This window comes from Lobosporangium transversale (genome assembly GCF_002105155.1).
Source record: "Lobosporangium transversale strain NRRL 3116 chromosome Unknown BCR41scaffold_62, whole genome shotgun sequence".
NCBI classification, from domain to species: domain Eukaryota; kingdom Fungi; phylum Mortierellomycota; class Mortierellomycetes; order Mortierellales; family Mortierellaceae; genus Lobosporangium; species Lobosporangium transversale.
This window is the reverse complement of record NW_019029040.1, coordinates 1-67083: the sequence shown is the minus strand read 5'-3', so window position 1 is coordinate 67083 and position 67083 is coordinate 1. Positions and strand designations below refer to the sequence as shown.

At 41.9% G+C, this 67083-nt stretch overlaps 15 protein-coding genes across 15 annotated transcripts in view; 10 read left to right on the top strand and 5 right to left on the bottom strand.

The window, feature by feature from the left end:
• Nucleotides 1–1004, top strand: part of BCR41DRAFT_313678 (Cation/H+ exchanger) — a gene marked incomplete at both ends in the record, with an annotated part of 2423 nt that extends 1419 nt beyond the window's left edge. The window contains 2 exons of the mRNA XM_022021148.1: nt 1–403; nt 560–1004. The exon at nt 1–403 is cut by the window's left edge and continues 46 nt beyond it. Of these exons, the coding sequence (XP_021876189.1) occupies nt 1–403; nt 560–1004 (848 nt within the window). The remainder of the gene's footprint in view (nt 404–559) is intronic.
• A 7057-nt stretch (nt 1005–8061) lies between these two features.
• BCR41DRAFT_280780 (60S ribosomal protein L38) lies at nt 8062–8813 on the bottom strand (the record flags this gene model as incomplete). The annotated part of the gene is made up of 2 exons (XM_022020226.1): nt 8062–8186; nt 8753–8813. Coding segments are annotated over 2 exons (186 nt in total), but the record flags the coding sequence as incomplete, so codon positions are not given.
• A 1938-nt stretch (nt 8814–10751) lies between these two features.
• BCR41DRAFT_401404 (hypothetical protein) lies at nt 10752–12809 on the top strand (the record flags this gene model as incomplete). Its single annotated transcript, XM_022029216.1, has 4 exons — nt 10752–10871; nt 10996–11115; nt 12375–12634; nt 12737–12809. 4 exons carry the CDS (start codon nt 10752–10754, stop codon nt 12807–12809), a joined length of 573 nt encoding a protein of 190 aa, XP_021876187.1.
• A 1200-nt stretch (nt 12810–14009) lies between these two features.
• On the top strand, nt 14010–18624 carry BCR41DRAFT_390199 (hypothetical protein). Its single transcript, XM_022028198.1, has 2 exons — nt 14010–14380; nt 14604–18624. Exons 1-2 carry the CDS (start codon nt 14180–14182, stop codon nt 18591–18593), a joined length of 4191 nt encoding a protein of 1396 aa, XP_021876186.1. The 5' UTR covers nt 14010–14179; the 3' UTR covers nt 18594–18624.
• Nucleotides 18625–18707: 83 nt separating this feature from the next.
• Nucleotides 18708–20746, bottom strand: BCR41DRAFT_363316 (Thiolase, N-terminal domain-domain-containing protein). Its single transcript, XM_022025872.1, has 4 exons — nt 20468–20746; nt 19749–20120; nt 19048–19628; nt 18708–18931 (listed from the first exon to the last, which is right to left on the bottom strand). Exons 1-4 carry the CDS (start codon nt 20641–20643, stop codon nt 18798–18800), a joined length of 1263 nt encoding a protein of 420 aa, XP_021876185.1. The 5' UTR covers nt 20644–20746; the 3' UTR covers nt 18708–18797.
• A 1861-nt stretch (nt 20747–22607) lies between these two features.
• Nucleotides 22608–25995, bottom strand: BCR41DRAFT_209147 (hypothetical protein). Its single transcript, XM_022019945.1, has 8 exons — nt 25896–25995; nt 25648–25763; nt 25333–25521; nt 25138–25240; nt 24841–25044; nt 24601–24725; nt 23221–24488; nt 22608–23077 (listed from the first exon to the last, which is right to left on the bottom strand). Exons 2-8 carry the CDS (start codon nt 25725–25727, stop codon nt 22680–22682), a joined length of 2367 nt encoding a protein of 788 aa, XP_021876184.1. The 5' UTR covers nt 25728–25763; nt 25896–25995; the 3' UTR covers nt 22608–22679.
• Nucleotides 25996–29097: 3102 nt separating this feature from the next.
• Nucleotides 29098–31130, bottom strand: BCR41DRAFT_328726 (S-glutathione dehydrogenase). Its single transcript, XM_022021708.1, has 7 exons — nt 31067–31130; nt 30888–30936; nt 30692–30761; nt 30554–30588; nt 30265–30452; nt 29383–30134; nt 29098–29274 (listed from the first exon to the last, which is right to left on the bottom strand). Exons 1-7 carry the CDS (start codon nt 31079–31081, stop codon nt 29232–29234), a joined length of 1152 nt encoding a protein of 383 aa, XP_021876183.1. The 5' UTR covers nt 31082–31130; the 3' UTR covers nt 29098–29231.
• A 380-nt stretch (nt 31131–31510) lies between these two features.
• Nucleotides 31511–37888, bottom strand: BCR41DRAFT_342440 (hypothetical protein). The gene is made up of 14 exons (XM_022022289.1): nt 37351–37888; nt 37190–37247; nt 36958–37089; nt 36615–36842; nt 36450–36510; nt 36102–36358; nt 35790–36001; nt 35265–35702; nt 35066–35176; nt 34844–34979; nt 34602–34759; nt 34029–34512; nt 32116–33911; nt 31511–32026 (listed from the first exon to the last, which is right to left on the bottom strand). The coding sequence occupies exons 1-14, from the start codon at nt 37726–37728 to the stop codon at nt 31544–31546; spliced, it is 4932 nt and encodes a 1643-aa protein (XP_021876182.1). The 5' UTR covers nt 37729–37888; the 3' UTR covers nt 31511–31543.
• A 2140-nt stretch (nt 37889–40028) lies between these two features.
• BCR41DRAFT_375167 (hypothetical protein) lies at nt 40029–40589 on the top strand (the record flags this gene model as incomplete). Its single annotated transcript, XM_022026924.1, has 1 exon — nt 40029–40589. One exon carries the CDS (start codon nt 40029–40031, stop codon nt 40587–40589), a length of 561 nt encoding a protein of 186 aa, XP_021876181.1.
• Nucleotides 40590–43917: 3328 nt separating this feature from the next.
• Nucleotides 43918–48071, top strand: BCR41DRAFT_209090 (hypothetical protein). Its single transcript, XM_022019944.1, has 5 exons — nt 43918–44716; nt 44847–44936; nt 45031–46698; nt 46798–47579; nt 47780–48071. Exons 1-5 carry the CDS (start codon nt 44283–44285, stop codon nt 47827–47829), a joined length of 3024 nt encoding a protein of 1007 aa, XP_021876180.1. The 5' UTR covers nt 43918–44282; the 3' UTR covers nt 47830–48071.
• A 1206-nt stretch (nt 48072–49277) lies between these two features.
• On the top strand, nt 49278–50469 carry BCR41DRAFT_209080 (SMAD/FHA domain-containing protein). Its single transcript, XM_022019943.1, has 3 exons — nt 49278–49952; nt 50054–50169; nt 50295–50469. The coding sequence occupies exons 1-3, from the start codon at nt 49395–49397 to the stop codon at nt 50326–50328; spliced, it is 708 nt and encodes a 235-aa protein (XP_021876179.1). The 5' UTR covers nt 49278–49394; the 3' UTR covers nt 50329–50469.
• Nucleotides 50470–50609: 140 nt separating this feature from the next.
• On the top strand, nt 50610–52143 carry BCR41DRAFT_375165 (hypothetical protein; the record flags this gene model as incomplete). The annotated part of the gene is made up of 2 exons (XM_022026923.1): nt 50610–51818; nt 52126–52143. 2 exons carry the CDS (start codon nt 50610–50612, stop codon nt 52141–52143), a joined length of 1227 nt encoding a protein of 408 aa, XP_021876178.1.
• Nucleotides 52144–52913: 770 nt separating this feature from the next.
• On the top strand, nt 52914–54451 carry BCR41DRAFT_363308 (hypothetical protein; the record flags this gene model as incomplete). Its single annotated transcript, XM_022025871.1, has 1 exon — nt 52914–54451. The coding sequence occupies exon 1, from the start codon at nt 52930–52932 to the stop codon at nt 54448–54450; it is 1521 nt and encodes a 506-aa protein (XP_021876177.1). The 5' UTR covers nt 52914–52929.
• Nucleotides 54452–54977: 526 nt separating this feature from the next.
• Nucleotides 54978–56704, top strand: BCR41DRAFT_426170 (hypothetical protein). Its single transcript, XM_022030694.1, has one exon. It carries the CDS (start codon nt 55006–55008, stop codon nt 56521–56523), a length of 1518 nt encoding a protein of 505 aa, XP_021876176.1. The 5' UTR covers nt 54978–55005; the 3' UTR covers nt 56524–56704.
• A 405-nt stretch (nt 56705–57109) lies between these two features.
• BCR41DRAFT_426169 (hypothetical protein) lies at nt 57110–60422 on the top strand. Its single transcript, XM_022030693.1, has 3 exons — nt 57110–57758; nt 57970–58477; nt 60003–60422. Exons 1-3 carry the CDS (start codon nt 57165–57167, stop codon nt 60398–60400), a joined length of 1500 nt encoding a protein of 499 aa, XP_021876175.1. The 5' UTR covers nt 57110–57164; the 3' UTR covers nt 60401–60422.
• Nucleotides 60423–67083: the final 6661 nt, after the last annotated feature.

The window sequence follows — 67083 nt, the reverse complement described above, 5'->3', positions numbered from 1 at the left end:
TTTTATCAAATTCAGTGGTGAAGGGACGTTTTGCAGAGAAATATGTACCACCCAGGATCCGACATTTATTATCAGCAGAATCGGGAATGAATGATGGAATGGCCTTACCGTTTTTATACCTCGGGTTGTTTTTACTTCGGGAACAAAATGTGGGAATGGCGCTAGGGAAATGGGTCTATATGATTTGGCTCTACCAAATCTTGTTGAGTGTCACCTTGGGGGGATTGATTGGGGCTGGGGCCCGAAAGTTGGTCAAAGGAGCCAAGAACAGGAACTTGATCGATAAGGAGTCCTTCTTGGTCTTTTCCATTGCTTTGGCTTTGGCTGTCGCAGGGTGTGTGAGTATCCTAGCATCGGATGATCTGTTGGCAGTCTTTGTTGCAGGAAATGTCTTTGCATGGGAGTAAGTTTTTCTTTTTCTTTTTCTTTTTTTTTTTTGTTTTTTTTGGAGGAAAAAGTTTCGCCATGTTACCCAGTTCTTTTTTTTTTTTTTTTTTTTTTTTTCTTCTTCTTCTCCTAATGTTTAACGTTATTGTTTTTCTGCTTTATTTTATTTTAGTGATTGGTTCTCGAACGAAATTGCAGAAGCTCATATCCAGGAGATCATTGATATGTTACTCAACTTGGCGTGTTTTATCTACATTGGCGCATCTGTCCCGTTTTCACAGTTTCATGATCTGATGTTGGAACTCTCTGTCTGGCGGTTGATTGTTCTGGCGATGCTGATCCTATCGCTTCGACGAATGCCCTTTGTGGTGGCCATGAAACGGTTCGTCCCTGCTTTGACCACCTATCGGGAAGCGGCCTTTGCAGGATGGTTTGGACCCATTGGCGTAGGAGCCATGTATCTCTCCAAGGTCACAGCCCAGGTGACGAACCCTGAAAAGCTGGGCGAGAATGCTTTTAACCTCGACCGTCTGTTACGCGTTCGTTCTGTGATCTTCCCTATCGTCATGTTTTTAATCTTCTCAAGTGTGTTGATCCATGGAGTGACAGTCCCGTTGTTACATCTACAATACAAGTATACGAGAACTTGGTCCAAGAAGCGAGAGGAGAGTACTCATGCAGTTTCAAGGTTACCTCATGTCAACATTGGAGACGACATCTTGATCCCGAGGGGAGCACCGGCCGCCCTCAGTAATGGGTCGTTGATCATGGCGGGTGAGGATTTGAAGCAACAGCAACAGCACCAATACTATCAGCAGCAAAGGCTGATGAACCATCCTTATGGAGGTTATTGTAGAGGAGAAGGAGTAGTAGGGTTTGGGGGCAACATGATGTCACCACCGTTAGGTCTGAGTAGAACCAACACTAATCACACGAATCAAACGAGGAGCACAAATTACACGAACCAAACGAGGACATTAGAATGCATGGTCCAAGGAATGAAGGAGTCAGCCAAGAAGAAGTGGCTGTTAGGACCTAATTCTAGTAACAATTCCGCTTCCTCTCTCTCACTTGGTAAAGGCAAGGGCGAGAGAGATACGACCGAGTCTCTACGCAAGAGTCGCCATGCTAGCCAAGAATTGAATATCCAGTCCGACTCGAATTCTGAAGCTTCTTCTTCTTCTTCTTCTTCTTCATCCTCAAATGGATCCTCAATGACAATCCAAATTCCTTCAGCAATATATCAAGAGCAGCAGCTACAACGACAACAACAGCAAAGGGATCAAAGCCATTGCGAGTCAGGATCATTAAGTAATCATTATCAGCTCTCTGCATCTAATATTTATGAAGTTAAATGTGAGAAAGAGGATCATGGCCTTGGAATAACCTGGACTGTGAACCATGAGGTTGAAGGACAAGGCCAAGTCAGGGTAGTGGAAGCGCTTGAGGACGAGGAGAAGGAGAAGCAGGAACGCAGGTAGAGAAGAAGCAAAAGCGGGAGTGACAATGACAATAGCAGATCTAAACCTTGGATCAAGGGACGTGAATAATCTTTATAAACTCGAGCCACTTTCTTTTGTAACAAAAAAAAAGCCCTTTTTGTAATTTCCTTTTTTTTTTATTTCCCTTGAAATGTAAAGTCTCTTAGATAAACCTCATCATGCCAATGAGTATTAATAAAGTACAGTCGAATTTTGATTATTCGAACGACTTTGCTATCGAAATCGTTCGGAAAAAAATTAGGTTATACATTCCCCCGGTTACTACTGTTATCGCCCACCAAAAAAAAAAAAAAAGGACCGCCGCTATACCACCACTATCAACAATTCCCTGTGATGAATGCGACTTTGGAAAAATTTTCCAGGTCGTTGAAGCGTTCATACATTGCTCATAAGCCACACAGACTGGTGGCAAGCAGAGATCTGAGCCTGAAGAGAAAGTCGATTTCCAGCACGTGCTGGAAGAAAACGAGCACAAACTTGTCGCTCATACAGCACAAACCTATTGCCCAAACAGCACAAGCTGATTGCCCAAACAGCGCGAACCTGTTCTGAAACAGCATGAACCTGTTCTGAAACAGCACAAACCTTTTCTAAAACAGCGCGAACCTGTTCTGAAAACAGCACAAACCTATTGCACAAACAGCGCTAACCTGAAGAAAAGCACACAGGCTTGTCCTTGAATAAAAAAAATCCACAATCATCTGCATGCATAACAGGCTTCTTCTCTTTTCGCACTACCATTGCCATTGCCATTCTCATTCAATTCTCAGAGAACCTTCTGCATCATCCCTAAAGACACGCTTACCACGAACAGTTGACAGATTAACTTTATTTGTCTGATCTTGTCTCGCAAAGCGGCCATGTACTTTAATAATTCAGTAAATGCTCGGCATCTCTGCCTCTGCTTTCTCTTTATTACTAATGTTGACTATATATAGTCAAAGCCAACTTCTACTTCCATAGCTAGGCTTCTATATCTCTTGAGAGGCTTCTATATCTCTATATCTCAAAGATCTTAAAGACCAATAATCATCGTCTGTGACGCCGAGTAGCACTGATACGATTGTACTAGATTCTTCTCTTGCCACTCTTTTTGGGTTTAGTAAAAGAAGTCTTGCCCTGGCTTAGCAATGCTGAAGTCCCTGTCCCTCAGGCACCATGGTTGTCACCCCGTGGAATATATACTTTATTCTTGAGGCAGATGTTAAGTGGTAAGTCATTAAAAATGGTATGAGAAAAAGTTTTTTATCATTTATTTCTTCAACCGGCATGGCGATACGGCATATTCTCATCGGGATATCAAAGTAAAATTTAAACATAATGCCATGTTAAAGTTGCTCTCTGGCCTATCCAATGTCCTATTAGTTGACTTGTCTTCTAACTCAAGAACACTCTCATAAAAGAAAGGGGTGAAACGCGCCCGACATCTGCTTGATCAATACATTCTTTGAAATTGATGAGTGGTTTGTAAATCCTCTAGTTGATCTTAGATATTAGCTTCGAGAATTAATAGATGAAGAATTACCACATTACGATGAGTAATCAGAAAAAAAGCTGCAAAGTCAAAGGAAGATGTCCTTATGTCATCACAACGGCCTAGGCCTCCGTCTGAGCATTAAAATATAGCGAGTTTCATTGATGGAGTCCAAAATATAGACGCATCTTTCAGAATAAAGCGATTAAAACTTAATATTGCCAATCACTTTATACTACTTTCACAAATAGTGGACAAAATACAACACTGTTGACGCTCAGTGTAGATAAAAACGCTTAATTTATTTCATTGTAAGTCTAACAAAGTCCGAATCTTCTCAAAGCTGTGACTAAAAATGATGTTGCGCACATTTCGATCACTGAGGTTGGTCCTAAGTGGAGAGAGGACTAGCCCTGCCTTACTGAACAAACGCTCAGACTCAGTTGATGTGGACTGGATACAGAGGTACGAGCACGCGAAGTGGGCAAGATCCCCAACTGAGATATTTTCATCGATACCATATGGCCTCCAATAGTCCTGAGGCTTATCTTTAAAGCGATCGTGATTGTAGTCCGGCGAGCGTACCGATGAAGCGTAGAGCTCTACCGCAAAATCCGAAGAGAAGTAGAGTATCTGATAATCACTCGTTTGCAACGGATTTTTTGTCACTGTATTATTCTCTTTGAATATCTTAAAGGCTTCGCTGCAGAGTTTTTTTGTTTTTATAAACAGACTTTCCCCACTAGCATGCATCGTATCCTTTAAGATCTCCCTCGATAAGGAGGAGCCGCTCGAGCTCTGCAGCCTTGAGCTTTTCGTCTTTGGATGCTGCCCTCATTAATTGATAGACCGCTGTAATTGCTTCTGAAACTTCAAGCACCCTTGCTGCCATGTTGAATTTTGAGTTCCATCGCGTGACATTCGTTGTAAGTAGTTTGACCAATTTTTTGTTACTTTTGCTACGCTGATTGTTAAGCATATCCATAGCAAGACTGGAGCTTCTGAAGAAGGTTGAGATCTTTTGGCATTTTTCCATCACCGCTTTAGCTCCAGAACTTCGTTCCAATGCCTTATTGATACACAGCTGTATTACATGGGAAAAACAGGGAAGCCAGGTAATACTCTTTTTTAGATTATAAAGTTGTATGGCTCTTTTTATGTTCGACCCTTGATCCGTTGTTGCGCAGATCAAATGCCCTTCCAAATTCCATCTTGCGATTACACGTTCTATAGAACAAATTCCAGGATTAAAAGTGTTATTTACATTGGTCTCAAACAGGCAGTAAACCGACAGAGCTAAAGCAATGATATTCTTACCAAGCTTTTCCAATAGGACTTCTGCCGATTGAGGGCCTTGGACTAGTTCCATGCCAATCACAACTGAAGCCGGCTGAAAGTCATGTGTTAGAAAGTGAAATGTTACTCTAAAGAACTTCCTTTGATCACCGCTTGTCCAACTATCCGCTGTGATTGCGCCTTGAATTTTACGATCAGTGATGTATCTCGATTTGCCTCCACATTTGCATTACACTTAAATCCATGTTTGATTGGATAGCGTCTGTGCTTGGAATTACGTATAATGAATTAAGTTGCAAACATATTGCCTTGAAAGAATCCGAGCCATTTAAATTGAAGGTTGCTCCGTTGTCGGCGATAAGCCTTAAAAGTAATTTCTCGAAGAACTGTTGTTCATACGGAAGTGGCCTCTTCATAGTCGTAAGAACAAATCCCTCTCTAGCCACTTCGAAGTTCCCCTGTGGTCTAGGGGACTCATCATCATCATCTTGATCTTTTGACGACTTGACATTCTGGACCATGCCTTGATAGAGGCGAAATTCCTGCACAGCCTCATATATTGTGGAGTGGTTTTTGAGGAGATGGTTTTTCCGTGATCTGCCGCCCCCTGACTTCTTGTACTTTATGCCACACTTTACCCCGAGACTGTTCTTAACCTGGCATTCGAAGCAGATGCATCTGTATTATAGAAATGTCCAAGGATACTAGATTTGCGTATGGACTTATGTATTGGGACTTGTGCCAAAGGCTTTTGTGAGGCGGGCGCGTCGTCGCACTGATCGGGCGAAGGTAAAACGCCAAGTTCAAGCGATTCATATAGCGTGTACCATGTCTCCGATGCTCCATGACTGGTACGTAGGTTAAGTCGACGCTGCTCCAAAGCTTCAGCTTCAGCTGCAAGCAGGGTTGCTTGTGGGTTGTCAAAAGATAAAGGATAAGCTAAATCTCATGAGATCTGAGGAAGTCCACGAAAAGAGGAGGACGATGAAGATGCCCGAGAGGTCTGGTGCAGGGAGATGGGCGACTTGGGCTGAACGCCATGCACATCACTATGCCGTCCAGAGTACGATGAAGTAACTGAGGAGAGATAAGACCTAGGCTGTGGACTGCGATAATAATGAAAGCTCTCGGCCCTTTGTAGCGGTGGTAGTGGGGATTGTCGCGGAGCGCATAATGTGGATGTAGAGGGTGAGCCAAGAACATGAGATGCTGAGATTGAACGTAGGAATGACCTAGGTCTGGCAGGTTGAATAGGCAGTCCCTGATTTGTTGGAGGAGAAGGAGTCTTAGGATATCCTCGTTTGGCTTGGGCAGACCTGATGCTACTGGCGGCGACGCTGGCTTCGCTTCTTGAAGTCACTTGGGGCAACTCGCGTGTTTGCACTTCCTCGAACATAGAGCTTGAACGCCCTTTGCGCGTCTTCACGCCCAAGACATTGTATTCTCCGCCAGAATGGTCTATATCGTTGGTAAACATCAACTTGCTCTTGTTCGTGTCTGTCCTGACCACGACGCCATACATCACGCTTCGCCTGCGCTTGCCGCTGGGCGCGTCGGTCGATGAGGCTCTCTGACTACAGAAGCATTGACGCGTACGGAAGAAGTCAGTAAAAAGGTTCAAAGCAACGGATATCAAGTATTAACTAGCAACTAAGAGTCAAAGGTATAGACTTACAGGCGATCGCCTTCCAGAAAACCAGCTGTAGTCATCATCACTCTCGAATTCGCACCTATTCTCGTTGAAAGTAGGGTCTTCGTCTAGATTTTCATTGACTTCCTGGTTGAATGAGTGATATTCATCAAAGTCATCGTTATTTTCTTCGTCATACTCTTCGTCATACTCTTCGCCATACTCTTCGCCATGCTCTTTGTCGAACAAGAAATTTTCACTCTTATCATTCATCGTTGAATAAAAAAAAGGAATTGCGTTTCAAGGTCAGGCAGACTGATTCAGGAAGAGGAGTGAAAAGTGGGAGCATGAAGAGAATGAATGAGAACAGAAAAAACTTTATTAAACAAAACAAGAATATGGACACAAAAAGTTTTATCGCATATTGAGGGTTCTCTCCTCCACTGTCTCTTTGCGAAGGCTGTTGCAAGAGAAGAATCTAGTACAATCGTATCAGTGCTACTCGGCGTCACAGACGATGATTATTGGTCTTTAAGATCTTTGAGATATAGAGATATAGAAGCCTCTCAAGAGATATAGAAGCCTAGCTATGGAAGTAGAAGTTGGCTTTGACTATATATAGTCAACATTAGTAATAAAGAGAAAGCAGAGGCAGAGATGCCGAGCATTTACTGAATTATTAAAGTACATGGCCGCTTTGCGAGACAAGATCAGACAAATAAAGTTAATCTGTCAACTGTTCGTGGTAAGCGTGTCTTTAGGGATGATGCAGAAGGTTCTCTGAGAATTGAATGAGAATGGCAATGGCAATGGTAGTGCGAAAAGAGAAGAAGCCTGTTATGCATGCAGATGATTGTGGATTTTTTTTATTCAAGGACAAGCCTGTGTGCTTTTCTTCAGGTTAGCGCTGTTTGTGCAATAGGTTTGTGCTGTTTTCAGAACAGGTTCGCGCTGTTTTAGAAAAGGTTTGTGCTGTTTCAGAACAGGTTCATGCTGTTTCAGAACAGGTTCGCGCTGTTTGGGCAATCAGCTTGTGCTGTTTGGGCAATAGGTTTGTGCTGTATGAGCGACAAGTTTGTGCTCGTTTTCTTCCAGCACGTGCTGGAAATCGACTTTCTCTTCAGGCTCAGATCTCTGGTGGCAAGCCTTTTCAATCCCCAAAGAATGAATCAGTCTCGTCACCATTATTAGTGTTTCATATCCACCACACTGTAACCATTATTATTTTGAAAAAAAAAAAAAAAAAAAAAAAAAAGGATCCGAAGAAGGTTTATCAATACTCGATTTTCCAACCAACATGAGCTATTAATAATGGTAACAATAATAGTAACCGCGCTAACACGCCAACGATCAAGTAACATGTAAGCGAATGAATTAACTTTCTATCTTCAGAAAGTAATAACTTGTTCGTCCATTGCCAGAATAAAATGAAAAAGTACTGGGTTGATCTCCCTTTCCTTTTTTTTTTTTTTTTTTTTTTTTTTTTGTTCTCTGCTTTAGATGCTAAAAAAACATGAATTTTTTTATTATCTAACAATCAGAACCCCAAAGCAGTTTTGTAAATGCACAGCAAGCTTAGTTCTTAATGGTCTCAATCGAGAGAGCTACATTGGACAAAAAAAGAAAGAAAAAAAGAAAAAAAGAAAAAAAGAAAAAAAAAAAAAAAAAAAAAAAAAAGCAATATTAGTCAGTGGTTTATAAAAAAAAAAAATGTATATAGCATCATTCAAAAAGATATCAGCAGGAAGAGAGAAAAAAAAAAAAAAAGACTTACTGGGAGGGAGAGACTGCTTGAGCTTCTCAGCCTTGGCAGCATCGTTGATGACCAAGGTGTACAAGTAGCGGGAGCAACGGACCTTGAACTTGGTTTGGCTGCCGTTCTTCTTGATACGGCCGGCTAAAAAAAAAAATAATAAAATAAAAGTGTTAACAATGAATGGGCTAAGCAAGCTTGAGTTATGTTCATTCTTGTGTCTCCTGAAGATGCCCATAATCCATAATAAGAAATACTATTCCATGTCACTATTCCATGTCGCTCTGCCAGGTCCTAGCAAAAACAATCCACTGTAGCCTTTGAAGACGAGCTCGTTTTTTTTTTCTTTTTCTTTTTCTTTTTTGAGTAATGTTATTACGGTTACGCAAAATATAGCTAGCTGTATTAACATCGTAACATTATAAATCGATAGCCAACGACAGGCGGCAGATCTTGAGCAAACCGCCAACTTGTTTTGTAATTCTTTTTTTCTTTTTTCTTTTTTTTTTTTTTTTCCTCGTTTCGCGCCAATATTTGCGCGTTAATGAAGATTCTCTCCGTATTATTGTCGATGAGGCGTATATCCTGTGCAACTTTTCTCTTTCAATTCTTGAGTATTTTTCCGCCTTCCTTGTTAACTAGTCGGGGGCCGGAGGAAAAAAAAAATAAATATAAAGTAAAAAAAAAAAAAAAAAGTAAGGTGTACGTACACTTGGCGTCCTTTCTGCGAGCAATCTCGAGGAATTGCTTGATGTCTTGAACTTGCTTAGGCTAAGAATTGGTCAATAAAGCAACAAAAAAAAAAAAAAAAAAAAAGCCATTCCATTAGCCAAGCTGGATTTTTAAAAAAGTAAAAAAAAAAAAAAAAGGTCTATCCTGATTCCTAATCTTCATGAATCGGTCTTTAAATAAACATCCTGCGGTGATTTGACAGATGAGATCCTGAGAATATCAAAAGTATCCCGCCATTATGAAGCATTCAGTATGGAAAATTGTTATATGTAATCCTGATGAAAGAAAATAGCGGGAGAAAAAAAAAAAAAAAAAAAAAAATAGATGGAACTCATCGTGGTGAGCAAATCCATAATTGCGTTTCATAAACTGATAATGGGATGCCAAACAAATGCGATGGACTCTTAAATAAAATGATCTATTTCTTCCATGTTGAATTCAAGAATTGTTGATGCCTTCCTTCTACTTTTTTTTTTTTTTTTTTTTTTTGCTTAATTCTAATCCATGGTTGATCGTAAATGGTATCCGTGAGTGAACGAACTGTCTGGTCCTGTTTACATGCGTATCCGACAATCGATGGATTAATGATTAGTTCGTTGTATCCTATCCCACTATGTACCATGGTGATTAAAAGACTGAATCAAAAAAGAGAGAGCACACCTGTCCCAGTCCCCCTCACACTCAAATCCAGAATCAAATTATTAGTGGATGGCCCAAATGCAACGCCACGAGTCCCTTCGATGCTCAAGTTAGCCAAATATGTGACACCCTTAAATAAAAAATATAAGTTATTTCCATATGGGCTATGTGGGTCATGTGAGCCAAAATATATGTAAAAAGTTCACCAAGCCCATAATCATTTGAGAAAACCAGTTCCCATACATAAAAGTCATTCAAATGAACCTCAATCCAAACCAAACTTTGGATAACGACAAAAGACACTAATATAAAGCAATCTAGGGTAGTAATTGAAGTTTCTGAAGAAATTGAGTATCCGTAGTGACATAAAAACCGATTTTGGAAACCAAGTGTAGCTTGGTAGACACTTGTTTAAAAAAAATGTTTCGTTGAAATTAGTAAAAAAAGCAGAGCTCTATGATAAAACCTTCAAACTTCACCATATTTTCAGATTAAAAGGACATGTCAATGCTGAATCCAACTGTGGTATTTTTACAGCGACTTAGTATAACAAAAAAACCCATCCTTGCTGTTTAAAGATGGAGAAGAGACCATAAATTCCAGAAATTACTCCATTTAGAGAATTCAATGGCCATTTCCTTGACAACCGCATTGCTCGTTCCTTGAAGTGTATATACATGACTTATAGATATAGCTTTTGGGTACCAGAATCTATATTTTGTAATGTGTATTGCCATTACTGAAAGAGAAATATTACTTTTGAACGAAAGAAGATCATTATTTTCAATATACAAATTCTTTGAATGGAGGTATATTACTGAAGACTCAACCGAATCTTTTCAACTTTTTTTTTTTTAAATCGTACCAATGGATCTTCCCTACCGAATAGATGGTTTTCAGTCTTGTAGATTCTCAATATCAACAGGGAATGGATTTCTTTATTGATCGTTCTGTAAAAAAAAAGAAAAAAAATCCTGATTTCTGATTGGCTATTTCAGTTGTGCTTTCTCTGATTGAATTGAATTGAATAGCTTTTTGATCAAATTTTTTTATAGGCGTTGCCCGTTTTTGATTCCCAGATGTATTTATCGTTCTTTGTAAAGAAAAAAACCGTTCAACCATATCACTTAATTCCCTTGCTGCTTCGGGACATCTCACAATGCTATCTGAATCATGGAGACCCTTTTTGAGCAACTCCAAAGATTCAGTAACCGCATCAGCAATCCTCTCCGCCTCAGCAACCTCCTCTGTTTCAGCATCCTCTACCTCCAACAGAGCATCACTCATGTTGGGGTTAACATCCCCCTCCAAGCCATCTTGAAAACTCGGGATCACAGCATGTCTATCATGAGCCTTCTCAAGAACATCATGTATGATGTGGAGTGGTGGGTCTGGGTTATCCTTACGGACTTGATGCAAAAGATACATATGTCTGCAGGGGCGTTGAGAATACATAAAGTACTGACAGTTACATCTGGAGATAGCTCCATTCGTGGCAACTACGAAATATAGAATACGTGCGGCAAATAACCGTAGTCTTGTTTCTTAATCCTGAGGCCATCAACAATCTCCCTAATCTTAGCCTCTAGGACCGTCGACTCAATCCAAGAGTCTTCGACTATTACTTAAGCACGTCAAAGGAGCAAAGAGCTTTGCAGAGCTTCGTACGATACCAGAAATTAACCAGACTTTTGATACGATGGTAAAGCATTAACTAATTTGTTCTTTGCCCTCACACGCGCCATGGCTTCAAGCATATTATTGCTATAAAGCGCCTTGAACGATCTTATAACACCTGCATCTAAAGCTGTTTCACTGCCGTCGTGTTCGGAGGGAGCCGAATGATCTTAATGTTCTTGAGTTCAAGCCTCGCAATCCCTGTGTGCTGGTGCACTGTCGATTAGGAAAGCAATGTGACGGCCCTGTTCCTGCATGTCATCATCCAATTACCTTAGCCATTTAGTGAACGTCGGTTGTCTCATGTAACCTTTGTCAGAAAAATCTGCGTCGATTATCTTGAAGATATTCTTAGCCAGACCTAATGGACGATGCACGGAAAGAACTAAAGGCTTGCGCTTGCCAGATGCTGTTGAATCACTGCAGAATAGGATTGAGACTCTAGCTGACCGAACAATCTTCTTTCCACGAATAGGTCAGGTCTCATGAGCCTTGTTAGTCATCGCTGTAAGGAAAAGGCCCGTCTCATCACAATTGTAGATATCGTCAAGCTTGAAGTCGGTAAGTTTGGCTTTAATAGCTTCAATGTGATCCTTTGCAGCCTCCAGGTCCACTGAACCACTTTCGTCATGGCCAGTAAAAGATTTGGAGGCTCAATTTCGACAACCCGTCGATTTCTGGTGGGTTATTGAGGGAACACTGTACTAGTATACCATACTGGACACTTGGTACTAAAATCAATACGATCCTTTTATGTCTGTATGGATTCGGCAACATACCTCTAGCAAAAAGGGCCGGAAAGGTCTTTTGTTTTTCTTTAGGCAGGGAATAAAAAATGAAAAATGGTAAATGGTACTAGATGCACTAAAAGAGTGGAGGAGGCAAGTAAATGGTGGACATGGTGCTGATATTTTTTTGTTGATTCTCACAAACTCATAGGCAGATCAGATCCAGTTTCTGTGCTCCCTACAAGCAGAAATCAGCCGCCTATTACATACAAAGGAAGGAAAAAAATCAGTAGAAAAAAATCAGCAGACACCATATATCAAGCTATGTCATCACGATGCACCAACAGTCATATTCAAATAGCCTCTACCCTTCTGTGCATTTCCCAACTTCCACCTTCCTCTATCGAGATTAAAGATAAACAAGTGTCTATCTCCATTATCCTCTACCTCCTTCTTGACTTCTTTTTTGCTAGAGGTGTGTTGCCAAGTCAGTCTCGATAGTGGTCTAAAAATGTTTTTAAAAATAAAACGATTGATTGCGGGTTCGCATCGCTAGGATATGGTGCTGTTGGCATCCATAGATATTTTGCCAGCGCACGTTGCCACCATACCAACCGCACCAGCTCCTTGGAATATGGTGCCGAAAAACACTGGTGGGAAGTGCCTTGCGCATATGGCATCTCAAATGCGACCTAAGGAGTTTAAACCCATCACGGCGGCAGCGAGGACTGTGAGGGGCTTCCGCATTAGCACCGCGAAGCGCCTGGGAAAACAATTATTTAGAGATAGACTCTCTCTTCAGACCTTCACAAGCTTGTGAGGGAAAGGATCACAGTTTTCATATGCTCAAGCAATATCACAATTCTGCCCATGAAAATTTGGCTAATTTCGACTTCTCTCACAATCTTCTGGATCAAGCTTGATCACTCATGGGCGATTCTTCAAGGCTTTATCGTATGCTTCTTATGACAAGGACTCCACAGTTGCCTGAAAAAGGTTATTGGCATTTTATTTGAATAACCTGGGTAAGCAACTCGTTTATAACACGCATGGACTTTATCAACCACCATGGAAGTTCACAACGGTTGATGTGGTTATTTATCGAAAGACGATTGCTTTTTCACGCAATCCACATTTTTTTTTTTTTTTTTTTTTTTTTTCGGGTGGCGATTGAAGACAAGTATAACTTGATATTAGAATATTGAATAATGGACTTGGACTGAATATATGAAGCGAACTGCAGGATTACAGCAATTCATAATGATCAACTCGAGCATATAACATCTAGTCAATAAACGATTGGAACCACGCCAGATAATGTTTGGCAATTAAACCAACAGCAATACAGAAGTTTTTTTTTTTTTTTTTTTTTTTTTTTTTTTCTTTTTTTTTTTTGGGATCTGGAACGAAGAAAAAAAAAAAAAAAAAAAAAATCGGGCGCAAGATTCAAGAGAGCGCACCCAATACTTTGATGAAATGAAAAATTCATGGTATAGATATAACATTATTTTTTATTTATTTATTTAAACACAAACCAAAACGATGAGAGAGGATGCGGTTTGTGAGCCGGTCCACGCGAGAAGTTGGATGAGCGTGTGTGGACGGTGAGTGGTGAGAGATGAGCCATCTATCTTTTTCCTTCTTTCTTTTATCATTTTTCTTTTCGTTCCTTCTTTTCTTTTTTCTTCTTCTTTTTGTACGCCTGTTTTGTTTTTTTTTATGTTTCTTATAATAGTGAATCTCTTTGATGCCCAAGCAAGATTCAATGATGTGATGCAGAGAGATAAAAAAAGCTTGTTGGTGTCTATCGAGAGAAAGGTAGAGAAGGAAGGGCTTGTCTGGGCTCAATCAAACATTGGTTCTTTTAAAGTCAAGAAGTTAAACAACACACAATTGGGTTGATTTTGCGTTAGTTTGGTTGCACAACGCACTAGATTGGCCAACGTTCATCCCCCACTTGGATGCAGAACAGCGAAACGTTCAGAAACATGGATTTTCTTGCCTCCCCCTCCTCAGAAAAAGCTAATCTATCGTCCATCGTCTTTATTTTAGTTCATCAAACCTGATTTGTATCCGAAAAGCTGTTGAGGAAGACTCTTCTTCTTTTTCCTTTTTCTCTCTTCTTCTTCTCTCTCTCACTCTCCTCGCTCCTCTACCCGGCTGTATCTCTTTTTTTTTTTTTTTTTTTTTTTTTTTTTTTCTTATCCTCTCTCATAATCTCTCATAATCTCTCATACTCTCACTATCTCATTTTACGATCAATCAACATTGTCCTACGATCCTGTCCCTTTCCTTTCCTATTTTTAAATCTAGTCTTGAAATCAACTACTGAATGAACATTCCATCCCTCATTTTGCCATCATGTCTGCACTAATCTATTCAGCTATGACAGCACCCTCAAAGAAGAAGAAGGAAGGAACAGCTACAGCCGACTCACAGCTATCCTCAGGAGGGAAGAAGGAAAAGAAACAACAACATGATGATAGTTCTACTATGCAGTTTTACGAAACTCATTCCTTCATAACCGATTCGTCTGAATGGAACTCTCATGAACACTCAATGGTATGTAAAACTGATTAGCGTATTCTTATCTGTGTTTTTTGACTTTACAAAAATTAAATAAAGTAAAATGCCACACGCGCAATGATATTAATATTAAAATACGAAACACCCTTTTGTTTTTTTCATCGACGCTTCCCTCTTGTCCTTCCTCTCCCCTGAATTGATTACGACTTTGCCACCCTCTGTGGTTTATGAACAAACATAAAAAAACATGCACCCTCAGTCTGCTTACAATAACAACAACAACAACAACAACAACACACACCTAGGCTCGTTTCATCCTGGTATCTCTCAGCAGGCACTGCATTCCCCTGCATATGTTGATCTACCACCTCGAGGATCCTCTACTCAGTATTTTGCAAATAGAAATAGAACCAACAGTAATGCCAGCAGCCTTAGTGGTGGAGGCGGATACAATTACAATTACAGTGGCAGCCATATGAGCCATGTAAGCCGTACTAGCAGTAACAACAGCACATCAAACTACATCCAATCCTCTCAACAATATTCTCAGCAATACCAGCAACAGCAACAGCAACAGCAACAGTCCTTAAATGCTTTCCCCAGAATCCACTCCCAGAACTCATCTCGTCAAGACCTTGCCACAACTGAAGCTGTTGGTTCAGATGTTCAGGTCGCTGGATATACATCCATCTCTGAACCAAACATATATGGAGGATATTATAATCCCAGTAATACCGACGTCTATGGTTCTTCAGATGTGACAGGAAGCCATCATACAGACTATCAATATTATCAACAAGGACTCGCTCAATACGAGCAACAGCAACATCGATCGACGAATTCTGACGCTTCCTTCATCTCTACCAGCCGTACATTTCAACAAGAGGCTATGACTTCTCAAACACTTTTGCAAACAATGGATCAACAAATGTCAAACCCCCACGGCTCGCCCAGAGCCACTCCACATTCAGCCCCCAAAAGAAGAGAGCCTTTAATGCATTTCCCCCATGACGATGATGACGACGAGAGTATTCTACCACCATTAGACCAATACGAAGTAATGCAGCAGACTATGACCTTTCCTACCGGGCAAGGACCAACCAGCATCCTCAAAAAAGAGCCTCGAACCAATAATAACTTTGGACACGCTGAATTCGATCGTGAGGTTAGAGCTGATAGAGCAGCTTTCCAGACTCAGACCCAGACTCAGACCCAGGCCCAGCTTTCTTGTGACACTAAACAGGCAGATAGCGAGCACTTGGGACCCTCCGCAGAAGAGCGAAAGATACGAAGAAGAAGCAGTTTGCCTACATCCCTTGATGAAGTCCCAGGTGAGCTGTCGACAAGTCTGCAAAGACGAGGCAGTGGTGTACAGCGCTCACCTAAGTATGCAACAGTTCCTACGTCCACTCAAGCTAAAACGTTAATGGGCAGCCCGTTACACGAAGAACCTTCTTCTCAAGATAGTGAACCGTTCTACTCATGGGATGGCCATGAGAGCATGCTATCCAACGGTACTCAATCAGTGAACGCTGCTACTGGCTCCATTGCTTTTTCTAGTGCCGAAAATGAACAGCAGAGGTTGGAACAACAACGGCAGAACAAGAGAAACTCTGGTCGCCAATCGCTTATGGAATTCAAGCCGCCACTGATGACCAAATCACAATTGCGTCTTAGCAGTAGTCCTAACCCCTCTGAAGCTGACGCAACAGCCATTGCTGTTGCCGTAGCCCAGATGACAGAATCCAATGATGGTAATAGTCGTGATGGGATTTATTCAATAGACACAGATAGTGGAGCTCAGCAGCAACCGCGCAATGGAGTGAACTCTGACCTCAAGGGTCCATCTTCTCTACCTTCGCGCCCTCGTGCCACAACTCCGTTGGGATTGGTCATTGAAGAGACTTCATCAATTCCAACAGGTTTGTTGATTAGGTCATCATCACAACAGTCTTTGGCCCTCAATACTCCAACGTCCGCTTCTAAAGCACGATCAACGACTCCTATTTCTGGGATCCGCCCTCCTCCTGGTCCTCCACCCATGATCTCATCATCTCCACCCATGACATCTTCATTATCAACCGTAGCGTCACCCACAGCCAACCAAGCTCGAAAGGGGCCCTCAACAAGTAGCGGCAGTAGTCGACGCACTAAGGCCAATGGATTAATTTCAACAACCCCAATTTTGCCACCCGCCACACCTAGAATACGAGCTGGATCGATATCTGTTAACAACATCACGATGGACAGTTCCCTTCATCAGTCCCTCCCATCGGTCCCTTTGCCCTCATTACCACCACCACCTATCTCTGCGCCGCTTCCGACCATCCCATCGTCATCACCATTACCATCACCATCATTGTCCATCAATACCCCTGGAGACTCGTCTGCTTCTCCACGACGTCGAAAGATTTCAGGAAACAAGGATCTGATGCTCCCTACTCCTATGACGTCCAATACCCCTTTTGTGTTGATCCAGAATGATATTCACGCTTATCCTCAAGACTCGTTACCAACCCCAATCTCTTCACAACCCGTGAGTCCGGACTTTGGTAACCTCCCAACACCGAGTTCCTCCCCTTCCACTACCTCGGTCATCTGGTTGCCATCACAGTCGTCGCCTTCACTATCGTCCGTATCAACCTCAGCGCCTTCATCACCATCACCATCACAGGTTGTGAAGCTCAAGAAGCGTGTAAGTCTATTGGAAAGAGAATTAGAATGCTTGGGTAAAGAACTCTCGGGTCAGAATCGTGATCGAGGCGAGTTACAGTTCAGGATGGAACAGTTGACAGTTGAACGAGATTCGCTTGAGAAACAGGTGATAATCTTACAAGCATATATACGTAAGAATAAGAGCCAGCAACAAGATCTCGCAAGTGGCAATGTCGACGACAACAACGACGATGATATGGATTCAGAATTGAAGGAAGCATTGAGACAGATCTTGGAGGAACGTGATGAACGACTGAAAGAGTGTTGGGCACGTCAGGAGCAAGCTTCTTTGAACTCCACACCCATGTTACGCCATAGTTCTAGTGTTGGTGCTGGTGCTGGTGCAACTACCGAAGTTGGTCATGAGGACGACGTTTCATCTCTTCGGGTCATGAAGTCGCAGTTGGAGAGAGAGGTCTTGGATGCTAAAGCAGAGATGGAGCGACTCCGTCAACAATTGTTGAAACAAGAAGAGAATGCTAATAGGGATCAAAAGATTCGAGAGGAACTTCAACAAAAGCTTGAGGCTCTTCAGAGGCAGTCATCTGAAAGTAATGCTAGTATCCACGAACAGCTTATTTGGGATGACCGTTATCAACAACAGCAAGAAGGAAATCAAGAGAACAACAACAATAATACCAATAGTAGTGATAGTATCGACAGCAGTATAATATCTTCACTACAACAGGAACTGGAACAGAACCGGCAAGCGCTTCAATACGAGATCAACAATCTGACAGATCGATTACAGCAAGAAGAAGCTCAATATCGAATCTTGCAAGATACGGTTCAACGGTTGACGTCCAAGATCTCACGTCTAGAGGCTCAGCACGCAGCCGAGATCCAAAAGATTTTACAGGATCATGAAGAAGTGATGGAGAAGGTGGTGATTGAGCATGCTAATGCGTTAACGGATTTGTCAGAGCAGTATGAACAACAGCAACAGCAACAACGGCAGCAGCAGCAGCAGCAGCAATCTAGGACTGGATCCGTCAACAGCAACAACAATGAACTTGAAGGAGAAGGAGAGGAGGAAGAGGATGGATCTGCCGCTGTTAGGATGATTCGAGAAAAGGTGTTGGTGACTCGATTACAAGAACAGGCTAAGAAAAATGACGAGTTGGAGGCGGCATTGTTTGCAAAGGAACGAGCTCTGGCCTTGATGGAGGAGGAACAAGGATCTTGGATGGAGACTCGAGCCTCATTGGAACGACAGTTGAAGATGGAACAGTTGAAACAACAAGAGAATGTCTACAGGGTCGAACAAGTTGAGAAGGAGAACAAGCGACTTTTGACTATCCTTGGAGATTTGGATTTGGCAGCCTTGGCATCCATGTCTAGTGACGATAATAACAACAGAAATAGCCACGATGGAGAAATGAAGGCCATCTTTGGGAGGGAAAGGCAAAAATGGATGGATCAGGTATTGTTCTTACAACGCAAGATGGCTAAAATGGAGGAAGAGGCTGCTCAAGCCTTGCAGAAGAACATGGAGCTTACCGTTGCCCTAGAACGTAGCACAATGCAAGTCTAGACAATAGTTTAAAGAAAAAAGTCATCTGAAGTATAAAAAAAAAAAAAAAAAAAAAATACTGCATGACACATTTGGCAATACTACGTACGATAAATGAATTTTTTTTTTTTTTTCCTTTTTTTTATTTAATATTATATACAAACTCTATTATTTGATGGTTATTGTTTTTTTTAAAGCTAGGCTAATATTTTTTTCTAAGGTTCTTTACTCCCTCTCCCAGATGGCAGCCATACCCATGCCAGTACCAATGCACATGGTGGTCAAACCGAGCTTCTTGTTCTGGCGCTTCAACTCGGGGAGGAGAGTAGCGATCTGACGAGCACCAGTGCATCCCAAAGCTATTAAATGATTGAGAGAAAATTGAAAGAATTGTCAGTCATTACATCTCTCTGGAACACAGATGCAATATATGAGAAACAAAGTATGAATTAAGGAAGAGGAAGAGAGAACTTACGATGACCCATGGCAATGGCACCTCCGACAGGGTTGACCTTGTTGATATCCAAACCGCACTTCTCGATGCTGTAGACAGCCTGGGAAGCGAAAGCCTCGTTCAACTCAATGACATCAATGTCCTGGATCTTGACACCAGCCTTCTCGCAGACAGCTGGGATAGCAACGGCTGGGCCGATACCCATGATCTTGGGGGCGCATCCAACAACAGCGGAGCAAATGTACTTGCCCTGGATGGGGAGACCCAACTTCTCTGCAGTCTTGCGCTTCATCAAGAGAACAGCAGCGGCACCATCAGAGACCTGAGAGGCATTACCGGCGGTGGTGGCACCATCGAAAGCAGGACGGAGCTTGGCAAGCTTCTCAAGAGTGGTGTCGGCACGGATACCATCATCCTTGCTGACAGTAATCTCCTTCTCGTTACCCTCTGCATCCTTGATGATAGTCTTGACGGGGACAATCTCGCTGTCGAACTTGCCCTCGGCCTGAGCCTTTGAAGCCTTGGCGAAGGAGAGAGCAGCAAACTCGTCCTGCTTCTGGCGGGTGACGTTGAACTCTGAGGCGACGTTCTCGGAAGTGATACTATTAGGAGAGAAGCGGAAGAGAAAGAGGAAGAAAAGTTAAAAAGGTTGTCACTATAAGCTGTAGTTTTTATTTTATTTTATTTTATTTTTTTTTTTATGATAAAATAAAAATACATACCCCATGGGGAGCTGGCAGTCAGCAGCAGCGTCGCAAGCATCAGGAATCTTCTCGGAGGTCTGGGAGGCCATAGCAGAAGGACCGTAACCCATGGTCATGGACTCGACACCAGCGCCAATACCGATATCGATCAAACCAGCCTGGATGTGGGTAGCGATGTTGACAACAGCTTGCAATCCAGAGGAGCACTGACGGTTGGTGGTGTAGATCGAGGTCTTCTCAGGGTATCCGGCATAGAGAGCAGCCATACGTGAGACAGTGGCACCACCAGCAGCCTGGAGAACGTTGCCGACGCAGATATCATCAACAAGAGCAGGATCGATCTTGGTGCGGTCTTTGATGGCAATGAGGACAGCGGCCAAAAGATCCTCACTAATATCGAAAAGACAGGAAGAAAGTAAAAGTCGTGAGTGTGACTGATTGGATGAAACTTTTTTTTTTTTTTTTTTTTTTTTCCTTTTTGAAGTTACACTTGGTTACTTGTCTACGGTAATCGGATAATTTTCAACCGAGAAGGAGATTTGCTGATCCTATTCCTTTGGTCTCTCTCTCTTTTCTTTTCTTTTCTTTTCTTTTCTTTTCTTTTCTTTTCTTTTCTTCTAGCTCCTTCCATCTCACTCAAGAAGATGAGAGAAAGAACTCTTATTCCTTAGGATGCTTCCATGTCCATATATGGCTTTTTTTTTTTTTTTTTTTTTTTTTTTTTAATGACTACTTACGGAACGGTATCCTTGAAGCCACCCTTCTTGCCACGGGTCATGGGGGTGCGGACAGCATCGACAATGACCACATCATCAGGAGACTTGACACCGATCTTTGTCTGGATAGAGGAAGAAGCAGCCGAGGTAGGCTGAACAGTCAAGTGAGAAGAGATCTGAGCAAGGCGGGAAGACATTGTGTTGGATAGATGTGGGTGTTTATAGATGAAGGTGAAAGGAGAATAGAGAGGAGAGAGAAAGATGAAGAAAAAAGAAAGAAGGAAAAGAAAAGAGAGGAAAAAAAAAAAAGGAGTTTTTTTATTTTGTCCCGAATGTAAGGAAAAGCATCAGGCATTTATATGATCCAGGACAACTTTTTTGGAAAACAGGGACACAAAACCCTGTGAAAAGAAGCCAACCGATCCACGGGTGATGGAAAAAGACAAGGTTCAAGATTGCGGGGGTGGTTGAATAGGGTCATTCTATGCAAAGAGACAAACACCGTCCACATGTTGGATAAAAATTGAATATGTATATCACTGGATATAGATGAATAATAAAATAATAGTCTAATGGCAAATTGATTTAGTCGCTATACATGTATATACTGTTGTACTGTTTGGAACAAAAAATGTGAGAGATGATCGAATGACATTCGACTTTGATCTGTGGACAAGACAAAAAGGAATTTCACGTGCCAAACAGCATAGAGACCGACAACTCCACACTTTTGTGTTTCGGAAACATACACTTTGAGGAACACCCTTCCCCCACATCTGCACATGAAAACATTCCCTCTCTCAAAGCCCAAAAACCTCTACACCATCCATCAGGTTCTTCACTGATTTCTCATCATCTCATCATCTACATGTATATTTTTCTATTCTGAAGAAGGTAGTTCACAAAAAAGTAAAAAAAGAACGTTGCCTCCAACTCTTATTTTACAGTGAGTGGATGCAGGGATTTTTTTTTTTAAAAAAAAAAATCTGAGCCACAGTCCGGGTATATGGTATATGGTCACCACGGGAAATTTTGATCTAAAAAAAAAAAAAAAAAAAAAAAAAAGGCTTCGGCACAAGTCCCCATTCCTCCGATCACTGCGGACTAAACAGAAGCTACATGTACATGTACATGTAGAACAAAAACAAACTTGGATAATTAATAATAATCTCTTTCTTTACTGAACACTTTGTTCACCTGACTCGATCTTCGTCTGCTCTTGTCATTAAATCAAGAAGTTTTATTATTTTTTTTACATCCATTTTCGTACCATATCCCATCATCACGCGTCATAAATCTTTGTGTAATAAAGGTGGCAGCTCAAAGAAGACATGGTCCCTGACAGGGGCTGACATGACTAATAAGAAAAAAACGTGCCTTGTTGTTAATCGCACACAATGATTTAATCCCTAAATCGCCAACGTTTATAATATGTATTTATATATGTATTATAATAAAGACTTTGAACACTTAGTCTTAGTACATGTACATGTACTTTACGTTTAAATGTTAGCACTTCCTTCTAAAACGAAAAAGCTATTGATAGCGGCCAAGTACACCAATGCTTTTTCATATGGCGAATGTGACTCTGATATTGAAAGAGAGCCTCGAAGAAGGAGGAGGATTTCTAATGAGTCTTTCGAGTCAAAAAAGTACAACTTTACACGGATTTGTACGGGGCCATTTCTTGTGTTAGTGTCAGTGCATGTTTATTAATGTTCATGTACAGTAGTATATATACCATGGTACATGCTAGTTCAATAAATTGCACTCTTTAACATTCATTCCTCATTCTCTCTTACCCAAGTGATCTTCCCCGTCATCACGGTTTCTCGTTCTCATTTATCTCACCTTTACAGGCTGTCGTCGCCATCGCCATCAATGGCCTATTTAGCATTTAATTGCAACTTGCTTTCAATACCTCATTGCTGTTATAGCAATTTATGGATATGTTTATATTTTAATAACCTTGATCTGAAGCTAAATGTGTTACGACCATCTTTAGAAGCTATTCTAAATTTTTTATGCCAAAGCAAGTCTATCCCCTCTGTGTAAACAAATAAAAGTAATAATAGTAATAATAATAATAATAATAATAATAACAATTATAATAAATGCTTATTTCAAAGTGCCAAGTGCTGTTTTAACGATTATTATGACTATGCTTCTGTAATTTTTTATTTTTGTGCACGGTTTTTTTTTTTTGTAATTTCAGCCCCTGATCACTCACGGATCACACATTATTGCGCTGGACAAACAAGTAGAATTGCTGAGTCTCGGTCTTGCCTCCAGGCAATCCTCCCTGAAATAGTCCTCCGACCTGCGCACTGATCCAAACATCAATCGTGTTCTGCCCGAATACCAGCGGGATCGTGTACACATGGTGTCCAATTGTTGGTGCGGTCGGAAGCGCCACTAACCCTGTTGGTGTAAGTTTTCTTCCATTTTGGAAGACAGACATACCAACATGCTGCTGGATCGGTGCCAATTGCGATGCCAGTAATGGAACCACTGTGATAGTTGTAACAGTAGAGTTCACTGAAATAGTATGTGCAAACGCTTCCGTGCTCAAATTCATCATAAATGACTTGTCCTCTGCATCCACGGTGATGGACTGAAGCATTGCATATCCTAATATATATAATGCATTCAGTAGAATTGGGGTTTATATTAAGTTAGTTGACCACAAATGTGGAATGTAAATAATAATAATAATAATAATAATAATAATAATGATAATAACAAAAAAGGAACATGGCAAAATTATAAAATACCTTTCCGCGGCCCGACAGAGGGGTCATAGACAAGCGATAGCTCTGCGGGAGGAATACTACCGGATGATGGGGCAACTTGCATTGGCGTACTGATCCTAGGATCGATCAGTGGTGTTGTCGGGGCTTGAACCTGCGTGTGTACGGGCATTTGCATCCGGCCTGGCGATCCAGGTGAAGCCATTGCCTGAGAATTGCTCGGGCTTTGAGGTATTGGTGTTTGGTGTGGATGCTGAAGGTGGGGACTCATATGTTGATATTGAAGTGCTTGTTGCTGCTGATACAAGTGCTGCTGCTGCTGTTGTTGTTGTTGTTGCAAAAGTAGCTGTTGTTGCTGTTGTTGCTGCTGTTGTTGCATGGCATTGGGACTATTCATTTGAGAAGAGACACGACGTGGCCGCTGTTGTTGTTGCTGTTGCTGTTGTTGCTGCTGCTGTTGTTGATATTGCTGCTGATATTGCTGTTGCTGCTGGGGGTGTTGCGGCTGGAAATGTGGATGCATTGCTTGTTGCTGCAAATGTTGTGGTTGTGGATGTTGATGAAGCTGCTGCTGTTGATGCATCAGTGGATGTTGAGTTTGTGGATGTGGCTGCGATTGTGATTGTGCCTGTGGTAGCGAGTGCGACTGTTGCTGTTGTGCATGCTGAAATTGTTGGCGTTGCGACTGACTAGATCGGCGTCGATGAGGATCTGGGGAAGTAATCCCATCAACATCAACGTCTTCATCTTCGTTCCCATCATCATCGTCATTGTCGTCGCTATTGTCATTACTCTGACTCTGCCTGCGCTTTGTAGCCTTGGGCTTTGAAGAGGGTCTCGACCGTTTACCACGCTTATTGGCGTCGTGATGTGCCACTGAAGAGGAACGCCTTCCATTGAATTGCCCAACAGACTCCAAGGCTGAGTCAGCTGTGACCGACGTTTTGAACTGAACCTTGGGCAGACGGAGTGGTGAAGGGTAAGGGCTGACGGGTGTCGGCAGAGGATCAATGGTATAAACTCGCTTCCAATCCTTGATCAAAAATGCAGCCTTTCCAGTCTCAGAATAACGGTTTTCGCAAACGAATACATCCTTTGGAGCAAAGTCGAGGACCTGTCCACGGACATAATCCTTATGGGCTTGAACGTAAACTTTATGATCCACAAGTCCAAAGTCAAACTGCCATTCCCCTGAACATTTGAGCACCTCCTGTTCATAAAACAATTGCCCTGGAGCCTGGAAGATTTGATCTGGTCGAAGAAATTTGGATCCAGCTATAAATCGGGTTTTCCTGCAAGCACAGATCAATAATGTACCAGAGCAAGTACGTCAATACGTTTATACAAGGGTGAAAAATGCCCCTGTACTCAATCGACAGCAGTCTTTTCGGGCATTTAACTTACTTCGAATCAATCTCCAGCCGTTCAATGAGAAGAATTGTTTTTGCGGGGTCACTGAGCCGTACGAACTCGCCGACTTGGTATGTCACGCCATTTTTAGTAAGTGATGGTACTATCTGTCTATCAGACTGTTTTAAAGCAATAGGTGTGGATGTAAAAGTGATTAAATATCGACTGTCAAAAGATTTAGGTCCTTCAAGACAGAGTATTATGCTACACTGCACAATGGTATGAGGTACATACCTTGTCGACCGCCGCAGCCTTTGGAGTAAGCTTGTAATTAGCATAAATCTCTTTTTTGCGAGAATTGAATAATTTCAGCAGTGTCCTGGCATCCTTATTGATGCGTGATCCATCCTCATTGAAGATGAGCGCATTCTCAAAAATAAGCTGGAATTCTCTATCAAAATCCTCTACAGTCTTGTAGTGCCCTGATTTTATCCTTGACTATGGTGCGTTCCGAGAACAAAATTTAGGTTAGAGAGTTCTATTCATTTTTTCGCTCAAATAAAATGCCCACTACATGTCCTTGCTTCATACCAATACAAGTTGGAGAGACATAGGTGATTTTATGATCTCATAGTATTCCGGATACTCTTCCTTTGAAGGTAGTGCCAAAAATATGTCCGCTAGTCCTCGTCCACTGCAAACATTTATATACAGTATATATAGCTGTGGTTAGTATGACACAGTAATAAAACCACGGCGGTACGATTGAACATAGACGTTACGTACGTTTTGTCTTTGTGATTCAAAATGATTTTGTAAAGTTCAGTGAAAGCACCGATTTGTGGGCTAGCTGGGATAGTTACTGTATTCTTGCCTTCTTTTCCATCCTTTGATTTGCTGTCCTTTGATTGATATTTGGTGTCTTCTGAATACTTTTTCTTCAAGTGCTTCCCTGACTTCAATCCATTTTCGGGGCTCTAATAATTAAAAAGGAAGTATGTTCAGTTGATTACTAACAGATACATGTACAAATAGACAACAGCAGCAGCTTTAGTAGTAGCGAGGAAGAAGAAGAGAAAAAAATACATCTCCAAAAAGAGCCTCCCATTCCGCATTGGTTTCATAAACAAGTTCCAGTGCCTCTTGACCGTGTTCATTTTGTGCATGTTTATCGGCTCCATATTTTTCGATCAACAACCTTGCTGCATCCAAATGACCTGTTTTTAACCATTTAACGGTTTTAAAAAAAAAAAAAAAAAAAAAATACATTAGTCTCTTTTTTTTTAAAGGAGAGAAAATAAAATACGAAATAAAATATGATCATTGATAGAATCAGATAATTAGATTACCTCCAAATGCAGCCCATGCGAGGGGTCTTCCTTTGTACCAAGTATCCTGTAGTTCTACATTAGCACCATGCTCCATTAGCAGACTAATGATCTGCTTTGACCCGTAATAGGCTGCTGCATGAAGTGGTGACCATGTGAAGGTACTGTCCTCAAAGATATTTGTCACGAAAAGTGTATCTGGATGCACATTCTTTTGTGTTAAGAAGTATCTCATTGTCTTGGTGTCATTCTCTTCAATGGCAACAAACATTCTCTTTGTATCTAATGGAGTGAATAAATAGTAAAGAGGTTCTTCAGGCAATGCTCCATTTTGTCTAGATTCATAAAACAAAAGGATAGCACCGCCTTACCACTTTCGGACAGCATTGCTTGTTCGGGCTGCTTGAGTTTGAGCTTGAGCTTTGGAGGTTCGGTCTTGATCGCCTATGAGGATAAAAAAAAATGTATTAATTGACCTTTTTCTTTTTTTCTTCTTCAAGTGTCATCCTATTGAACTATAAGACTATGCAGGGTGCTGATGTAGACTTGAAACATGACCACGCGAACCATCTGATCATGCCGATTATAGCTCTCAAAATCACGATCTGATCACGAAAAGACAATCAGTTTACCGTTGCTTGTGCTTTCACTTCATTCATGATGCCATGTAGACCCTGAATCTTAATTGAAAACTCTTTTCACTTCTCCTTCCCGCTCCTTCCCCTCTCTTCTTCCCCTCTCTCCTGCACCTTTAGTCTCATCAGCACGTTCCCTCATATATTTTAAGCCGACAGCATATTATTATTATTATCATTATTATAATTAATATGATTATGGTTATTATTTAATGTGTAAACTTGGCGGGAAAACTAATTATCATGGCATGGTTGTTGTGTACAAGAGAGAGGGGAGAAGAAAGAGGAGGAGGGAAGGAGGGGGGGGGGGGAGCAAGAAAGAAATGTTTTTTTTACCTGCAAATGTGATTCTTGTTCTGGTGAGATCTGCTTTGAGCTTCGCCTACTTGAATTCATTGTTGCTGTACTCCGTAGACAACTGATGCAAGGAAATGAGGAAACACGAGGAAAGACAGGGTTGGAGTGTGAAAACAAAAAGAACACGCGAAGCTCTGGTTTTCTTCTCACGCGTCAGGTAAAATAAGAATACAGAGGAGAAGGTAAAAAAAAGTTCTACAACAGATGAAATTGAGGTCGTGTAATAAGTAATTGCTCCCCTTGTAGTTGAGTTGAGGATGAACAAAAAAAAAAAAAAAAAAAAAAGAGTCAGCCCAGAAGGATATGTAGACATTCATGCAGACGTTCGGAGCACCCAACAATGACATTTGATTGTGCAAAAAATCTGTTTGGATATTGGACGGATGTCATGTGATCTATCCCCCCCTATTTGTAAATCGAATCAGCAAGAGCCACAACTGTTGTCTTCAGGGCTTTCTTGTCATCTTCCCCTTCCACGCTGTAGCCCTCTCTATCATCAGTAGAGGTGGATTCAGGATGAAGGGATGATTGGTTCTTTTGACGTCCTGAATCTAGGCGAACAGCCAATACATGGTGTCCACCTCCCCTCAATTTTTAATTTATTTTGATTTTTCTTCCTTCCATCTCTGGCATGGAGCACATCTGGTGCCTGCACTAGCTAAGGCGTAGTGCGATGGAAATGAAATGAAATGAAATGAAGGAGAGAAAGTTAGTACAGCTACATGCTCCTCAACATTGATTCTATGTTGAGAACCATGAAGTATCTAAAGCACTGGCAAATGAAATGCTTTTATCTTGATCGGTTAGAATCATCTGGCAGAGGGGAAGAAGAGGGGTTAGTCAAAAAGGAAATGAAATTAGTCCTGAAGGCGCACAAGCCAGTAATTGGGCGGAGCAATGTGAACCATGTAACCTTATTTGTCTCTTCTGCCAAAGGATGAAAATTCACCCTACAAATCCATCAGGACGACTTGATACTCTTTACAAGTTGTTTGCTCCTTTACCCCTTAGCTCTCGGGTAGATACACTATACTTGATCAAAAGATAGACTGTTTTGTATTTTCAGTTTCAATCCAAGCATTCTTTTAGCTTTTTAAGGCATACTCTGCTACTAAAAGATTCATGATGGAACAAGCTATGAAGCTACCTGGGCTTAACATCAGCTTTTCGTGGATTCATAGATAGAATAGCATAAAATTAGATTGTGTTCCTTCTAACTCAAGGCAGTGGGTGTGTAGATCACATTTCGTGGTCATCCAAGATCTACCAATAGTATATAACTGAAAGTGTATTCTATTGGTCTTACCAACATGCAAGGTAGTAATGGGAGATAGTAGTAATGGTGGTGGTAGTGATAGTGGTGATAGTAGTGGTAGCAGTGGTGAGTCCGATTCCTTCTCGAATCTTCAGGTTCAAGGTTCAAGGTGCTATCAGAGTCCAACTTTAGCGCTTCTTTCTTGTATTCATTGACGAATAGTAAAAATAAAAAAATGTCGAATATGTTTTCGACGTCAGATCGCGGAATGTGGATCACAATGTACCACGTTCCACAGGATTTTGGATCTTGGACTTGAAAAAAAAAGTGGCATTCCTATTTGTTGGCTTTTCTTTATTCCATCTTCGGGTTTTATTTTTGCCTACAATTTCCCTCCTCGTCGCGCCACTTCTTTCCTTCATCTCATTATCTAATAAGCCAATGATCCAATCTTCTTCTTCAAGACCAATTCCACGAAGAGCAATCCCTCCAAAGCCTACTTTTCCAAGGCGTGCTGTTCCAGGGTCTACTATTCCGAGGCCTACCCATCGTCGATCTCGTGGTCGAAACTCTCTCCCCGGAAGTCCCTCTTCTGGAGGATCTTCTTTAGAGAGTCCTTTTCAGTTTTTGCCTCTTCGGAGCTATCCTGAAAGGCTCCTCCACATGACATTGCTGCAACGACTGAGGCCAGTCAGCCGAGGCCCACTGGGCCAGCACCAAAAGCCCAGGTAGGGGATTTCACTGCATATCGTTATAGATCAGGCACTAAGGTCTTCAGGGAAGCTCAACACTGCCGGTTGCGCGCATGGCAAGCTACATTAAATGATCCTTCGTTTAGAGCCTTTAGCATGCCCATACTTCATTACTACATTATACAATCCCATTTTAAATAAGTTTATACACCATTTCTCTCTCTCTTTTTTTTTTTTTTTTTTTTTTTTTTTTTAAAAAAAGAGATAAGATATAAGGAGTGCATCACACATTACTCATTACCAATCTACATCTTCTGAAATAAAGAGGAGCGGGGATAGAAGTTGGATTTATTATCATGCAGACACACAAGGCAAAGACCCCAAATTAAAGCTCTTTCTCAACGGGGGTTCGTGAAGGCTATGCCTTGGATGTACCAGAATAATTGATAATAGCGCGGATACTATATACATATAAATTTTTATAATACAGAATTGTTCAAATGTAAATAAACAAAGTAATTGAAAAAAAAAAAAAAAAAAAAAAAAAAAAAAAAATAGGATTGACTTACCAGTCACCATCGTGCATAACATCAAAGGCCTTGTTGATATCATCCATGCCAAAGTTATGGGTGATGAACTCATCAACCTTGAGCTTGCCGGTCAAATAGTCTTGGACGAGGCCTGGCAATTCACTACGTCCCTTCACACCACCAAAAGCAGATCCTCTCCAGACTCGACCGGTCACCAATTGGAAAGGACGAGTTTGGATCTCCTGACCCGCAGCAGCGACACCGATAATAACGGATTCACCCCAACCCTTGTGGCAAGACTCCAGAGCTGCACGCATCACATTGACATTACCTGTACAGTCAAAGGTATAGTCCAAACCACCATCGGTGATCTCAACCAAATGCTGTTGAATGGTCTTACCCTCGGGAAGCTCCTTGGAGTTGACGAAGAGGGTGCATCCCATCTCCTTGGCCATTTTCTCTTTCCTGGAATTGATATCAACTCCAATGATGGTTGAGGCACCGGCCTGCTTGGCACCCTGAATGACACTCAAACCAACGCCTCCCAAGCCAAAGACAGCAACGCTATCACCCTTTCCAACTTTGACAGTGCGTGTGGCTGCTCCGTATCCTGTGGTGATACCACAACCCAACAGACAAACCTTCTCCAAAGGAGCCTCTTCAGAAATCTTGGCCACAGACACTTCACAGACAACAGTGTACTCGCTGAAGGTGGAACAACCCATGTAATGGAAGATTTGCTTTCCGTTGCAGGTGAAACGGGAGGTGTTATCAGGCATCAATCCACGTCCCTGAATTTCACAATCAATTTTTTATTATAAAAAAAAAAAAAAAAAAAAAAAAATCAATAAATGGACGATGGTAAGGAAACGTCATAGATGAATAAAGTTTGTCCTCCAAGAGTCATAGTCGCAACTTTACCTGGGTTTCGCGAACCTTACTGCACAAGTTTGTCTTTCCACTCTTGCAGAACTTGCATTCACGGCACTCAGCAGTGTACAGAGGAATAACATGATCGCCAGGCTTAACACTAGTTACACCCTCACCAACTGATTCGACAATTCCACCACCCTCATGTCCAAGGATAACAGGGAAGACTCCCTCAGAGTCTTAAGAAGCAAAGGGAGGGGGGAAAAAAAAAAGTTAATATAATAGTACAGCAACTAAAGGTGATGACAATGCTTTAAAAATACAATAAAAAGTCTCTTACCAGAACCAGAGAGGGTATAGGCATCTGTATGACACCTATTCAAAGATTCGCATTGTTTAAAGTGTCGATCGACAATGTTAAGGTCCTGAAGTCAAAATGAACATTAGGAATATTTGGAATGATTTATAGGTGACCTACACTCCAGTGGCAACGATCTTGATACGAACTTCGCCAGCCTTTGGTGGGGCAACTTCAACAGTTTCGATACCTTTTTTTTTTTTTTTTTGCGTGTTAAATGTGTATTATTAGCAATTGGGCATAAAGAAAGGACAAAAAAATAATAATAATAATAAAAAAAAAAAAGCTTTCAAGTCAACTGGGAAAAAAGTCATACTTAAAGGCTTGCCAGCCTCCCAAGCAATGGCAGCACGACAAGTGATGGGCTAATCGGATCGTTTTTTTTTTTTTTTTTTTTTTTTTTTTTTTGCATTCAAACATGTTAGTAAGAATAGACAGTTCAGTTACACCTTATAGATGTTAAATGTTTCAAATATATCTAAAGAAAGTCAATACCTTTCCTGCGGTCATTTTTTATTTGTGTATTCTGGTGGAATGAAGAATGGGGGATCAATTCTTTGAATGAGCGTTTTGGCACCTTTTATGTGTACGAATTTCCCTGGGAAAAATTTACATGGGAGGACGGAATTGTATTAAGGGCAGGCTCTCGCTCTTGATGAATGAACGCGTCTTGTGTACAAATCCGAATAGTTCGTAGAGAAAATCTTGTAATGACATCCACTCAATAGTGCTTCTTCTTTGCCAGAAGGGAAATTTATAATCTTGCTAGTCATCCACTACAACTGCTTTTCAGAAGGAAGATGGTGTTCGTCTAAATATGCGAGTACTATCGTATATTTCGCATAGATTTGTAAAGATCATTTTGAATGGGGGAAAAACTTTTCTCCGAGCCATGTATTCTCGCGTCATTACGCGTCAACCGCGAAAACATGATTTATTCCGATTTTTTAAATATTTTATTCAAGTCCCACTCTATAACAAACTCGATGCATCCTCATCTACCCTAGTTATTGATCCTTCATGTCTATCTTCTACGCTCCGGACATGTGCTTCTTGTTCTTGCCTTTGCTCTTGCTGCAGATCCATGACTTGTTCAAGGCCAGCAGCCACATTTCCAACACTAGTAACTGTGGATACTGTTGGGGGTTCCAGAGTCGATTCTGGTACCTGTGTTTCAGGTACAGAAGATGGTGAGGAAGACTCGGGTAGGTCGCTCGCTGTAACCGCAGAAAACAGGTTCTTGCCTACGCCCATCATTAGAGCAGCATAAGATGATCCTCCTTCAGAGACTGGAGGAGGAAAGATCTCTGCCTTTAGGTTGGGTAGAAACTTATTAATCCGGGCCCATGTCATATTCCACAGACTGTCGGGTCTGTTGGCAGTTGCCTCGGTGAACGCTTCTGATGTCGACATGACTAGTAAGCAGTTCTTGAGCGACTCTGGCACGGCTTCATACTATGTTAGAACAAAAACAAACAAGAGAGTGGCGTCAGTTCAGGGTATAAATTTAAAAAGGGATGCACACATGTGAATATCGAACATACCAGCTGTTCACTTTGCGCTGTTTGCATGAAAGCATCCATGTAATCCAAGACATTCATCCAGAGAGCTTTTAGACCCCCCCATTCAAGCAGTCTGAAGTAATAATGCAAGAATGTTTTACAGACAATTGAACAGGCCTTGCTTTTTGTCTCTTCGAAACCAGCCGGGTCCTGCTGCACTACTTCAGGTCTCAACAGATCTTCCAACAGCTTGAAGAGCACCTTGTCAAAGAGCACCACCCATTCGGCGATTTTGTCTGTCACGATCTCTGGCAATAAAAGTGCCCTCTGAAGGTAGATCATAGCATGATTGCGGACATCCCGACACGGATTAGAGCACTGCTGAGTCAATCCCACTAAGATAGGGAACCAATAGGCAGACCATGTCAACTCTGGATTCATCTTTGATTCAGAGATAAGTCGAGGAGCCTGACTGTGCAGCTTGTACAGCATCTCCACTGCCTTCTTGGCCCTGTCCACAGCACTAGCCTGTGCCTTCGATAGATGACTCTTGTTTCCGCGTTGTCCACTTTCCTGTTTCATAGAACCCTCTGCACCAACTGCACCCGCCGCAGCAAAGCGGATTAAAAGGTCAACACAATCTGCGTAATTCTCTACGCTTACATTCTTCCCATCATTCTCTGCCACAAACATGCTAATGGCCTCAAACGAGTACTTGGCAGCCTCTGGATGGTTGGAAGTAGAAGACAAGAGTGCGAAGAGAACATCCCAATTCAAATTGGGTCGGACACATGATGTGTCAGCTTTCAAAAGGGTCAACACGCCTGCCATCATTTGCTCCGCAACCTCAGGAACAACATCAATAGGTAATCCAAGTAATAGATCCAGAGCATCGAGCACCTCCTTGGACATGTCGTCGTTATGAGCGAGGCGAATACACAGCCTAAGCAGACCTACAACAGCACGCTCTACAAGCAATACACTCTGAGAACCAGCCTCACGGATAATGTCACTCAAGTGCTCAAACACAATGGGCCACAAAGCCTGCACGCGATATCGATTCTGAACAGTTAAGCTGATCATAAGTTCCAAAAAGAAAACATTAGCTGGGTTGTACAACTTGGAAGTTGGAGGTTTTGTCGCTTTTGTCACAGAATTTCCATCCGCAACAAACTTGATAGCCTCCATGAGATGTGTCAGTGGCAGGTCTTCTAGCAGTCGAATATCTACAAAGAGTTCCTCCAATCTGCAAGCAGCGACACAATCAGCAGTACAACGAGTTGACTCGATCTCCTCCGGTGTGGGTTCCTCGCGGACTGTTTCATACGAATATGAGGATGATAGTAGGTATGAGGAGAGGGTTGAAAGTAGAGAGCTATCCTGGCGAGCTTTGTCTTTTACTTCTGCAACAACTGGGGCCTTTAAAAGAATCATGGTAGTTCCTGCTAAGAAGTCTTCCACTTCCAGCATCGATCCTGGAAGAAGGTTGTTGACAAATAGATTCTTAATAATCTCCAGAATGGGCTTCCAGCCACTCCGGATCATATTTCCGTGCTCGTTTGCTACTCCAAATGCCACGACTGCAGCCAGTTGCCCCTTGTAGCTCTTGCCAAATTGTACCGCAAGGTTAGAGACGGTTATTGTGGTGCCCTCAACGACGACATCACGGTTATCGGCGGGGTTATGTGGAGTGTCCAGCAATCCAGTCATCCTTGCCAAAGACATTGTTATGCGGTCAAAAATATCCGGAAGTTTGTAGTGGGCTGCCAAGGTTGCACACTGATAGTATCCTGTCAACGACTTTTGCAAAGTTGCATCGTCTTGAGCCATATTAAATGCTATGAAACAGTAAAATCCAATAAAGAATATCGGGTAAAAGTGAATACCTTTCACTAATACATAGAGATATATCGTAGTACAAGAGTGATCAATTCTGACTGCCCAGGTAAACATACCGTACGAAATAGCAGACATAATGGGTTTCCAGGATGACATAAACAATTCTTTGTCGTACATTGCTGTATTGGAGATGACAAGGGGTCCTGCAGTCTCTGCTCTGCGCAAAAGCTCCTTCCAAGCATAGTTGAACCCAAGTTGGCCTTCATGCTCTTGAGGCAGCACAATCTCACGTTTACGGATAGCTTCATAGATCTCTGCTAGATATTCGGGAGGGAAGTCTTCGCCGGCGTTGACTTGCCTCAGATTCTTGATAAACTGCTCAAGTGACATACGCCCTTTGACTCCACGATTGTGCTGATCCGTATTTAGCATAACCACAGCAAACCCAAGGATAAACGCAGCATCCTGTGACGCAATTTCCTTTGGCTTAGTAGCAAAATAGGTTGCCGCAAAAAGCTCCATGACGCGCTCGATCTGTTGTGCTTCACCAGGTAGTCGGAAGGTCTCCAGAAGTTCGCGTAACGACTCATCGAGACGTTTCTAGACATTATTATTTTAATGTTAGTTATTAAAGCTCATTTTACTAATATACCCTTTCCTTAAAATAGAGGCATGGATGTCAACCTTACCCCATGGAAATCAAAAAGCTGAATAAAAGCCTTCAAAACTTCAGAATTTGCTGGCTTTGCGAGATATTCACCCAGCAATCTTTTACTCAAGCGCGTACTGCTCTTAAGGAAATGGGCCACAGCTTCAGGATCATTCAAGCTTGAAATCATTCCATGAGCTAGTCCACATAAAAGCGTTAAACTTCATTGCAATACTACGTGCTTTTAATTACATTAGCTGCGACATGGCAGGAATCATATACCTTCCAAGTACGCGAGCCCTGCTTTCGGGCTTTCATCGAATTTGGCGGCGCCCTTTACTAAAATCTCCTTCTGTTGCCGCCGCTTGAAGAGTATGTCAAAACTCTCATATTCTCTATCAAGAGCTTCGGCTTCCTCCTAAAGATCAAATCAGGGATAAGTTAGCAACTCGCGGGTACAAAATATCCTGAAATGATCAATAAGCATGATTTGTGCGTCCATACCTTTGGAATTGAAAGACGATCTACCATATGGTTGATAAATAGTAGTAGTGAATCCATACAAAGCATATGAGAGTTACTTGCCGAATAGGTGGTCGACTCTGGGAATGAATTCTAGGATCAATGCAAAAAAAAAAAAAAAATCGAATCAGAGATACATCTTATTTGCATAGTCTATCATAAGTATCGATGTTAAACCTACTCTCGTCAAGAACTTAATCATATCCTGAAATAAATCACCGCAGTCCAGCCCGCAGTCATAATTAACCCAGAGATCAACCATGAATGTAGGTGCGCGAGCAAACTGACCTAGACACTCTAGAAGAAGCTCACGGACCTCACCCTGGGCAACAGTCGTGTCCAATCTCTCCCCTTTTGAGCTCTTCAGCGAGGGGTTAGGGGATCCCGCTCGTGAACTGCTTTCTGGTTCAGGAGTGTTGACGATAGAACGAGGTGGATCGCCAAAATCAGGGTTGAATGGCAGAGGTTTGAGTGCAGACGCTGGTGGGCTCAATCGGTCCAATAAAAATGAAAGGAAGAGCTCCTGCTGTAGCTTAAGGCTGGGCCTCATCGTATCAAATACTGTTGAAATAACTCGAAGCGTCAAAGTCAAAATCGGGATATTATCTGTCCTAGCCAGCTAGTATAAATGTAGGAGTCGCCAAGGATTAGTCAAGCTATATCTACAATGAATAGGTTTAGTTCCCTCAATAGGAAATGACTATACCTGGAAAAGATATTTGCACATGTCATCGGCAACAAGGGACATGAGCGCTGGGAATTTGGTGATACTGCGCCCGCCGACTTCTAGAGCAACATCGAGAATGCTCAATGCCATCAGACGCATTCGATCCGTATGCTGCTGGTCATGAGGATTTAACAATGAGATCAATACACGAAGAAGTTCATGAATTGATGGCAGCCCGTACGACTTTGGTGCTATGAAGGTGCGAGAGTAGGGATCCTATGATCAATTATTATGTATTAATAGTAACACGCACAAAAAAGAAAAAGAAAAAATGCTGGACACTCAACGTACGCGCCGCCTCCGGTACAATCTCATTGGAATTTGGATCATTGCTCATTGCCTCATTGCTCTTTGCGATCTCTTTGGCCATTTCGGATAGTAGCGCCTCGCCTTCGGTTTCTACCGTTGATGGGTTATGGCTAATGGTGAGGTTCACATGCTGCGTATCTCCCTGAATCATGGCAGTCTGAACCAAAATAGGCTCGTTTTCATCCGCATTTCCTGATTCTATCTTATTACCACCCGCCGCGACTATAGCCGTCTGAAGCCTGTTTATGATGTAAAACGGATTATAAGTGGAGAGAAAAAGCCAACATGATCTGAAATTACACTCATCTCTTGAGTTCAGTTTAACCTTACTTTTCAAACATGGCTTTTGTAATTACGGTCATAGTGTGTTCTGCAGACTTTCGCAGCATTTCTAAAAGGTTGATGAGTAGCCCCCATGGTTGCTGTTAGACTCCAGTTTAGACTGTCTCAAAAAAAAAATAAAAAAATAAAAAAAAAAGACATCGATTGACTTACCACTCAGTTGCACTTGGCAGCACATACTGAGCCCTGTTTCGATCATAGAACATACTGATTCGTCGCTCAGGAAGTCGCCAGGACCGCTAGTCAATGCAATACGCAATACCTGAAGAATCTTTAAAAGTACAATTTCATCCGATACTGAATCGCTTGCCACAAACTTGCAGTGCGTTGCTGCTACTGCCAAACGCTGCATTGCATGCGACACGTTTGGTGATTCTTCGTCTATGGTAATGGCATTAGTCAGCTACGTGTCAGCCATACTGCCTAAAAAAAAATAAAATAAAAATAAAACAAATAATGCAGTCTTTTAACACTAATATCATGAATAGATACATACTAATGATCTTGTACGTTAGGAACTTTTCGACAGAGCTAAGTGCTGCGCCCGTAATTGGTCCATTCGTGTCACCAGACTGGATCACCTCTAGAAATGGATCTAGTAATGCAATTGCATCCATGTCCTTGACAGCTAGAAATACGGGCATGTAAAAGCGTTAGGCGCTTTGTTGGGTAACTTTGGAACTATCTATTTGTCCTTAATTTGCTGCATTGCCTGCACAGTTGTTTACCAATTGTTGTAGCGAGACGTGATCGAAGGTCATTAAATCCAACCATGAGGGGGCTCTCCTATTTAATTCAATAGCGATATTCATCGTTGAGGGCTCTGTCTCTCGATCTGGGTCCAATAATGATTTATGTCCAAGATATAAAACGTGTGTGTAAACGATACCTTAGCACGATAGTTGCCATCTTTTTGATTTTCGCGTCCCCTAAGGCCCATATTCATGCCTAAACTTCCCATGTTGAGCCCACTAACACTCATACCAGACCAACGCGAGTTTCGTCGCATTGCACTAGTAACTGAGATAATTTCGGCATGGACTAAATGTGACCACTTCAGTTCACATCCAGGATTGTTGGTACTGTTCTCTGTAAGGCTATCGTGTGTTGTTCGCTGTGTGATAAGCCTGCTGCCGAGAGTAGATGAAACAGAGGAGGAGGATGGCGGCAGTGAAGCAACGCTTGGAGTGCTTGCTTCTGTAACAACAGATGATTCCAAAGTATTCTGTGCCTTTGTTGGCATGGCCGAAGTTACGCCTTCCGTCATTTATACTACAAAAACAATGCTGTCTTTCTATTAGTCCTGTGATGATGGGTCGTATTCGTTGATTCAATTCCGGTGGTTTGCCCTTCTCAGTCTTCGTGTCAAAGGTTATGATGCAGAGGAGCAGAAAAATAAAGAATGTAAACAGAAGGATGAAAAAGAGTGGTGTTGTCTTTTAAAGTTGTACTACAAAATATACATTAATGCTGTTCTAGTGACAAGTGTGTCCAAAGGACGACTGTACACGTGGCACAGCATACGTGGAATGCGCCTATCAAATTAATCAGTGCTCAAAGTCGTAAACGCGTTTATTCTTTGAACACAGAACCTTCCTACGTGGTCATCGCTGCTCTAAGCTCGCACGCAACAGTTTATCCAAGAACTAGCTAACCTTCTATTATACTTTCTAGTTGGGCTCAATGGGCTGAATACCTCAGGACAGCCATACCGGTGCTGACTGAAATACTTTATCAATCAACATGAAAATTTACACATTTATTCAAGAAGATGTTGCAGTTGATTACCGAAGTTTTTGAAGTGCATTACGTGAGGGAAATAAAAAAAAAATAAAAAAATAAAACTTTTTTTTCCAGTTGGCTGTTTGTTTTAGTATTTACCAAGGATACTCACCCCAAGGCGGCCATTCGAATCCAGTTTGGCTTTACTCTAACAAGTATATTTTCTACATTTTAAATAATTTTAAAAGAAGCAAAGCAGAAATGGTGAAGATGTCTGGACCAGCATGGCATCTTCTCTGAGAACCATCATGTCGTACTCCGTTATCCACGGAACCAATTATTTACCCTTGCAAAAACGCGTCCTCGTCGTCCAGAGCAAATGCTCTCGAACCTTTTATCTACTCAGTAATTATATATATTCCATGCGGCAGATGAGCCCATACAACACACCTTAGATTCGATTGTTCTGCGAGCTGCTGAGGTCATAGACGGCTCGGGCATGATGAGTCCCGTGGCCCACACTGATGGCGACCTTAGTTCCGAAGCAGAACTCTCAAGTTTAGCTGATGGCATTCTTTCAAGGTTTCACACCAACTTCCCTACGTTCGAAAAACGGAGCACTGTGGCAGCGAGGAACGCCGCGTTATTTGTGAGGGATGCCATTTTGTATATAAAATTATCCGATGCTATCAAGACTAGTGATATTGGGCGCATCGAGGAAGCTACAAAGTGGTTACCCATTATACAATGCTCCTGCATTTACAAGGATTTTTATTTATTTTGCTGTGTCATTCGAAGTTGGTATGAAGTAATATTAATATCGACAAACCGTATCGGGCAGCATCAACAAAACGACGAAATGTTGTCCCGTTCATTTGGTCGCGACAAATTGAGATATATCTTTCTATACGTTACGGCGACGGTGAGCTAGCATACTATATAATATTACATCCCCAACGCCAATGGTTTTAAAATATAGTCTGGTTCATTTGGTGACGGCACAGGGCATTTGTTATGGTTGATATACCGTTATAACCCTCCATGTGGCACGGTCATTGGGCGAACCCCCTTGTTTCTATTCTCCTTGCGCTATTGCGCTATTGTGAATATATGGCTCAAAGTTCCCCGTCGGAAACAAAGTTAATAAAGCTCACTGTGGGTGGCCTGCTCAAGCCTATAGGGTTTAACATCGCTTCTTAGAGTATCAAGCAAAATCCTTCTCAGACTGGAACATGCTGAAAATTAACGTGAGAAAGATTCCACACATTAATAAAGCCAAGGCGTTTATGACTCGATGGTCTTCAACTGTTTTTTTTTTTTTTTTTTTTTTTTTTTTTACTTTTACGATTGTAGTGTTAGATCGCTACCAGATTTCATTCATTAGATGGGCTTTGTGCAGCAAACACATTGGTTATCGGAGTAAAACAAAGAGGGGCATCTCCTATACCGCTCCTTGTAGTTTTTAAGGAGTAGCTTGTATACGGGGTGGATAACAAGGTATATATTAGTGTATGTTAGTGATTTGCGGCTGTAGCATTTTCATTGTTCAAGTATAAATATGAACCTCAGTCCTTCTACACGATACTCCAGCTTCTGCCTTGTCAAAAACTTTGACACTCATTCGTACATAGGCCCACTGCCGTCTAATCTCAAGGTAAAGCATCCTTTCACTCTCTCTATATTATATTTTATTTGTTGTACCTCACGTTCGCTTTCCGTCGTTTATTTTTTGCCTTCCTCTCTTTCTTCGTGCAGCCGTTGCTGTCAATCGCTATAGTGAAGTTCATCCTGGTCTCTTAGAGTTAACGTTATTTTACTTCCTCGCACATTGCAAAGAAACACACCATGAAAGCCTTTTTGAAGCTCTCCGTGCTGCTCGTAGCTGTACTGTCAATTGATGCTGCGCCCACTAACGACGCTAAGACTGCCATGGCTTCAATGGACAGCAAGATTGCCGAGTTTTACTTCAGGGGCTGCGCTCCAGAAACTACCAAGATCACTCCATTGGGGAATGGCGTCACTGAGTACACATGCACCAAAAGCAAGGCAGCGCTAAAAGCACGCGCATTTTCTAGTCGCCATACCTTCGGGACCAATCTGTTTGTATCTACATCCAGCGGAGGCATCAACGTCAACATTGGTGGAAATGGTGCCGGCGTTAGTGGTACCATTTATGGATTCCGTTATTCTGGTTATGTTGACTCTGCCTGGGAGACGTCCAGAGCTGTGGTTTACCCAATGAAATCATCTATCGACGAGGTAGTAAACCTCCCCAAGGCATGCTCTAGGGATGGTCACTTCTGCTTTGACACGTACGAAGGAGTTTGCGCGTTCTATTTTTCGAACAGAGTCTGGGAAAGGTCTTGCCCAGTTCTTAAGGTCATTGAATTTTCTGTTGATCCCTAGATGTCTAATTAATGCATCTGCCCTGTAACCACTCGTCGTGAGCCTTTTCGCTACCTGTCATCTTTAAGCCCTGACTCCCAACCCGACTACCCACTCAAGATAAAAATATAAAAATATAAAAGTTAAAAATGAAATACATGTTTATAATTTTTCAGAGCCTTAAGCCTCAGGCTTTGCTCTGGTAGTCTCTTGCATTGCTAGGAAATTCGATGCTACTTTACAGACTGCACGGTAAACAACTAATAAAGGACATTTCCAATATAATATTACTTTTATACATATATATATATGAAGTTTGGGGCATACGCATTATACACTATCAGGCTAAATTATCTCCATTGAATTCCTATATGTAAAAATTTTTCTCTCACTTTTTATAAACTAAATATAGGCCCTGCTAATATTTGGCACAAATAATGTCCTAGGATCCTCTAAATGCACTATTGTATAAATGTTATGCTTTCAGGTTCGATTGGATAAGGCTTTTTTAAAATAATGGTCGCTAGGAAACGGTTTTTAACAAAGTGATTTGGCTTCTCTACCAAATGCGAGAGCAAGTTTTAGTAAGGAAAGAGAAAGAGAGCGTTACAAAAAGATTATTAAGAAAGAAACAATATCGAAAGATCGAATGTAAAAAATGGTCTCTATCAGATATTGTTATCAAAAGGTAAGGAATATGCTTATCATGCCCAATAAAAAATAGATTGACAAGGTAAAAGCAATGTTACTTTGTTGATTCTGAAGAATATAAACATACTAAAAATTTATTACATCTTCTAATTATGTACTACGTTAGCGTGTCTCTCCATTGCTCTAACTGCTTTCTGCCTCCCCTACAACCATGCGAGGAAAGGAAGGGGAAAAAAAAAAAAAAAAAAAAAAAAAAAAACCAGATCCACAAAACAGTCTACAAACGGCTGAAAAACAAACTCAAACAGATGCAAGAGCAACGTCAGCAAACAGATCCAGAAACAGCTAAAAAAAAAAAAAAAAAAAAAAAAAAAAAAAACGCGACTCAAAGAAACAAAATAGTCAGCAGCGACCACAACTAAGCCAAAGCAACAGTGACTGTAGTTAAACCAAAACATGATTAACCAATGCCAACTTGTAAAAAAAAAAAAAATCTTGCGCTAAGACCCTGGCTGTGCTTTGGATCAGAATGTAGTACAGAAACAGTAGCATGCTAACGCCAACAATAAATATTAAAGCACAAAACCAGATCTAATAGCTCTATGTCCTATGTCTGAAGACTTGATAGATGAATATACGTGATCATTATGGATGCAGACGTCAGGTAGGAACCAAACTTGACGATAGTGGCCATTACTAGGCAAACAGCTGCATGAACTTATTCATGACCTTGAAGAGCAATCCAACCAAGCTCGTAGCGAGCTTCATGTTGTTGTATTCTATGATCACCCACATATGTACTAGGCAGCATCTTTCACCGACATTTGCATATCATGGTGCAAGAGTTAATCCAGCTGTAGTTTTTGGAAACAAAACATAAACCTACAACAACCTTTAGAAGACACTGACTAATCAATGAGCCAGAGATGCGTTCGGATCTCATATGTATTGTGGATATATTAGAACTTCAAAGTCAGATACAATATAGGTCCTCGGCTTCCTGTGCCAGGTTGAGAAACGTCCTCAGCTCATTGTAGAGTGCTCACAATTCCTTGAACAATACCTTTTTGCAGTATCTACGTCATCAACTACATATAAGAGACGAATCATGATTTTATGGCATTGAAGAGAGGTCGATCACCTTGTGAAGCCAATGAACAGTAGTGTATCTCTCTGTATGAACTATTTTATTTCCTCTATCCAAAGTAGCCAATAGGCATGTAGATCTCAAATTTAAAATTTCGAACGTTACTCCTTAACGAACGGCCATGCTTGATACACACAAAAGAAGGACTTTTTTGCGTTTCATTTTAACCATCAACTTGCCCACTTTACATTTGTGATGTATAGTTTGCTTGACTGTCAAAGACGCCAAACTTGTACAGGACAACATTGTCGTCAGTTGAGCTCTGGGTATAGTCTACACTTATGTCAGCGAGCTATTTCGGAATTAAACCATGTCTATAAGCGGGTTGGTTGTCTGAGTTGGATCCAAAAAAACAAAAAAATCACCGTTCACATCTTTTGTTTTTTATGTGTGTTTTTGTAATGTGCTCACAAGAATTTGTACTACAGCATTTCTAAATCTGGGCTCTTCCTTACTCAATTGAAGCACTGTCGTTGGTTCAAATTCAGAAAAACATAACGAACATCCACCGGAAAGCAGTCTAACCGGTGCTAACAACAAAAAGAGCATCTGTACATGTAGATGCAAGAGAGCGAAAGGTTGTTTTGTACAGTACAGGAAGCAAACGAAGAATAAGGGTAAGAGGAAGAGAGGGAAAGAGAAGGGATAGCAGAGTAGGGGGGACAGTCGTTGCAGAAGGACGGGCGACCTTTGGGAAAGCGACAGAGGAACAGATAAATTCATTTGAATAGAAATTAATAATTTGAATGTTCCTCAGTACCTCCTCCTGAGTACGAGAAGGAAAGGATCGATCTGAAAGACGAAGGAGGAATGGTCTTGTGCATATTTTAAAAATGGAGGGATCATTTGAGATTTGATTGTTGCACAAAAACTGCAACCATCGATGGGACATCTCATTTTTAGTTGTTTTTGCTGTTTAGATGACAAAAATAAATATAATCATTTTTGGCTTTGGGTTGGCGGTTACACTGTTTAAATTGTTTCATTCCTAATTAACGAAATAAGTTAGCAAAGACAAAGTACATTAAAAACATGTACATGTACATGAACACCGTTCACACCTCAGCCGTGTCTTTCCAGCTAAATACATGTACAAAGTGCTCCTTGAATCCTCTCTCCTCATCCCTCACACCTCACATCTCACACCTCACATCTCACACTTCCTTCTTCTTTGCCCATTCCAATGCACCTTTACATTTAGTCAAGCCTGACTTTCTCATCCCGCCTCATCACTTCGCCCATTTAGTGTCATCTCTTTCTTTCTTTCTTTTCCTGTCATCTCTTCTCTTTCTTTTGCTTAAAGAAATTCCATCTTACCCTGGCTCTCGTTTTGTACACACTCTTTGAGGCTAGCCAGTTTAATCCTCCCTTTTTACTTTTGTTCAGACAAAAATAGGCACAATCTGCTCTTTGTTTTTTTTGTATTATTGATACGACCTTGCCCCTCTTCACTTGGCCCCATCTGTTGGCTTCCCTCCCTTTCTCTTTTCTCTCTCTCTCTCCTTTCCTCTCTATTCCTCCCTATCGAAACTTTTTTTTTTTTTTTTTTTTTTTTTTTTTTAATCGACAACTCTCTGCGCAACACCGTGTCTGCTGTGTTTATATTGTTCATTTTCCCCTGTCATTGTAAATTTTACTCCTTTCTTTCCCCTCTTTTTTTTTTAAAGAAATTGAGACATTCATCCAACAGTCTTGCATATGTTGGTTGCACCTTGATAATCTGTCCATCCGTTTGATTGAGTTGTTCATTGGAATACCATCGCCTTTAAAGTGCATTCCACAACAAAATTTTGATCTTCTTGAGCCTGACGAACTCTTTCTTTATTGCCTGAAAGCTGGTTCTTTTCGGTGTCACATTCCCCTTCTTCACACCTTGCAGTCCCACTCACTTTCGTATTATATAAACCCTCATCATCATGAAGAAGCCAACTCGACGACAAACGATTGTTGGCGATGAAAACTTCGAATTTATTGAACATCATTATCGCAACACGACTAGAAACTTCCCAAGCTCGAGCCCACCCCCGTCTTCATCAACATTCGACTTTCATCATAGTGGAGATGACTCTGATACCGCAGAACAGCATCGACAATCTCAATTCTACGTCTCTGATCCACAGAAACGCACCAAAGAATACCATATTGAGCAAGCAATTCAAGCCATTAAACTCCTTAAAGCCGCTTCAAAACCAGATGGCTGGAAAAAGGTTCTCAAACACAAGTCAGGATGCCTTGTATATCAATCCGTGAACAATGGGGATAAACATCCAATATTCAAAGGTGAATATGTCATCCGAGGCTACCGGGCACAGGACGTCTTTTCTGTCGTAGGCGTACGGAAACTCTGGGAGTGAGTACATATTAGCATAAATGAGATTAAATCGGGATTATTACTCCTCGCTTTGGCAATCAATTGCTAATATACCTTTGAGCCATACTTATTTAAATTCATTATTTCTTTGTGTCTGCCTCCTTAATAGTGATTGGTATGATGAGCTCAGTTGTGTAGAGTCTTATGATGATGCAACAAACCTTATGTACATGATCATGAAGAGTTCACTCTCATCCAAGTAACGTTTTTTTTTGTTTTTTGTTTTTTGTTTTTTCTCTGAAAGAAAGACAACAAGACACCAATTTCTCATAATTTTAAACCATTGATTTTAGGACGCGGGACATATCCATGGTGGAAAGAATTGAGGTAGAGCGCGACGGAACCATATACTTTGCTTCATGCTCCGTAGAATCCAATAAAATTCCACGGATATCAGGCAAAGTCAGAGCAGATATCTTTGTTGCTGGATGGATCATTCAACCTCTACCATCCAATCCCCCTATCACCAAGATCACCTATGTGATTCAAACAGATCTTCTAAGTCGGCTCCCGAAATTCATGGCCAAGAGGGCTCTCACAAAACGGCCACTTGTTATCACCACTATAGAGACGCATCTCAGAAAGAATGGCGCTCCTATGGTCATGTCCAAACTTGTTACCCAATCAGCTAATCGCCATCGGAGTTTGAGCGAGCCTTTGAAACCAGAAAAGTTTATGTTCACGGATCCAGAACCTGAAGAGAAGGCACAATCAGGATCGGCATTTCTCACGCCCATCGGACCTATCACAGCGGAGGCAGACATGGAATTAAATGACAAGGATGATTCTGATGATGAAGATATTCAGTTGGCAATGGCAGCCACAGATAGTTCCACATTCGAGACTACAAGGAGTTCATTGTCGCCTAGTATGAACTCCAATAGGTCCCTCCCATCGTTTTTTACACCAGAATTCTCAGAAAGTAACGCGATGCTTGGAGATACGACACGCTTCAGTGATTCACAACACTTTGGCAAGGGAGGGCTCTATGAGAATTCATTGCAACACCAGGATTCCATGTCAATTTCATCAAAGCATTCATCAAGCAGACATTCACAACTCTCCAGGATGATGGTTGCTGAAGCAGGTATTCGACGTCAGCGGTCCACGATGGGATCGACGGCTCGCACACCGTTCCCTCCACAAGCGAGGCCCAATGTCAACCAAGTTCCATTGGAAGCCTCAGGACGAGCAGCAACACCACATGTTGTTACTCCAGCCACACCTCCATTGACACCCACAAACTCAGTTGATGGCAAGGATACAGCCTCTGACTCGGATGCGTCGCTGACGCAAAGCGTCAAAGTTGTTCCACGTGCACCGAAGCAACATAAATCTCTGGACACATCCCTACCTTCAAGACCAAGTTCAATGGCGTTCGCTGCCTATGGAATGCGATCTCCTTCAGATATAATGGAATCTCGTCGCCACAGCACTTTGATTGGACGAAGTTCCTCATTCGCACCACGTCATAGTCACATTATGCCTCTCCGTGCAAATCCGCATCTGAGTCTACAGAGCATGAACAGAGCCTCCATGCTAATGGGCGCAACTTCCAACGCCATGAAGAGATATTCGATCGCTACAAGTTTGGATTCTAATAGATCTTCTTTGCTTACACCAATGCACCCACTCCCACATCGCCACTCTGAAACTGCGCGCAAGGCTCTGGCAATGTTCAAAGTACTTGCTTCAAGTCCCGAGGATCGTTGGAGGACAGTGTCGAACGATGGAACGTTTAAGAACTATAGTAGGGTCATCAACGGAGCAGGGCTTCCAATGCTTCGAGGCGAGGGCGTTATCAGTGGTGGATGGAGCGTTGAGCAGATCAATGCTGTGATCGAGTCCGCAGGATGTCGTTTGTTTTGGGATGAACGATTTGAGAACATGTCCATTGCCGAAACCTTCAATGCTAATGAATATCTCTTCCACGTTTCTCTGCGAGGCGTCGGCTCCTTGACGTGAGTTTGATGATAAGAACTATTAATGAATATGCTTTGTCCCATGAAGGAGTTCCTAACCTTTTTTTACTCATTTTTATTTCTGGGGGGAACATAAAGTGGGCGTGATTTGGCGGGCGTAACAATTATTGATCGTGATCCCCAAAATTCCGCACTTTACAATGTCTCAACGTCTGTGCTTGATACCACTATTCCAGAGGACCCAGGCCGTATCCGCGCGGTGCTTGAGCTCTCTGGTTGGTCACTACGACCGATTTTTGATGGAGAGGGCAACACAATCTCCGTTAATGTTACATATGTGATACAGATTGATATCCGTGGAACACTACCTAATTCTGTTGTCAAGTCTATTTCCGCCAGCATGATGACAGCCGTGCCTCGTCTGAATCACTTCATTAATAAGTATGGATATCCTCCATATGCCTCACATATATCCGGAACTAGACTTTTGGATACATTTGATCCTAAGACAGGCTTTTATGAGCTATGCTATAAGAGCGCACCAGGATGGACAGAGGTTAGAGTTGGAAGAAAAGTGTATAGGGAAGGGTATGATTTCTTCATCAAGCCTGATGATCCTACAGTGCGTGTCGAACTATCCCCAGATTTTGGTGGCGTACGTATTTATACCACGCTTGATCATGAAGGACAGAGTATTACAGCTCAGGTATCTAGAAAAGGACAAAATCAATCAAATAACTCCACCCAGGATCAAACGACCAAGTCACAGGGAGAAGAAGTCAGTGATGACGATGAAAAGGTTGATCAACGTAAGCATGACTCGCTAGTACCACGACGCCCAACAGACAGTCGAGTCTACGAGTCCTCGACTCCAATGTACGGTGGTCCGTCTCTGCGAAAGTCATCAAGCCATTTAAAGAGTAATAATCAAATCCAAAATGCCGAGCAGGTAGTTGATAATTCTTTTCCAAACGCTGGCGGCGGATCCGACCTACGATCGAATGGGGCGTCGTCGTCCATCAGTCGTAAGAGGAGAAGCGCCAGCTTCTCAACTTTGAGTAACTTTAATCCTAATCTCGTTGTTGCCTCTTCTTCTGATCGACACGATGTATCTCCACAGATTTCTACAGCGCCCAAGATCTCACAGAGGTTGGCGAGGAGTCGCTCTAGGAATAGAGCACCTCTTAGCTTGGTGGAATTGTCTGAAAGAACACCACCACTCCCACATCCCCGTCGGTCAAGTTCTCTCAATCGATATTCTCTTCCTATCGTACCCTGTCATTCCGGAGCCAATGCCTCAATTTTTCCAATCAATACTTTCTTAACATCTCCAACCTTTGGCAGATACAACCCTGTGTCTTCACCATCTTCGAGCTCATCCCCTACCAGTGTTCTGTCCACAACCTCAACAGCAGCCTCCAGTCCAACGACAAGCCCCGAATGCTATAAGCCATCATCGTCATACTCACCTCTCTCAAGCCCCACGCTCGGACTATTCCATATCCCTCGTTCGCCTGTGGCATCCATAATTACATCTCGTGAACAGTCAAATGAGTCGAAACTCACAAGGGATTCAACGTCAGAGATAACTCCTTTAGCAATTGCGGAGACCGACACAGTTTCTCTAACTAAAGAGACTTGTTCAGATGAGATCTACCCATCGCAACCACAAGGCGAGCCTTTCTTATCCTCCGAGGCCACAGCCAAGCCTAGCAATCTTCTAACAGCTACCAACTCAACATCAACAGTATCCGTTTCGTCTTCTGTGGATGTCATTGCAATCTCTTTGGTTGATTTGGAAAACAATAACGTCAACGTTGACTCGAAGCAAGATACAGAGACAGTGCTGCATGAACTAAGCCAGCCTACGCAGCAGTTGGAGGATCCTCCCTCATCTTTCCTTATTTCTGCACTCTCAAACTCTACAAGCGTACGAGAGTCGAATATAGAGCTCAATAATAATAATAATTGTGGTAGCTCCGTTAGACGAGTTCGTCGTGTCACATTCTCTCCAGAGGTCATTGACAACTCGGAAAACCGATCTCCACCTAGCCGTATCAGAAAGGGGACCAGGAAAAGACGAAGCTCCGTGTCTACCGAGGCACATCCTGCTGACAATACTGTGGCTCCCTCGAGCACAGCAAAAGCTGCAAAGGAGCAGGATGTTGTTGACAAGGCGTCCAATCCTGTATCGATGGCGGTTGCTGATGAACCTGACTACGAAAGTAATGAAGCTGAATTTGTTGACGCACTTGCAGAACTGGATGAGTTTACAGGAGCCGATATCCCTGAATCTCATGGAGATAGGGTTAACAACGCAGACCAGGAAGTAAAGAAAGTATCCACATCGACGATAGAAATGGACTATCTCCGGGATCCTGATGATATGTGGCGGGTCGCAATTGAGATATTTATTGGAGAACTTGGCTGGGCACAGGTCAAGGTTGCTTCGGCATTTGTATTATTGTTGATTTGCATGACTGTAGACATGTAAAATATTTTTTTTTTTTTTTTTTTTTGTAGACTACATCAACTCTTTTATAAATAATTTTAATCGCAGTGTGATAATTCCAGGCACACCACGCGATATTGTATTTTTACCCCTGACATAAAATTCACACCCCTCAAGTAGAATATCCTGTTATTTGGACTTTTTGAGCACACCCATTCTGTGGTAAGCAACCCAACGCCTCTTCCTGCATTAAACAATCAGCCTCATTACAACTTGAATTATCATGGCCGAAACACCCAAAAGGAGGCTCCTGCGTAGAGGTATGCTTCAGGCGTCCCCCTTTGGTACTCCCATCAAACCATTCACAATAACACCTGGAGCTGGAGCCGCGACTGGAATTGGAGCAACATCAGTAGAGCAATCATCAAAGCAGCAATCATCTTCGATGGCGAACCCCTTTCTCGCGACAGAATCAAATTCAACAGATGAACTAGGATCTATTCATACCAGCCCAATGTCTCGGAAATCACCCCGCCTGAGTACATTCTATCCTAAGGACATGCCTGAAAACGCCTTGAATGGAAGCAACAGTCTTAGTAGGTGTCCGAGTACTCCCAAGAAGATGGTTGGACCTATGACACCAAAGTCAAAAACGATCATTAAGATGGGTATCTGGGGCCACGTTGTTGGACTAAAGAGGCTGGACGAAACTGTGTACTATCGTTATCCTGTGGACAAGTCCTACTGCTCTTTTGGCCGGAGCAAAACAAACGATATAAGAGTGCAAATCGATGGAGTCTCGGATATGCATTGCAAACTCATTCGACGGGATGATGGGGAGGTAAGAAACAAGGAATTGAAATCTTAAGGATCGTCTCTTGACGTTTCACGGGCTTATTTACTCACATTAAACAAACATTCGACGTGTTTCTTTATTCATAGGTGTGGTTGAAGGATACATCCATGGAAGGAACATTTCTCAACGATGTTCTCATCCATGATACTGCACGGCCCATCCAGCACAATGATGTCATCACCATTGCAGGACGTAAATTCAGGTTTGAATCGGCAATGGTACTTGGCTGTCGCCACAGAAGATCCTGTATTGCCATATGTATACATGCACCTACTCAGAGACCAGTTCAGCTATTTACAATTCAATTCTTCCTGTCCCGATCCCTAGCCAACATTCGGATCAGAACCGGCCCCGGCTTTGAACACTCCTCATCGACACATCAGTAGCATTCAGGAATCTATCGACCTGGACATTCAACTACTTTCAGAAGCTCCCTCACCAACGACGGGAAGAATATTGGGCACGCCCAAGCGAAGTCTTTCAAGGAGCAGTGTGGCGTTAGAATCATCTCTCGGGCTTTTCACCCCGAACAGAGCAGCCAAACTAGAAAGCCTACTGGTATCACCGAAACCGATTCCTCTACCAGCTTTCTTAGCAAAATCGCCTGGAAGGCTGACAACAACACCGAGGAAAGTGCTCAAGATGATTGATGAGCCCTCCATCTTAAACCCTACATGTACTGTCATTCAGCAACCAACAGTTGAAATTGAACCTGGACTACAGACGCCTAGCCGGGACAAACGCAAAGCTCCAATAGATTTTGAAGACGAAATTCTTGGCCGAACTCCCAAGAAGGTTTCGTTTGGCCCAGCACTAAGTCCTGAGATCTTTGATGAAACAAATCCGCCCAGCACACCTATCAAACGTGGTGAGCAACAAGGTACAGAAACACCGCGACGTCAAGGAATTTCTACACCATCTCTTCTCTCTAGACTCAGCGCTGTTACTCCATCGGCAAAGCCAATTCTGACGCCTACTCGAGCAGGTGGTCGTATCGCAAATTGGGCGGGACTCGTAAAGCCTGCACCGTTGAATCTTTTGGCTGACATCAATCAGGAAAGAGAAGAGGAAGCAACCGGATCGACTGATGGAGCACGGATACAAACTAAAGCACAAGGAATGGGATATACGAACAACTTGGAAGTCTTCGATGAAGACCATAGTGCCAATCATTCAGGAAATGATGGTAGGGACAAGATAGTCAAGGATCATGATAAAGAGCCTATGCTTCTCCAAGAATTACAGGATACGATAGATGGAGTAGATGAAATGTATTTACAGCTTACTGAGCAAGTAGAAGAGGGTGATGACGATATAAGTCCCCCTCCATCACCGACAAGGACCCCCATCGGAAGAGCATCAACGCCACTTTTATCTACGTCACTGAGTCGACCAAGGCGTCTCTCGTTTGGCATGTATCAACAGGAAGATTTGCATCAGACCAACAAGCTCAGTTCCCCGACATTTGTATCAGGAAATGAAAGTGACCTTATTGAGCAAGCAATACATGGAGAGGAGAGAGAGCCCTCAATAACAGATGTCGCTATTCAACTTGATGGCTCGAAAGACAATGCTTCATTTGTTGATACTACTGGCGAGGCTCAGATTCAATTGAAACTTTCGTCATCGTCTTACTCTACGCCACCACGCCGCACGGCTACGACGATGGATAAAACACCTGTACATACTCCAGTCCAGTATCGCTCGCCTGCCAACCTTCAGCAAAATGATAGCGCGTCCCGTCGATCTACACCAGGCTCTGCCTCACGATTAGCACTCTTACAGCTCTCGACCCAAAAAATCCGAGGACTACCGGAGTTGCTTCAGTCACCCAGTTCCACAACTTTAGAGGTATTTATTTATTGTGCTTCAATCCACTTGGAGTTTCGTTCCAGAAAGAAATTACTAAATCCAATCATGTTTGTGTGGTTGCTTTACTTTTTCACTATGCGACATTTTTCCATACAATGCATAAATATCAACCATATGGTTATGATCTAAGCCCAAGACAACGAACGAGAGATGTCACGTATCTTAGTCATGTCATACCGATCCTCGGTCAAAATTCCTTTACCTGCCGCGCCTCGCATGTTACTAGGACCAGAGAACAAAATAAATAAATAAATAATAATAATAATAATAATAATAATAATAATAGCAATATCTGGCCTTATGATAATTGCTTTTTTTTTAAAAAAAAAAAAAAAAAAAAAAAAAAAAAGAGAGAGAGAGAGAGAGAGAGAGAGAGAGAGAAAGAGAGAAAGAGAGAAAGAGCTTTATTCATTTGAGTTAAAACAGCACGCATCCGTCGTGCCTGATGAAAACCAATATTTGATCCCCATCAACAGCAAATGCTTGATAATTAGACTCAAATTCGACTCTAGGGCTGCTGTTGCTTTTGACCATAGATTCATAGTATTTCATGGACCTTAGAGTGGTAGGGCGAAGTTAAACAGCAGCACTCCGACATCAAGGAAAGAGTCAACTTTTCGTGTCTTGACAGCCAATTATGTAAAGACGTGTTAAAATATATATATAATAATAATAGTAAATAGAAAACTTGGCTTCACAACAGCAAACATAGGCTTGACTGTTGTCAAGATGCAGATTTGTCTACGAACAACATTCTCTTTTTTTTTTTTTTTTTTTTTTTTTAATAAAGCGGTATCCATCGATCAAATCGATCAGTATTTGTTAACTGTCCACCATAGTTAAACCTCAGTTCCTGATACTACGGCTATGAAAAGACTTGATGGTCGCTCGGAATAGCGCTAAATGATATCCTGCTAGTGCCTATCGATCGGGTTTAAATTTTGCTCATATCCGAGACGATGCGAAAGATTCACGCCTTGTCCCTTCCTATTTAAAGAGGTTACGAATTATATGGTCTTAAAATCAAGCATGGACTGAAAAATCCAACCTTTTTTTTTTTCTCACTCCATCGACATCATCTCTTCGTAACATGGACAACCCTAAGCTGAATCCCTTCGAGATTCCGGAAATCCTCTTACTCATTGGGGAGCTGCTCGAGCGAAGCGACCTCCTAAACTGTATCCGCGTCTCCAAGGCTTTTCATAGAATTCTTATCAGTCTCATATGGAGGAAAATCACTGTCGGACCGAAAGGAGATCCTGACAGTAAAGCAGTACAGAAGCACAAGGAATACATAGAAGAAATTACATTTGACAACTACACATTTAATGATTCATTCCCAGAGAAGTATGAGTCGTTACAGAGGCTTCAGTCCATCGCATACACATGGTGGTGTTCATGGCCCACACCAATCCACCTTATCAACCAAATCAAGGCTCACAGCTCCATCATCACCATTCTTCACTTGACCAAACATATTGAGTATCCGCCAGAGTTCTGGAAGGTTTTGCTAGAATGCACCAATCTCAACCACTTGGAGATTAATCGCATAGATATCGATGTTGGAGTTGACTTATTCCTTCAAGTTTGCATGAGACTTCGGCACTTGGAACTGGACCATATAACCATTCACCAGTTCCCTATCAACATTCTTAGTAGAGAGCACAGTGAATATATTTTCCCAAATATACACACACTCCGTATTGACCATGTCAGGATAACCGATCCTTCATATCCGTACAGCAACTGGTATTGTCTTGGGATGTTTGTAAGGAGTTGTCCAGCATTGTGTTCACTGGAAATTAAGGGTCAGAGCCGAGATAAAGAAGACTTCTACAAGGTAGCACTCCTTCAGCATCCTTGGACTCTGAATAATTTATCAGACCTATGTGCCTATATCACCATCGAGGACGAGGATATAGCAGCGCTTCTCAGACGGATGACTGAATTAAAACAGCTACACCTCTCTACATGTAAATTTGGCCAGTTTTCTTTACAGGAGCTGCTAGCTGACAGGCAAGAGGTGGTGGATAATGGACAACTAGTACGAAAGACAAGGCTTCGGAGGCTCTGTGAGACAGTTGAGACGTTGGTATTCGGGATATACAATAACAATATTGGTGGCCAGACTATTTTATCAAATTGTCCACGACTAAAAACACTGGATGGATTTATAATTACAGTATCAGAGATTGTCGATGGAGCAGAATGGGTTTGTACTGGATTGACTCGCTTGATTATCTATCTTAAGGCAGACATTGATCAAGAGACTGAGGAAGGGATGGCAAAGGCACGTATTACGTTTAGACAACTAGGTAAACTGACTCGGCTTGAATATCTTATGCTAACACAGGGCTTATGGAATCGAAGTAGACGGACACTGGACTTGAGATTAAGAGCAGGTCTGAATGAACTAGCCAATCTGAAGAGACTAGATTGGCTAAGGATTATAGGTGATGGTTGCCAGCGAATGCAGCTTGAGGATGCGAAATGGATAGTGAGCAACTGGCCAAGGATTAGAGGTGTGAATGGTGTTCTGAACGATGAGAAAGAGACAGCGGATTTGCTGAAAGGGTTCTTTGAATCACATAATATATCCATTAGACAATAAAATATAGAGGAAAGTATTATCAGGTCATACTCTGATATAGAGACAGAGATCTTACACATAATGAAGGTGATAAGAATCACCACAGTAATAAAATATGTAAAAAGCAGGAACTATCCAATAGAGAATGACCTCCCAAGTTGAATGTCTATGCAACATGCGTTTGTATCAATATAGGGGTTTTATTTTATTTTATTTTATATAGCTGCCTAACGAGTTGTGCAGCAACTTAGTTTGCTGCAGGAGATGGATTAGTTGAAGAGGTTGCTGAGTCTCGCCTTTGTTTGATTCCTATTTGTTCTTTTGCTCACTATTACTCCTTTCTATTATACGTTCCTTTTCACAGCGTTGATATAGAGAGAGTTTACAATGGTTCCAAGAATGTATCAGACATGTTCAGAATTACAACAGTTAATCAGCCGCAGGAAAGGACAAAAACCTAGCCAATCAAATGAGTTGGTGGCGAACTGTCAAGCACAAATTGATGTATTAAAAGGGCTTTGAATTTCTGTGTCTCTCTTTATCCATGATCACACTCCATCGACATTTCTTTGCAACATGAACAATCTTAAGCCGAATCCCTTCGAGATTCCAGAAATCCTCTTACTCATTGCCGAACTTCTCGACCAAGAGGACATTTTAAACTGTATCTGCGCCTCCAAGGCTTTCCATAGGGCTTTTATCAGTCTCATATGGAGGAAAATCACTGTCGGACAGGAAAGAGATCCCGACAGTAAAGCAGTACAGAAGCACAAGGAATACATTGAACAGATCACATTTGAAAGCTACAAGTTTAACGACTCATTCCCAGAGAAGTATGAGTCGCTACAGAGGCTTCAGTCCATCGCATACACATGGTGGTGTTCATGGCCCACACCAATCCACCTTATCAACCAAATCAAGGCTCACAGCTCCATCATCACCATTCTTCACTTGACCAAACATATTGAGTATCCGCCAGTGTTCTGGAAGGCTTTGCTAGAATGCCCTAGCCTCAACCACTTAGTGGTTCATAACAAAGATATCGATGTTGCAGTCGATCCATTCCTTCAAGTCTGCAGGAGACTTTGGCACTTGGAATTGAGGTATGTAGCCATTCGCCAGCTACCTATCAGCTTTCTAAGTGGCGAGAACAGCGAGTATATTTTCCCAAATATACACACACTGTATATTGAGTATGTCCGGATAGTCGACCCTCCGCATCCGTACAGTAACTGGTATTGTCTTGGGATGTTTGTAAGAAATTGTCCAGCATTGTGTTCATTGCGCTTTGGGGGTGAGAACCAAGATAGAGAAGACTTCTACAAGATAGCGCTCCTTCAGCATCCTTGGACTCTGAATAAGCTGTCGGATCTATGTACCCATATCACAATCGAGGATGAAGATATAGCAGCGCTTCTCAGACGGATGACTGAATTAAAACGGCTACACCTCTCTACATGTAAATTTGGCCAGTTTTCTTTACAGGAGCTGCTAGCTGACAGGCAAGAGGTGGTGGATAATGGACAACTAGTACGAAAGACAAGGCTTCGGAGGCTCTGTGAGACAGTTGAGACGTTGATGTTTGGAACAAATAACGGTATTGGCGGCCAGACTATTTTATCAAATTGTCCACGACTAAAAACACTGGATGGATTTATAATTACAGTATCAGAGATTGTCGATGGAGCAGAATGGGTTTGTACTGGATTGACTCGCTTGATTATCTATCTTAAGGCAGACATTGATCAAGAGACTGAAGAAGGCATGGCAAAGGCCCGTATTGCGTTTAGACAACTAGACAAATTGACTCAGCTTGAATATCTTATGCTAACAGGGTGGGGCCCAAAGAATTTACGTAGACGGACACTGGACATGAGACTAAGAGCAGGTCTGAATGAACTAGCCAACCTGAAGAGACTAGATACGCTAAGGGTTGAAAGTGATAGTCACCAGCAAATGCAGCTTGAGGATGCGAAATGGATGGTGAGCAACTGGCCAAGTATCAGAAGTGTGAGTGGTGTTCTGAACGATGAGAAAGATGCAGCTGCTTTACTGAAAGAGTTCTTTGAATCGCATAACATATCCAATAAGTAATGGATTATAGAGGAAAGTATTATCAGATCATACTCTGATATAGAGATGGAGATCTTACACATGGGCCTTTTAGTGCATTTCTACTTCCTGACAATCGCTATACGATCTAAATGATAATGATGGTATAAGAACCACCACAGCAATAAAAATATGTACAGAGCATTGCATCGCAGAAACTACCCAATAAAGAATAACTTCCCAAGTTGAATAGCCTACGCACCATGCATATGTCTCAAAATAGGGGCTTTATTTTATATTTTATTGCTGCCTAACGAGTTGTGCAGCAGGTTGAAGAGATGGCTGAATCTCGCTTTCGTTTGATTCCTCCTTCTTTTCCTTACTATTGCTCCTTTCTCTTATACGGTTCTTTTCACAGCGTTGGTATAGAGAGAGTATACAATGGTCCCTAGAATGCTCCTACCGCTGTTGTGCCGTTGCCAGGTTCAGCGTCGAACTTTTACTTTCACAGCTATACATCTCAGCTTTGAGTATTCATCAGTCTTGTCCCTCTCTTATCCACGCTATGAACAAATTGTGCATGGATAGCAATTGCTGAGTGTTTGACGGGATGCTAGACGACTCTCTTGTTCAAAAGAGCTTTGTGGACTATATCCGACTATATCCATGTCTGCAATCATTCAATGCTGCTCACCAGTTTAGCAGCGCAAATCCAGTCACATTTTTTTTTCCTTCACTCTCATGTCTCATCGACTCCATCTCTTCGTAACATGGACAACCTTAAGCTGAATCCCTTCGAGATTCCAGAAATTCTCTTACCCATTGGTGAACTGCTCGACCAAAAGGACATTTTAAACTGTATCCGCGTCTCCAAGGCTTTTCATAGGACTTTTATCAGCCTCATATGGAGGAAAATCATTGTCGGACCGCAAAGAGATCCTAGCAGTAAAGCAGTACAGAGGCACAAGGAATACATTGAAGAGATTACATTTGAAAGCTACGCATTTAAAGTTCCTTTCCCAGAGGAGTTTGAGTCGTTACAGAGGCTTCAGTCCATCGCATACAAAGGACAGTGCTCATGGCCCACACCGGTCCACCTTATCAACCAGATTAAGGCCCATAGCTTCATCATCACTAGCTTTCAACTGAGCGATTATGTTGAGTATCCGCCAGGTTTCTGGGAAGCTTTGCTAGAATGCACCAACCTCAACCACTTGGAGGTTAATCGCAACGATATCGATGTTGCAGCCGACCTCTTCCTTCAAGTCTGCAAGAAAGTTAGGCACTTGGAATTGAGGTATATAGCCATTCGCCAGCTACCTATCAGCTTTCTAAGTGGCGAGAACAGCGAGTATATTTTTCCCAAATATACACACACTGCATATTGAGTATGTCCGGATAGTCGACCCTCCGCATCCGTACAGTAACTGGTATTGTCTCGGGATGTTTGTAAGGAGTTGTCCAGCACTGTGTTCATTGCACATTCAGAGCTGGAACGACCAAGATCAACCAGACTTCTACAAGGTAGTGCTCCTTCGGCATCCTTGGACTCTGAATAATTTGTCAGCTCTGTATTTCTTTGAGGAGATGATAAAAGACAAGGATTTGGCAGCACTTCTCAGACGGATGACTGAATTAAAACGGCTAAACGTCTCTATTTATGAATCTAGTCAGCTCTCTTTGCAGGAGTTGCTAGCTGACAAGCAAGAGGTGATGGATAATGGACGGCTAATAAAGACAAGGCTTTGGAGACTCTGTGAGACAGTTGAGATGTTGGTATTTGAGACAAACAACAGTGGTGTTGCTCAGACTATTTTATCAAATTGTCCACGACTGAAAAGACTGGAAGGACTTAAAATTACGGTGGCAGAGATTGTCAATGGAGCAGAATGGGTTAGTACTGGGTTGACTCACCTGATTATTCATCTTGAGGCGGATGTTGATCAAAAGACTGAAGAAGGCATGGCAAAGGCACGCATCGCGTTTAGACAGCTTGGTAAGTTGACTCGACTAGAGTATCTTGACCTAAGGTGCCCAAAGAATCTACGTAGACGGACATTGGACTTGAGATTAAGAACAGGTCTGGATGAACTAGCTAATCTGAAGAGACTACATACGCTAAGCTTCAGAAGTGATCGCTACCAGCAAATGCAGCTTGAGGATGCGAAATGGATGGTGAACAACTGGCCAAGGTTTAGATGGGTGAATGGTGATCTGAACAATGAGGGGCTGGAAAGCTTTTTTATGTCATATAGAATATTCTACCAATAGATTAAATGCATTGTCATAGCTTCGCCTGGTATGGAGGACAATAGCCTTGGTCATAGTCATAAGATATGAAATTAAAATAAACTTTACATTTTGATTGAAATGATATTATAGCCAGCTTTTGCATCTCAAGGAACTCTTTATACATAATGTATCAATCAAGTTCATTTAAAAGTGCTATTTTGGAAGGCCAATCATGGGGTATCGTCATCCTGTCCCCTGTGGCCAACGTTACTTATTCTCCACTGAAAAAAAAAAAAAAAAAAAAAAACAAAAAAAAAAACAAAGAAGCGACAAAGTAGATAAAGGCCACCGGGCTGTGCCCTTTAGAACTTAAACATCCTTGAGTTACTGATTGTTTGTGCAAATGAATAACACCCAGTGCGGCTTATCTAGTAGACTCAAGTAGCCCTCATTATCACATTATCATGTTAAAGGTAGCTCGGGTACACACTTTAAACTAGCTGATGAATGTGAATTATTGGTATGGTAAGGGTGGATCGTGGCGGGATGGGTTGAGTCTCGTCGCATGCATAAGTCAACAAAGATACGGATATAGGACTCCTTCACCATAGCTGGGTTGTATAGTCTCAATAGACGCGTTCGTATTCATCCGCGCTACCCTGTTGTTCCTTTTGTACCATTTATTATCATCACCTTTTTTTTTTTCTTTTTTGTTGCAGTTTTATAATTCAGTAGATCAAAGAGTAACTAATTCTACTGAAATCCTTCTTCCTCTTCACCATTTCTAGGCTCTCCTTCCCCATCACTGTTTTGGATTTTATGTCCTTATAAGTGTAAACGCGTTGCAACACGTTAAGTACCTGTAACAGCGCGCGTCTACCAGTGGTCCGAAATCATTGAGTAAGGAACAGAGCATTGAATCTGTCTGGGAAATAACCAGAGCTGTATAGTTGTGTGAGCGCAGCTAAATACATAGGGCATCAAGGTATGCTACTGCTCGTGTCATTAAAAGATATGCCTCACTATTCAGCCCCACTTGAATGTTTATTTTTATTGAGAGACAGGGCATTGTAAATCAGGGCGATCTTTTGTTGATTTGCTTCCAAATCTGGAACGTGATAAACTACGCCGCCTGGCACCTACCTTATGGTCGTTACTTCTATCCTACCGGAGGAGACGATAATCCCTCTACTTGGATCAACCCCGAGCCAGATCTCTACCAACGCTTGCGGAAGCGGAAGCCCCATCCCAAGCACTGTTGAACCAGCTAAAAGAATGACTCATTCAAGCTGATGTCAATTACCAAAATTGTTTGGATGAGAAGATGAAGACGACCGTTCATTACAATGCGGCAATCATCAATCCAGCCCTTCCTACCGAAGATGCTGAAGCAGCTAGACTGAAGTTTGAGCAGATGAACAAAGCTCTCACTGACAAACTCGACATGGCTGAGGTCCATTATCAAATGATCAAAGATCTGACTGATATCCAGGAAGCCATGAACAAAACTAGGCAACTTGTTGTTGCACCAAACGAAGAACGGTCGCTTCCTGAGGCTGAAACCCAAGATCAATTAAAGAATACTATAGAGTCCTTTCCTAAACAAAGGAACCATCCTGGAAGAGTTGAGAACCATCATCCCTATCAATTAGGGATCAGAGCTCAAGCAGCCGATGATAAACCCTAGAATATTCTTGGTAAAAACCTAGAACAAAAAAGAAGTAAACTAAATATCAACACAATTGTTGAGTGCCCTACCGGCTCACCTTTGGCTCACCTTTTGATGAAAACAAACATTCATCTTTAATTCACAAAATTTTGGCTATTAATTATTCTTTAAAAAAGCAGCGCCAAGTGCTGTACTGAAAGCTAAAAGACCACAATCAAAAGCACCACATCCGTATGACAATTATGCGAATCCTAAACCAAACAGAAATCTTGGTTACAGAGGGCCTGAGCAAGGCTCGTCACCAGTCTGAGGACGAAGTTCATGTGCACATGCACGTACTGAAAGGCAAATCTGGCTTGCTCTTGCAGACACTTCTCTCTCAGGCTGGGACCAAACTTGACATTTTGGCTGGAGGTCTCTTTTTTAAATTTGAAAAAATTCCCGAGTCGAAGCATCTCCTGAAGCAACACCAGAGGTTAATAAGCCAAAAAAAGGTACAGCCATCTGATAAAGCCAACTCAAAAAATAGACGAATAACACGGTCCAAGAGAATGGCATCATAACGCTCATAGAGAGTATCGCAGAGGTTTTTTACTGGCAAAAAATAATAATCTGCACGTTGAGGTTTATTTTTTCCTCACAGGTTTTGTTTTAATTTCCTGAGTGACAGAGATCATGTATAAGCAATATCAATTAGGTTAAAACATTGCACGCAGCACCACATTATCCGAGCATTTATTCATTTGTTTTCTATATATAAAGATCCTATTTATGTGGGCTGGAGGGCTGCAATTAAACGAAATATGCAACAGCGGTTATGACGGGCCCTCAATAAGTATGTGTGTAGGACCGATTTAAAAGCGCTACCGCCTTTGTCTAAAGTGCAAGCGAAATCACTATAATAATTTTGTCCAACATAGTATTTCGCCCATATTTCTAGAGCATTCCTTGCAACAGGACATTAACTAGTATAAATAGGTCTACTTTTCTATCTAGTTCTGTAGCATAGTTCCCCCTGAATAAAGATACCTTTATTGCACCCTTAGATCCCCCTAGAACACTACCTTGACTTTTGCATAAAGGGTAAGTGGATAATGATGGCTTCATTCATAAAGAATGAACCATTGTAAAAAATCCTCAAGGAACGGGTATAATGCTTTTTTTAAAAAAAGATAATTTTCCATCCACTTGATTGCTATTCGATTTAATTCTCCAGATTCGTACCGGCTGATCCTCCTGAATATGCAGCTTCGATGTCGATTTTTATGACACGCTGACTTACATGTTTTAAGCATTTATATGGCTTCTGGACGACCGTATTTCTGGCGGTAAGAAAGTTCTGAACTTTAAAATCGCCATATACGTCTCCTGGCACCACAAAATAGAGGAAAATATCATCACTTCCCTTCGACTTTGATTGGTCTCCAGTAATATAATCAATTATCTTCCTGAATGGTGCTTGCTTGATCGGATGCTTCTCTGATACTGTGATCTGAAATAGCTCGTTGGGTCCCAATGCAAAATCAATGCACGGAAATTTAGAATGTTTTGGTACAAACAACTTGCCAGCTGCTTGAGTGAGCCCTGATAATTCCTCTGAAGTCCGGATAAACACCTCTTCTGGATTTGCTGGAAAATCAAGAAATCCTGTTTCGCCTGACTGGAGATCCCTAAAGGGAAATCTAATATCACCACGTCGAAATAAGTGATGAGCATAGATTTCAAATAGTGGGCCTTTATCTATATCCTCTCCGCCTTTGACAAGTCTCGCCAACACATCGACCCACGTGTCATCTTTTATTTTGTCCATAATCTGTGATTCGACCCAACGAGATGCCCACACCAGGTAGAAGTCGAGATGGTCAGAAGTGGGGACTCTATGTAGTAAACAACTAAATCCACTCGCATCTTTTCCTCGTGCAAAGAGGCTTAGAAGATCTGCTGGTTTCTCGAGTGTTCTAATGGCATCATTGACGCGGAGAAACGCAGCTTTTTTAGCACGCTCAGTATATTTTTGATTATCGGATAGTACGTCGGCTGGAGCCTGTAGAACCTGTCTTGGCACGCCCCCCAAGTCGTAAAAAAGCTCCTCCAAAAATGCTTCACTCACTACATGAAAAAACTTTACATTGGCTCTACATTCCTTAAGCTCATCCAGACTCCAGAGTGACATGTGATAGTAGCTATTTGGTGTATTTTCCTTGGTGAGTTCATCGTAATGCCCATAGAGAGTTCTTGGCGATGCTGAAAATATCGTCCTGGCTTCACCTGGTTGAGGATTTTCACCACTATCAACTAAATACCACGTTTCACGTTGGTCAAGGAAATTTTTGAAATCTACTCTCTCCCCATAACGTCGGCAAGTTGTTCCTCCGTAGGCATAACATTCGGTACTCTGCTTCTCATGGAAAATAATAATCGGTGGATTTTCCTCATCGTGTTCGGCAAGGAGGCGGATGGCAAAATAGACCAAAAAGGCTGACTTCCCAATTCCAGGCGTTCCAGTGACAAAGAGTCGGTTCAAACGAGTTACTTCATGAGGGGTACTTAATTTGGATGTAATATGGTCATAAAGCTCTTTATATTCATCTCTGATATAAAGATGCCTTGTTTTAGCAATAGGGAAGATACGACCCTCAGGGGCAGTCAATATTTTGGAATCCTTGATACCACCAGAATTTCGGAGCTCGCAAGCCACGCTAATAATGCTGCAGTAAATACTATCTCCTGATAACTCCTCCCCCATGTACGAAAGCAGCTTGACCCTCTCTTTCGAGTTTAGAGGCGAGATTACAGGGTCACCATTCACTATCCCTTTCGTTACAAGTCCTGCTTCTGTAATCGCATCCGTAAGAGCACTTCTGCTACCTATACTTGGACGAGCTTTTTTAGAGGGTGACTCTGATAAAGGAGATAGAGTGATCAAAGTCAATATTTTTGATTTATTGCACATCACTCTAAAATGATCAATAACCAGATTCTCGGCCAAAAGCACTCACCAGAATCTCCATCTTGTTTTCTTTTCTGACCTAAGTATCAAAAGCGAATAATGAGAAAGAACGTTGAGTTATCAAGACACAAACCAAATGGTGATATTATGCACATGGCCGTTTAAGATACAAACCAAGCTTCATCAGCTGAAAATATCAACAATCAGTCCATCAAGAGCCAAGGATATACCTCGCTGTGGTGGCTTGACAAAAACATGGATAGTTTCCTTTGGAAGTTCAGAATTAAATATCTCCCCGAGCTCCATTGACGCGATTGTGAGAGCCTCTTTTGACTCGATTTCTGACTCAAAGATGGCCTCGCCTTTGTCAGGGATGGAGACCTTGTAGAGGATGAGCTTATCTGCAGCAACATGATCAAGTTCTGGCTTCTTTGCTACCTTGATGGCTTGCTTGAGCATCCCGACCGTTTTATCGCAGAAAATCTCTACTGGGAACGACGTTGCTTCTCCCTCGACAACGCAGTTCAGCAGTAGAAGTGCGCACTTTTTTCGTTGTGGGTGCTGGTTTACTCTTTTTCGTTTATTGAGTGTGGAGGCATCCTCAGGCTTATTTGCAGTCATTTTTTTTTGTGCTTGGTTCTCTGTGGAATCATTTGCAGCCATGTTTTTTTGTGTTGAGCTCCTTGTGGTGGCCATTGAAAATTAAGATGAGTGGGACTGAGTGTGGTTGAAATGCAGGGAGAATGATGGCTAAATAGGCAAAGGTATATTCTTACTCTTTCACCCGTGGTCACGATATGGAAACAATAATGAAAAATGTGTAAGGCAAAAAAAAAAAGAAGGAAAGGAAAAAAAAGGCAATAAATGAAGGCTTGGAATGAATAAAAGAGGTAAGTGGTGAAATATGAAAAAGGTGGCGAAAATGAAGTGGAGCAAAGGAAAGAAAGGAGCGACAACTGATAAATTTGTTCCTTTATTTCAAGGTTAGGCTTTTGCGTGAGAAAATATTTTTTTCAAATCAGCCACGTGCCATTTTCTGGGTCATTGTGACGTGACAATCTTTAGTGCGCAGCAGAGGGTCAAGCTTGTCACTCTTTTTGGTTAGTCCTTTTCAATTATAAGAATTTTGTTAAGTAAACCATTTATATTTGAAAGAGTCTAGCCAAAAAGAGCGACAAGCTTGACCCTCTGGCGCAAAGAACTCATTTCTCAGTCTCGTCACCAGCCTGAGGACGAAGTTCATAGAGTCCTCGCCAAAAAGTCATAAACTGGATATATTTTACAATACTCAATTTGAATTAAAAATTTGAAAAATAAAAATTTACGTACGAAGACAAAAATGCATATATTTTTTGAATAGAAGGAATGAATTAGATGCATGGCCACCAAACCAATTCAATCTTCGTTTTTAATTAGAAATATTAGAATTTGCGAGAAATGGGAACATCATTCTCAATCTCATTCTCGATCTCATCCTCATTGTCAACCTACTTTATTCGCAATCTTCAGATAGTAAAATGTCTTTCCCTTTTGATATCAATAACCTACTCTCATACAACGATCTTGGTGGTTGGTATAGCGAAGGAAATATCGACCAAATGATTTCAGGCACACCCTTCACTCCGCCTCGAAGATCGCCACAACTGCCCACTGAAGCCGATCTCTCCCCTATTAGGTCTCCTACCGAATATCAATGGATTACTCCTCCCAGAAACGAGCCAAGGAGTTCTACCTCATTAGAGCAATTCGGTGAGCGTCCCAATACCCTCGATTTAAATCCATTCTTGTCAGACAAACAAACTGGAGAGAGAAAAAAGGCATTTACACGCAGTAAAGCGTCCGTTACTAAAGACGAATACGCGATAATAGCTCATACATATAATGCTATAATGAATGCGCCACCAGCAGTCCAAGACTGGTTTAAGAAGACAGACAACAGAGCAATGGACCTTTCGATTCTGATGGGTGTAGGGAGAAACACTTGTGTGGCAGCAATTAAATATGCACAAACAGGCATCGTCGAAATGACAGGGCGAGGAAGAACTGGTCGCCCTAAAAAAGAAGCGGACAAGGATTTAAACTCGAAGGTGCTGAATATCATAGTTGAATCAAACAAGAGCGGGACTCCTAATTCTGCGGGTTTAATTGCAAACCAACTGAAAGAAGACTTTGAAATCGACAGATCAGCAAGATCAATCACTCGCGACCTCCGTAAAATGGGACTGTATTGGGGTAAAGGGGTCCGACAGAACTTTTTGCACGACTCCAAGGAGAATATTGCCTTCCGAGCTACTTACCTGAAGCGCCGTCTTAAGAATTTAAAACTAGTAGACGGCAGTTGGGTGCCTAGGACTCCAGAGGTCTTCTTGGACGAGTCTTACTGCCACATTGACCATGCTGCAGCAAGACGTTGGGTGCAAAGTGGCGGTGGTGTCATTAACGATGCAGGAAGGAAACCAATCATGGTTATATTTGCAGCCTTCATTGTATATTATGATGAAGCTGCTAAAAAGGTTGAAGGCAAATTCGTTAATGATAGCGTGTATGTTTGGCCATCAAAGGGACCAAAGCCTCAATCAAAAAAAGGCCAAGAGCAGGAGGCTGAACTGTGGGATGACGTACCTGAGGAGATCAGGAATGCAGGGGTCGTGGCAACAGATCACGATTATCATGGAAACTTCAACGCTAGTTTGTTCGATAGTATCTTTAAGCGACTTTGTGAGAATCTCAATAAGATGGGACTTGGCCCTTGTAAAATCCATCTTGATGGCGCTTCATATCACTTTCACAAGAAAAACAGGAAACCAACCAAGAGCGACACTGTGAAAACTATCAAAGAGTGGCTCACGGGCAAGGAGATTGTTATTCCAACAAGGGAAAATGGAAAAGCACTGAACAAAAACGAGCTTATGGAATTGGTTAACGCTCTTCCTGATGAGTCGTATTTCTCTATCAGTAAAATAGCCCAGGAGAATGGTGGACATGAAATCCTCAAGACTCCACCCTACCATTGCGAGCTACAACCTATTGAGAAGATCTGGGCAGTTGTGAAAAACATAATTGCCTCGAGAGCAATGGTGACAATGACATCCATCTTGCTGAAAAAAAGGCTACTAAGCTTGTTTTCCCAGATTCCGTGTAAAGTCTTTTACTCTGTATGGAAGAAGTCTGTGAAAATTGGCATGAGATACTATAACGAGAGGAGTCATGCACAGGAAGAAATAGTCGAAGAGGTTTATCAAGAGGTTTTTGATGAAAACGAGCCTATTGTGGACCTTAGTGACACTTTCAAAGTCGACAATAGTGAGTGGGATGCAGAACTCATTAGAGTACTAAATCAAGAGCGAGCTGAAGCTGTTACCCTAGGCCCTGAGATAGTGGATCTTACGCTAGATGCTGGAAGCATGTTTAATGTGATAGAGGATAGCGAGTCTGAGGACGAGCCTCTTATCAATCGAAAACGCTCTCGTAAAAATTAAAATTTTGAGTTTGTACGTATTTTTCCTGCGTCTAAAAGTGGAAGTATTCTATTCAATTTAAAAGCCTGAAAAATATATCCAGTTTATGACTTTTTGGCGAGGACTCTATGCAGTTCTTTGCGCAGTGTAGTGCACATGACCTTTACAGAAATTACAAATGAATAAATTTATTAGGTATCACGTGCACTGACCATCGATTATATTGCACTACCACTTACGTATCATGCATTCAGCGTCCCAAAAAATGCACTGTATACCTAGGCTATTTTTAT

What these genes read in the sequence shown, in the direction of transcription:
- BCR41DRAFT_390199 (XM_022028198.1), top strand. Translation starts at nt 14,180, where the DNA reads ATGTCTGCACTAATCTATTCAGCTATGACAGCACCCTCAAAGAAGAAG. An exon ending in ACTCTCATGAACACTCAATG is followed by an intron (nt 14,381 to 14,603) that starts GTATGTAAAACT and finishes ATGCACCCTCAG; the next exon opens with TCTGCTTACAATAACAACAA.
- BCR41DRAFT_363316 (XM_022025872.1), bottom strand. Translation starts at nt 20,643, where the DNA reads ATGTCTTCCCGCCTTGCTCAGATCTCTTCTCACTTGACTGTTCAGCCT. An exon ending in GACTGCCAGCTCCCCATGGG is followed by an intron (nt 19,629 to 19,748) that starts GTATGTATTTTT and finishes CTCTCCTAATAG; the next exon opens with TATCACTTCCGAGAACGTCG. An exon ending in TGCCATTGCCATGGGTCATC is followed by an intron (nt 18,932 to 19,047) that starts GTAAGTTCTCTC and finishes ATCATTTAATAG; the next exon opens with CTTTGGGATGCACTGGTGCT.
- BCR41DRAFT_209147 (XM_022019945.1), bottom strand. Translation starts at nt 25,727, where the DNA reads ATGGAGCCGATAAACATGCACAAAATGAACACGGTCAAGAGGCACTGG. An exon ending in AGGCTGCGGCGGTCGACAAG is followed by an intron (nt 24,726 to 24,840) that starts GTATGTACCTCA and finishes GCTTTAAAACAG; the next exon opens with TCTGATAGACAGATAGTACC. An exon ending in CTCTGTCGGGCCGCGGAAAG is followed by an intron (nt 23,078 to 23,220) that starts GTATTTTATAAT and finishes TATATATATTAG; the next exon opens with GATATGCAATGCTTCAGTCC.
- BCR41DRAFT_328726 (XM_022021708.1), bottom strand. An exon ending in AAGATCGTTGCCACTGGAGT is followed by an intron (nt 30,589 to 30,691) that starts GTAGGTCACCTA and finishes ATCTTTGAATAG; the next exon opens with GTGTCATACAGATGCCTATA. An exon ending in GTAAGGTTCGCGAAACCCAG is followed by an intron (nt 30,135 to 30,264) that starts GTAAAGTTGCGA and finishes TGTGAAATTCAG; the next exon opens with GGACGTGGATTGATGCCTGA.
- BCR41DRAFT_342440 (XM_022022289.1), bottom strand. Translation starts at nt 37,728, where the DNA reads ATGACGGAAGGCGTAACTTCGGCCATGCCAACAAAGGCACAGAATACT. An exon ending in GATTGTACCGGAGGCGGCGC is followed by an intron (nt 36,002 to 36,101) that starts GTACGTTGAGTG and finishes GCACCTTCATAG; the next exon opens with CACCAAAGTCGTACGGGCTG. An exon ending in TATGTCTGCTATTTCGTACG is followed by an intron (nt 33,912 to 34,028) that starts GTATGTTTACCT and finishes ACTGTTTCATAG; the next exon opens with CATTTAATATGGCTCAAGAC.
- BCR41DRAFT_209090 (XM_022019944.1), top strand. Translation starts at nt 44,283, where the DNA reads ATGAAGAAGCCAACTCGACGACAAACGATTGTTGGCGATGAAAACTTC. An exon ending in CGAGGCGTCGGCTCCTTGAC is followed by an intron (nt 46,699 to 46,797) that starts GTGAGTTTGATG and finishes GGGAACATAAAG; the next exon opens with TGGGCGTGATTTGGCGGGCG. An exon ending in GTCATCAAGCCATTTAAAGA is followed by an intron (nt 47,580 to 47,779) that starts GTAATAATCAAA and finishes GTATCTCCACAG; the next exon opens with ATTTCTACAGCGCCCAAGAT.
- BCR41DRAFT_209080 (XM_022019943.1), top strand. Translation starts at nt 49,395, where the DNA reads ATGGCCGAAACACCCAAAAGGAGGCTCCTGCGTAGAGGTATGCTTCAG. An exon ending in TTCGACGGGATGATGGGGAG is followed by an intron (nt 49,953 to 50,053) that starts GTAAGAAACAAG and finishes CTTTATTCATAG; the next exon opens with GTGTGGTTGAAGGATACATC. An exon ending in ATTGCAGGACGTAAATTCAG is followed by an intron (nt 50,170 to 50,294) that starts GTTTGAATCGGC and finishes CCCGATCCCTAG; the next exon opens with CCAACATTCGGATCAGAACC.
- BCR41DRAFT_426170 (XM_022030694.1), top strand. Translation starts at nt 55,006, where the DNA reads ATGAACAATCTTAAGCCGAATCCCTTCGAGATTCCAGAAATCCTCTTA.
- BCR41DRAFT_426169 (XM_022030693.1), top strand. Translation starts at nt 57,165, where the DNA reads ATGCTGCTCACCAGTTTAGCAGCGCAAATCCAGTCACATTTTTTTTTC. An exon ending in TCCTTCAAGTCTGCAAGAAA is followed by an intron (nt 57,759 to 57,969) that starts GTTAGGCACTTG and finishes TTGCACATTCAG; the next exon opens with AGCTGGAACGACCAAGATCA. An exon ending in CATCGCGTTTAGACAGCTTG is followed by an intron (nt 58,478 to 60,002) that starts GTAAGTTGACTC and finishes GACTCATTCAAG; the next exon opens with CTGATGTCAATTACCAAAAT.